The 72,089-nt window shown below is 39.8% G+C and overlaps 1 protein-coding gene and 1 pseudogene across 3 annotated transcripts; one reads left to right on the forward strand and one right to left on the reverse strand.

Moving 5' to 3' along the window:
- The first annotated feature begins 10,776 nt into the window (after nt 1-10,776).
- Nucleotides 10,777-12,560, forward strand: LOC120534915 (annotated as a pseudogene).
- Nucleotides 12,561-14,097: 1,537 nt separating this feature from the next.
- On the reverse strand, nt 14,098-56,213 carry fdxacb1 (ferredoxin-fold anticodon binding domain containing 1). 3 transcript variants are annotated; one of them, XM_039763961.1, is made up of 8 exons: nt 55,067-55,094; nt 54,893-54,949; nt 39,142-39,219; nt 38,112-38,297; nt 30,097-30,253; nt 25,290-25,493; nt 22,838-22,996; nt 14,098-18,729 (listed from the first exon to the last, which is right to left on the reverse strand). In XM_039763961.1, the coding sequence occupies exons 4-8, from the start codon at nt 38,284-38,286 to the stop codon at nt 17,532-17,534; spliced, it is 1,893 nt and encodes a 630-aa protein (XP_039619895.1). In that variant the 5' UTR covers nt 38,287-38,297; nt 39,142-39,219; nt 54,893-54,949; nt 55,067-55,094; the 3' UTR covers nt 14,098-17,531. The 3 variants fall into 3 exon arrangements, with proteins under 3 accessions (XP_039619895.1, XP_039619894.1, XP_039619896.1); XM_039763960.1 differs by lacking the exon at nt 39,142-39,219 and having other exon boundaries at nt 55,067-56,213; XM_039763962.1 differs by lacking the exons at nt 39,142-39,219; nt 54,893-54,949; nt 55,067-55,094 and adding an exon at nt 38,796-38,814.
- Nucleotides 56,214-72,089: the final 15,876 nt, after the last annotated feature.

The raw sequence follows: 72,089 nt of genomic DNA on the forward strand, positions 1-72,089 counted from the left end.
GCAAAGGCAAGGCAAGACCCAACCCCGGGCAAGGTACTGTACCAGCCTTTTGCAGGGCTCACTCACACACATACTGATTCACATGTGACCAATTTATAATCACCAATTAAACTGGAGGAAAAGCTACATAGGCACAAAAAGAGCATGCACACCCACAGAGCCAACAACCTGGGGCTAATTTCAAACGCATGACAATGGATTCATGAGGCAACAGTGCTTACCCCTGAGCTGCATTTTCTACCCACAAATAGATTAGTAAGTGAAAAAATAGACACTAACTTTTTCCATTATGCCAATCCAAATCACGGGGTTCATGATTAAAAAAAAGATACATCTGTTTGAAAAGTAAATCCTGTACCCCACCACATTTTTGACTGTACAGGCTGAGAAAGCAATGATGTGCCACTGAATATGAGTGCTGATGTTTCATTAAAAAAGCCAAAAAAGAAGCAGCTGATGTGGTTTATTCTAACAATAACAATACCATGGCACATCAACATTATACAAGTGTGGTTAGGCATATTGTAAGTGAAATTAACATGCAAGACCACCTCATGACACGTGACACAAGCAAACATACCTCTCAGTCTCATGGCAAGAAGCCGATAAGCTACCAAGCACTAGGAACTTTAAAAGACACACCCTTTTATAACTCAATCACTTCTACAAGGAAGTGTATCTAAATTCAAATCCATATTTAACTTTTATACAAAAGGGGAAATTAACAGAAACTATAGAACCCATCACTATATATTTCACCCTGCACCATTACTGCCTCTCTTTACACTAACAACAGTCTGATATGGCACCCACAACCTCAGGGGTACATTTTTAACACAATAAACCTCCTCATCTATCATCAAGCACCAATTGCATGCGGAAGTTTACAACAAGGCAATAAACAAAAGCCACTTGATACCGTATGTACTCAAGCCAGACCTACCTTATCATGTTTACTGCACAGTGGGTGCAACTCAAATTTCAGGCACAAACTGTGTGTATCTGTTGGTAACATGATCCAGCAACTGATTAATCTGACTTAGAATTTTGTCTTTTCATGTGGTTGACTTAAATGTGTTTTGTGTTGTTGTTAATTCCCTTGATTTTTTGGATAACATTATTTTACATTGTGCTAGTGGTTTGAAAAAGAAAACTATTGGCACAAAGCATGTGAACATGCTGACATTACAAATAACACGTAATTAGCAAGTTCAGAAAAACTCTAGTCATCTGTTCTGCAACAATCCGTTTTTTCGATTTGACCCTTAATCAGAGGTAGTCTGTGACATGAGCTTGGTTGGAATGAAATGTAAGGTACTGAAACCAAAGGGTTTTTATTCATAACAAGGTACTTGGCAGTATTTGTGTTACTTCTGTTTTTTACAAAAGTAGCAGGCTATTATTATAAAGCATGTCAACATTAAAAAATAATGTAGTGACCTTTTTTACAAGTGGTACAAGGACTTTTTCTTTATATAATGCTTTTTTATATATTACTTACCCAATATCATTTGTAGTAATGGCTAAAAAATTTGTAATCTCGTATTTTCATGCAGAATGGAGATTGTACATTTTCTGAGATATTAGATGTCTATGAAGACCAATGCTGGACAACAGCAAACTGTTTCAAAAACACCAATGAAAAAATCTCATGTTACTCATGTTGTATAATCCTCATGTCAATTCATGCATATTAATTGTAGACCTGCCTCTTAATGTTACATTTGTTTACATAGCAGTGAGCAATAACCACATCGGCTACTGTCTGTGAAACTGCACTGGTGAACTGACCCTATGCATTTTGGACAGACACAGATACGAGGCATATTCTCTTCCTGATACTTCCTTTCACTTTTCTTTATTCTTTAATCTCTACTTTTACAAGTGTCTTTGCGCAAACTTTTTGTTGTATCATATGAAGCGCAATGTTAGCCAATGAATACAACTGACATGTTTGGGCACATCTGAATACGTTCCATTTGCTTTTATGACATTTTCTGGAAGCAGTTTATTTAACAATATTTAAGTAAAAATGTGTTTGGATTGTTGGTAGCATAAGATTAAATGATCTGACATGTGGATTGCGTGACACAAGTTTGCTATTGTCCATTGTTGATCACCATAGACCCCTGTAATATATGTAAATTTGTTATGTCCATTATGCATTGAAAACAAAAGATAAAATTCTTTTCTTGGGCATCACCACAAACTACAACTGGTAAGAAACATATAAAAAAATAACATTTTTGGGTGGAGTGCTACTTTTAAGAGAAACACTAGTTTCAGTAAACAAGTTTTAATTTTCAACATAATGCCAGAAAACATTAATACATTTGTTAGATCATTCATGATTTTTCTGTTTGCCCATTGAGTAAAATATTTTTTATCACATTTCTCTCTAGCTGAATTAACGTAACTTATCTTTGACAGAGCATATCCAACAGAGGTTTATAGGTTGAACTTTTAGATAGGGGAAAAAACATGGCAGCTACACAAAGCCAGCTCTGTTTTCTTCAAATCCACCGAGCTGTAGGACAGTCTTTGCAACCCAGCAGTGCAAGTGGGACATTGTGGCGAAGCAGAATGGAGAGATATTTAACAGCTTTTCCATGAATGACTGCCACAAATGATAAAGAAAATCAGTGTAAAATTGCCTGTTTATATGGTCTTTTTGATGCAAGTAATCAATATGGATTATTACTAAAAAATTGCATGTGATCTTTCCAGCACTGGCTTGAATCTTTAATTTTTTGAGAATCACTATGCTTCCATTGTTTCAGTTGTTGTTTGGATGCATAGAAATTCCAAATTTCTCCCAATCTGAATTCATTAGCTTAAGATCCTCGATGTAACAACAAATTCAGTGTTTTATTTCAGGAGTCACGGGCACCATAACTAATTGCTATGTGTTTGCTATCTCAGGCACTCTTTGATTCTCTATTATGATTAATTCCATTTGAGGAACATTTTTTGTTCTTGACATTGTCAAATCAAAGGTCAGCCGGATCTTGGTCAAGTTTGAAAAACATCCTGAAGCCTATCTATTTTCTGTGCCACTGAAGAGGGGCAGTGTGACGGACGGCCTTAGTCCCATGCCCAGCCGGCACGCCTCTTCAACACTGGATCTCGTGGAGCAGCCATGGGATGCACTCTACATCTCCCGGAACGCGTGGTGGCAGCCCTCCTGGGTTACAGCGGGGCCACAGGTGTGGAACTACAGGACTCAGACCTGTTGTGCTCCATGGCTATCACCTGGAGGAGTTGCACGGCTTAACGAGCCTCTGTGGGCTGGAATCCAGCCACACCTGGAAGTGCAGCCTAATTAGGCCAAGTACCACCTGGATCACTTCTGGGAGGGCTACAAAAAGAGCCTGCAGCCACTACTCAAGGGCCAGAGTCGGGGAGGTAGAGGACGAAGCTAGGCGGGAGTAGTGGTGGTGCCAGAAAAGTGTTTTGTGTTGCCTTAAAGTGCTTTTGGGACTGTGTATTGCCTCAGTGTGAGTCTGTGTCAGGTCGGGCGCTATATAGCGTCTGTCAAGCGTTGTAAGTATACAACCGGTTTCATCGATAACTTCACATCCAGCTTTTGAGAGTTTAAACATTCATAAACATCAATGTGTCCACTACTGAAATCGTCACCTGTCAATCTAAGATGTTTAAGAGGTGAAAGTTGTAAAATATTTGGCCATTTCGGTACACTTGAAAGCGACAACCGAACAATTCAGCGGCAGCCATCAACTCACATGCAGATGCATAGGTGAAGGGCTTAAGCATTTCACTCTTATAGTGCTCATGTGTAGTATAATTATTTCCTGTACCGTCATGAGTCCACACGTTGAACTTGTCCCAGTCATTCAATACATAAGACACAATGTTCCTCCGGATATCAAGAGTGAGCTTGATACGGCCGTGCAATATGTAACAAAGAGAATGGAAAAGGTAGGTGCCATCTCCGGGCATGGAAACCACTCGGTAAGTGACAGTTCTTTGATCGATGGTGAATACCTCGATAGACATGTTAATGGTGGTACGGTTGGGACAATAAAGGAAATGGGTACCTGAACAATGTAAAGTAAGTCTAAAATACCTACACAATAACTATAATCGTAATAAATGAACAGTAAAACAGCGGAGAAGCCGTGGATTAAATAAAAAGGCTGTAGTTATCAGCCGGGAGACATGAATCCCGTGGCGAAGCAAGGAAGGGAATGTAGAGACTGGAGCGACGGACGGCCTTATATAGGCAGGCAGCCAACAATGTGGGAGGCGTTGGGATGGGGGACCCAACGCCGCCTCACATGGTGACCAAACTGCAGGCTATGGACGTATATATGTACGTAAGTAGGATTCAGTTAGCGTTGGTAACCCGCGTACGAAATTTCTTGAAGATCGGCGCATAAGTAACAAAGACCGTTGAAAAGTTCAATATGGCGGCCGACAGTGGCATCATACCACCGAAATAAGTACCAAATTTCAGCCTTCTACCTACACGGGAAGTTGGAGAATTAGTGACGTTGGAAAGTTCAATATGGCGGCTGACAGTGGCATCATACCACCGAAATAAGTACGTGCATTGGTTTCGGTTAGCGCAGGGAAGCCGCCTACCAAATTTTGTGAAGATGGAGCCATGAATAAGAAAAGTTAAACATGGCAGACGTTGTTGTCCGTTATGACCGTTACGCGTAGAATTTTGAAATGAAACCTGCTTAACTTTTGTAAGTAAGCTGTAAGGAATCAGCCTGCCAAATTTCAGCCTTCTACCCACACGGGAACTTGGAGAATTAGTGATGAGTCAGTGAGTGAGTCAGTGAGGCAGTCAGTCAGTGAGGGCTTTGCCTTTTATTAGTGTGTATATATATATATATATATATATATATATATATATATATATATATATATATATATTGTGAACTTGACCCCGGACACAGGCAGACAGACATCGTTATTGCTCACCACACACTCGTTTTATTTACAATATTTACAGGTTGTCCCGCGCTCAACTCCCCAGTGCCTCTTGCACCGTTTTATCAATTCCAGGCCTTACAATGCCTCTTTCAGTCCTCAGGCCTTACAATGCCTCTTTCTCTCTTTTCTCTGGCCGCCTCCAGTCCTCCCGCTAGCTCCGTCCCCTTCCACCCGACTTCCGCTCCAGACTGAAGGGAGGCGTCCCCTTATATAGTGCTCCCGGATGAGCACCAGGTGTTTCCGGCATCCACTCCTTGGGCACGCCCCAGCGTGGCGGAAGTGCCGGCTGTCCTCCCGGCAGCTCTCCGGTCGCCACAATAAGTCTTCCCCCCAGCACTTCCTGGTGTGGCGGAAGTGCTGGGCTCAGGGTTCCTCAGGCTCCAGGGCGCGCCTGGCGGTGGCCACGGCCCCTACAGGATTGGGCTTCCAAGCCCTCTACCCGTGGCCCCTATCCAACCAGGGCGATCGCCCCTTGCGATCTGGAGGAGGCACAAGCCCTCCTCTGGTCTTCCTGGGCGTCCTGGCCGGGCTCCATCCCCGGCCCGGAACCACACGGGATAAACCGGCACCGGGGCGCCGCCTGGCGGTGACCTCGGGTCCCTACAGGGTTGGGCTTCTAAGCCCTGTACCCGAGGCCCCCAACACAACCAGGACGGACGCCCCCTCGCAGTCTGGAGGAGGCACAAGCATCCGCAGAGGACGGCCTTCGTTCGGACGTGCGCACCCAGCGCAGCGTCCTCCCCTGTCCGAGGAACCGGCATTCACCCCTCGGTTCCTCCCTCTCTTCTTGGGCTCCTTGACGGTCTGGGTCTGAGCATGGCAATAGCTCAAACCCAGCCCCGTCTCGTCCCTGCAGAGCGACGGGAAACAGCTGCGGGCTTGGGCGCAGGGCGCTGGACCGGGGCACTTTGCAGCCCTGATCCTACCAGCCCCTGCGTGTACGACCTCCTCGCTTCGCCAGCCATCTGTACCGCCGCGTCCGCTGTTGGGAAGTTGCCTACTTGGAGCCGGTCTTCCCGTAAACGGTCACGGCCATGTTCGGCGAACCCCCCTACTTGCTTTACGGGGACGGCAACACTCACCACCCCCGCAGTGCTCCGCCGGCCTCCGGTTCCAGCGCCGCGCCGATCCTCCGTCTCACCCGGCGTCTCCCGACGCGACCGCCTTCCCCATCAGCTCCTCCAACTGAGCGGCGATAGCACTCAGCATCTGCATCATAGGCGACTCGCCGGGCCGAGGGGATTCCCCCGACACGCCGAGCCGCTGGTGGGAACACAGAGACAGACGCCGGTGAGCTTACCTGTCGATCAGCTGCACTCGACGCCTGCCTCCTGTGGGCCACTCCTCCTGGCCCAATCGGGTCTCTTCTCCGCACGGGACTGGCATTCCTTGGACCCGCCTCTATCCAATCATCGGCGGCACGCAAGACACACCGGCCAATCCCGTGCCTGTCAGCGGGCGGGACCACCGGCCCGCGGCCATCTTGTCTCCCCTGCGCTGGGTACGGAGACGTGCCTCCTCACCGCGTTGTAGCTGCGGCGATTCCTCGAGCCGCAGCGGCTCCAATTCCGCAGCCTCCTTTGCTGCCTCCGTCGCCGCACTGCCGACAGCCCGTGGCCAGCGCTCCTGCCACAGACGCGGATCCGGTCTGTCCCTCCCTGTGGAAAACAAGGTATGACCGACCCCGAAGGGCCGATTATTGCAGGGCAGGGTACTCACTTCCCGGATCCCGTCTTGCCGAGGCCCCGCCTCGGTGTGGCATTTTGCGTCGCCACGCCGGCCTGGCTGTCCGTGTCGACAGCGCGACTTTCGGAGCCCGCTGCGGTCCGGCGGCGGTTTCCGGAGCAAAACGCACCCGCGGGGTTTTGCACTGGCCACACCTGCAACAAGTGTGTGGAGTCCCCTGCTGCGCCGGGTTATTCACAAAATATTTATCGTTATGGGGCCCCCGTCTTGCACCAGACGGTTGGCCCCACGTTGGGCGCCATTGTGAACTTGACCCCGGACACAGGCAGACAGACATCGTTATTGCTCACCACACACTCGTTTTATTTACAATATTTACAGGTTGTCCCGCGCTCAACTCCCCAGTGCCTCCGTTTTATCAATTCCAGGCCTTACAATGCCTCTTTCAGTCCTCAGGCCTTACAATGCCTCTTTCTCTCTTTTCTCTGGCCGCCTCCAGTCCTCCCGCTAGCTCCGTCCCCTTCCACCCGACTTCCGCTCCAGACTGAAGGGAGGCGGCCCCTTATATAGTGCTCCCGGATGAGCACCAGGTGTTTCCGGCATCCACTCCTTGGCCACGCCCCAGCGTGGCGGAAGTGCCGGCTGTCCTCCCGGCAGCTCTCCGGTCGCCACAATAAGTCTTCCCCCCAGCACTTCCTGGTGTGGCGTAAGTGCTGGGCTCCAGGGTTCCTCAGGCTCCAGGGCGCCGCCTGGCGGTGGCCACGGGCCCCTACAGGATTGGGCTTCCAAGCCCTCTACCCGTGGCCCCCTATCCAACCAGGGCGATCGCCCCCTTGCGATCTGGAGGAGGCACAAGCCCTCCTCTGGTCTTCCTGGGCGTCCTGGCCGGGCTCCATCCCGGCCCGGAACCACACGGGATAAACCGGCACCGGGGCGCCGCCTGGCGGTGACCTCGGGTCCCTACAGGGTTGGGCTTCTAAGCCCTGTACCCGAGGCCCCCAACACAACCAGGATATATATATATATACACTAATAAAAGGCAAAGCCCTCACTCACTCACTCATTATTCACTAATTCTCCAACTTCCCGTGTAGGTAGAAGGCTGAAATTGGCAGGCTCAATCCTTACAGTTTACTTACAAAAGTTAAGCAGGTTTCATTTCGAAATTCTATGCGTAACGGTCATAACAGTCAACAATCTGTTTCATGGCAGCACTAACGAGTACATTATCTGTTCTTCGTTCCCAGAGCATGCGTGCCTCTTTTAGGAACTGACACGTATATATATATATCTATATCTATCTGTTTGGCACCCCATAGTATATGTGTGAGTGTATATATGTATACATGTATATATGTATGTATGTATATATATATATATATATATATATATATATATATATATATACAGTGGAACCTTGGTTTGCGAGCATAATTCGTTCCGGAAACGTGCTCGCAATCCAAAGCACTCGTATATCAAAGCGAATTTCCCAATAAGAAATAATGAAAACTCAGATGATTCGTTCCACAACCCAAAACTATTCATTAAAAATGATTAATACAAAATATAAAGTAAAATACATAATACAAATTAACCTGCACTTTACCTTTAAAAAGAATCATGGCTGGTGTGAGTTTCTAAACTCATGTGGGATTCCACCCAGCGGGACAACATGCAGGAGAGCACACCAAAGCAATCGCAGTCTCCCAGCGCTGTAGCAGTTCACCATATAAGCGCATCCAAAAAGATCACAGACATGCTATAAGCGCCTGTCGTCAATGGGTCATACAAGGAACATTATAAAGATCCCGGTACAATAAATAACAGCGCTGTTGCTGTTTCAAGCTGAATAAAACTGGTGTTAAAGTACTGAGACTCAGCTTCGTGTTTTGGGGAGCAAGATGGGAACTCGCACTTCACAGCGCACACACACACACAGTCACAATGCTGTAGTAAACAGATGTTGACTATATGAGTAAGGCACACAGACTCAGATGGAGAATAGGAGACGATTGCCAGAGAGAGAGAGAGAAAGACGCGCTGGGCGGGCGAGCGAGACAGATAAGGAGAGAGAGAGAGAGAGAGAGAGACGCTGGGCGAGCGAGCGAGATAAGGAGAGAGAGAGAGAGACGTGCTGGGTGAGCGAGATGAGAGAGAGAGAGAGAGAGAGAGACGCTGGGCGAGCGAGCGAGATAAGGAGAGAGAGAGAGAAGAACCATCAGCTCAGTTGTGATCACATAACGCTCAGCAGACAAAGTGTATCCATAATACTCGTATTGCAAGACATCGCTCGTTTATCAAATCAAAATTTATTAAAAATTTTTGCTCGTCTTGCAAAACACTTGTTTACCAAGTTACTCGTAAACCGAGGTTCTACTGTATATATATGCCAGCAACACTCATGACAATGACAAAACAATTACATTGTCAATCATGTTACGTTATTATTAAAATGTTTCCTTTTCTTTTTACTTCCAAGCGCAGGTATTTTGCTATATATATATATATATATATATATATATATATATATATATATATATATATATATAATATATATATAATATATATATATATATATATATAGATATATATATATATGTATGTATATAGATATGAGAACAACACTCATATCAATGACAAAACAATTACATTAACAATCATGTTAAATTATTTTTAAAGTTTTTCCTTTTCTTATTTATAACTTCTTTAACACACTACTTCTCCGCTGAGAAGCACGGGTATTCTGCTAGTATATATATATATATATATATATATATATATATATATATATATATATATATATATATATATACATCGCACTAAGTATCATAGTTTGCTTGCAGGAGCAATTTATTCACGCTAATCTAAGACAGAGGCTGCGGGCCGAGGGGAGGGGGAAGTGTGACGTCAGGAGTGGGGAGCTGGGCAGGGCCCTCCTCACTCATGCACCTTCCTCTGTTCGAGTCGGTCTACCTGTTGCCATGTTTTGCAGCATAACTTGCCTCCACTTAGCTAGCGATACCTGTTTGTTTATTGATTTTTAAAGTTTGTCCTGTTTCACTATTACATGGGCGGAGCCGCAGGAGATGGCTAGCACTGGATAAACCACAAATGCTGCAAACTTGTTAATTTATGTTTTGAACATCTTTGGCCACTGTCAAAGATGAGACAAGAGCCATGAAAAACATCTGGGGCAGCCACCCATGTAATTTTTCCTGGCTGGTAATGGAAGAATTTTTAGTACAGATGTGTAAAGGTTCGAGTCCAAACAGAACTAACAGATGAGGTTGAGATGGTGGACTTTTAAAGTGCGGCAGAAGAAGTAAGGTAATTATGACTGGAACCGGAAATGACGTCATCGGGCTTTTGACCAAAAGTGGTGTCTCCTACACCAAAAGTGATGTCATGGAGGCCAGGAGGAATTTCCCGTAATTGGTGTGCAGTGGAAAAAGAGAAAGGATCAGTGCACCTCGCCACGCCCTGGTCTGGTGTGTAATTACCTTCCTTCAGGCTGCCTCTCATCCGCATGTGTGTTACACCTCATACATACAAAGTCAGCATGGTAGAAATACTCTTTCAGGTTCATTATCAAAGATTTTAGATCCTCAATCAATTAACCAAAGTCAACTTCTTAATGTGGCTGCCAATATTTGCTTGGACAGCCATTCTTAACTCATTTATACCGCATGTTCCATTATTGGAACGACAGTCACGTTGGAGTTATTTATATCCTACTGCTCAAGGCCATCGCCAGGCTCCAACTTTTCACGCACGTCTGCTTCCTGGGGGTATACCTTATCACGTCGTGCACAGAGTTAGTCAGTGTGCTGCAGATATTGGTGTGCTGGGATCTCCTCAAGAAGTGATGTGAATTTTCTCACATTTTTAAAGAACCATCTGAAGACAGGTAGATATAACTTTGCTGCACTACGTCATATACTAACATTTTTTTTTCTATTACTTCTCTACTAGTTATGTTATTGTGCTGTAAAAAAAACTACCTAAGTTATCATTGTTGTATTGGTTATGGACTTCACATTTTGCGTGTTCCATTTTTGGAGCACCAGATTAAACCCCTACCAGTAGGACTAATAATATATATTTTTCCCTTTACAGTTGAAGATCTCTCTGAAAATGCCTCAAGCTCTGTCTTTACATGAAATAGCTGACCTGCTATAGACAGATGACACCATTGAAGCAAGTGCTATAGTGATACAACCACCTGCAAATGCTACATCGCCTGTTTCTGATGAGGACTCAGGAGATGAAGAAGATGGAACAATAAATAATCTGCCAGGTTCTTTGCTGCACGCACCTGGGTATCTTATTCAAGATGGCAGTGATAAGGAGTCCGACACAAGTGATCTCACATACCTGAAGATAACTCCCCGATGATTAAGTTCCATCAACCTCTACTGCTCTGCAACCTCCTCCATCAAAGAAGAAGAAAATGACAAAAATTGTTCGGAAATGGAAAAAGGCTGACCTAACTGCACAACCTGTAGCAGGTAGAGTTATAGAACCACCAAACGATTTCTTCACTGAAACCAGAATTCCCACAGAAATTTTTTAACTTTTTCTTGATGACGAAACCGTTGAACTCATTGTCAGATACTCCAACTTATATGCTGCAAGTAAGGGTGTAAATCTGGGATTGACTAGTACTGAATTTAAATGTTTTCTCAGAATTATTTTTCTGAGTGGTTACGTGTCAGTTCCTAAAAGAGGCACGCATGCTCTGGGAATGAAGAACAGATGCGGATAATGTACTCGTTAGTGCTGCCATGAGACGTGATCACTTTGAAACCATATTTTCTAATTTGCATGTTGCTGACAATGCCAATTTGGATCCAATGGACAAGATTCCCAAGTTGCGACCTCTCATAAACAAACTCAATGATCGATGCATGAAATTTGTTCCAAATGAAACATATTTCAGCTTTGATGAATCCATGGTTCCTTATTTTGGTCATCATGGGTGCAAACAATTTATTCGCGGAAAGCCCATTTGGTTTGGCTTCAAGTTTTGGTGTGGTGCCACTCGTCTGGGCTACATTTGCTGGTTTCAGCCATATCAGGGTAAAAACCCAAATAATAAACATGAGGAATATGGTGTCGGTGCATCACTTGTCCTGCAGTTTAGTGAGGCACTTGTACAGGCACACCCTGGACAATACCATTTTGTATTTGATAACTTTTTCACCAGCATTGCACTTCTGGATAAGCTAAGTTCAATGGGACATCAGGCAACAGGTACAGTGAGAAAGGATCACATTGACAAAACACCACTGAAATCAGATGTAGTGCTAAAGAAAAAAGAAAGAGGCACATTCGATTATCCAATTGATAGCAAAGGCAATATTGTATGCAGATGGCATGATAACAGTGTTGTCACTGTTGCCTCATCTGGTGCTGGTATCGATCCCTTGTGTCTTGTCAATCGTTATTCCCAGAAACTGAAAAAGAAGATCCAAGTCCAGCAGCCAAACATGATCAAAGTCTATAACCATTTCATGGGAGGCGTAGACAGAGCTAATGAAAACATTAATAAGCATCGGGCATCAATCCATGGAAAGAAATGGTATTCAAGTCCTCTGTTGTTCTGTTTCGAATTGGCCTTATAAAATGCATGGCAACTGCATAAAACATATGACAAGAAGCCAATGGATCTTCTGGAGTTTCGCCGACGTATAGCATACCATTATTTGGAGAACCACAGTAATCCTGCAGACCCTGGCCGAACAGGAAGACCTTCTCAGAAGCGCAACATTGATTCACGTTATGATGGCCTGAATCATGTGATAGTCAAACAGGGAAAGCGAACACGGTGTGCTCAATGTCATAAGAACACCACATTTCAATGTGAAAAATGTGATGTTGCCTTACATGTCAAATGCTCTGCTGGATAACACACTGAATAGCAGGAATTTACCATCTCCTGAGATAAGAAACATAATTTTATACGTTATGTGTAATGTAAGAAGTGGATTTACCTAGTGTTCCAATTTTGGAATGCCACGTAACTCAACAATGGAATGTAATACATTTTTTTCTCTTCAAATTCTTGTTCCTTATATTTTTCTACGCAACATATGTGAATTTCATGCACAAACTCAAAAATGTCATCCTTCGGCATAAATGGGTTAAGTGTGTGGGGACCTTTCTATAATCACAGTGGGAGAGCCAATGATATTTGAGATACTCGACTAAACAGTGATTGGCAGAAATACTGTATCTGATGGTGAAGCACATTGGCAGTGGTTTGATTTCCAGAATTTTGTTTGCTTTAAAAACTTGATGCACTTGATGCTCTCAGGTATACTTCCAAAAGTATCTTGTTCACTGACAATTTTACTTTGATAGTAATCCATTTTTTGGCTTTCTTGTTTGCAGTTTTATTGAATTTTATTTACAAAATGAATACTGCATTGTAACTTTATTTGCTTTGTAAAGTATCTTGCAATGGATGTATTTATGGTCAAAAAAGTTCACCAGAAGATAGTGAATTGGTTGAAGATGTTTGATTGGTCACAGGAAGCAGCAATTCTACTTTTTCATCACTGTTTGTTATGGCAATTCCCTCTACTGAAGACAAGCAACAACTAGATGGGCTGGTGTGCACTATTTCTAAAATCATTGGCTGTCACATTCCCTCTGTGGATTCCATGCAATTGTGCACACTGGAACTTCAAATTCATAGTAATCTCATCCAGTATGTTGCCCTCTGACCATCCTTTTTTCAGTCTCCTTTTATCTGTTCAATGTTGTAGGTTAATCAGGACCAAGACCACTTCATAAAACACTCCCTAAAAACTGTGCAATTCATCCATTTACCATCTTGAATATGTTTAAGGGTGTCTGTGTTAAAATTGGTTGTGTGGGGACTGTTGGGTTTATTTAACCAAAAAAATTCAATGTAGCCAACCTTGATAATTCATGTTCCTCTACTGGAAGACACAAATCCTCCACTGGTCAGTCAGCTCTTATATTTGCGTGCTCCCGAACCAATCCACACACAGTGTTTTTGTGCTTTTCAGATTGCTCCCTTTTTAATTCCCTTTCCCAATTCTCCTGTACTTTTCAAATGTGCTCCTACTGCCTACAGTCCATCCCCTCACGTCATACACCAGTGTGTTTGGCCTCCTTCTACTCTTAAAGTGATATCCTGAAAATACTGAATTCCTTGGACACATATTTCAAAGGAACGATGTGGCAGAAATAGACAAAGTGAACAAAATATGTAGCAACTGTTACATTAAAGCAAAAGAGCTGAAACATGTTAATGGTTTCTATATAGGAAATATTCACTCTACTAATCTACTCATTGTGTTAAAAATAAATTATGGAATGCAACTTAACTTATAACATAGAACATAGAAACTCAAATTAAATTACTCTTTCTCAGTGACTAACACCCTACATGACAAGTAGTGCTGAAGCAAGAAAAACAACAAAACGTTTTTATTATAAATAATTAACAAATTACAATGTAATTTTACAGCAAATAATTTAAATTTAAGAACAATTTCCTATTTACTTGAACATCCTGTAGCTTCTTAATTTCAAGAGAAGTGCATGGTTACTTTGCCAGGCTTTCTTTGGCTGCCTTCCTTAATTCTCTGAAGTTGACTTTCATCAATAATCCCCTTGCATCTTCATATTGTGTGCATAGTGGCTCAGTAGTTGAAAACAAGCAGCCCGTTCCGGCTGAATAACTTGAACTTGTTTGACTTATCTTGACCTACTCTCTGCTCACGTTACAGTGTACCCACAACAAACTTTAAGATCTGTCAATTATAATTGGCTTAGCTTACAGATGGTCATATTCTCCCAAAGTAATAATTAGCCACTTTTATCGTGCACCATTTGACAGTGTTTGAAGATTACTGTACATTTTTTGTCAGATGCTAGGAATAATACCTTTTGAGATTTATTATAGCAAGGCCAAAGTTCTTTCATACACTAGAGAGAGCAAAGGGCATACAAATCTTGAATATGGGCATGAATAGCTGTTAGTGAAATGTGAAATGGTGTACCATTTGAAGGTGTTTATTACTCTTTAACAGATACACACCATGTTCCTCTCTTGTCCTTTGATAATCATCCCAAGGTAATCACAGTTCAGACAAGTGGTAATTAATGCCTAATGTTCGTGTTCTGGCATGGAGACAACCTGAAGAGGAAGCCATGTCTATTTAAAGGAATAACCTTGAGGAGGTGACAAATGCCTACTTTTCACAGCAGAAAAAACAGGGAACGCTTAACACTAAACTGTAAAATTTAAAAACTAGCACACTTAATGGCTTTCCCCATGACTCACAATGTAATAACCATTTTATCATCCACTCTTATGTTCTATTTTGGTTTTCCTTTCACTTGGTTTCTAAGCTTTTTGTCAACAGAACAAGCTACATGAACACTTAACAAACTCTTCTCTCCCCATCCTATAAGTTAAATTATAGGATTATTATTTACAGTTACATAGTGGTGAAGTAGAATTGCTACTTCACAGATCTCAAGCTGAGCTCAAGACCCATGCCATGTGTTTGGGTGGGATTATGCACTTGGTGAAGTGAGAGGTGGGGCGGATTATACTGTGAAGAAGTCTCATGTGCTCACAACTCAGTGGCTGCCACCTGCAACTCAAAAGTAGCTGAGAAATACTGGTTTAGGTGTATGTGTCTGTATGACTAGCTCTGTGCTCGGGGCTGCCAGGAAAGGCATTGTCCCCACCACGTAACTTGGCATTGGAAGAAGTTGGTATGAAAATGTATGTACAGTATGTACTTAGTTTATTCCAGGCATGAAATGCAAGAAAAAGCAACAACAAAATAAAAACTCACTGATCCAGGAGACGACCGGTATATTGTAGCACAAAAGCGCCAACCTGTTGTACAAAATGTAAGGATTCTCTGCGCCTAGTTGTAAACTGAAAATTGTTTCAAGGACTGGTATGAAAAATAAATTTGAAAGTAAAAGTTGGGATGAGTACACAAGTATATGTACATAGTTACAAATTGCTTACTTGTTGCTTTAAAGTGATAAATATATATTGTGTTTATATATATATATAAAAAACGAAAAGTTGGCAAGCTAAGTTAGCAGAGGGCAAAGCCCCCTAGTCTTTTAAAAAAAATGAAGCCTTATACTCGCTATTCTTCAGCTATTTCTTTAGACTCAATAATGCTAAGAACACCCTTAGTGCATAAGAGGTTATATGATTATTGGACCTAAACTGAACCATGCTAACGTTTTTTGTAATGTGTTGCAGGCCCTTAATGGCAAGAATGGATGTAAATTTACAAAAAAAATAAAGATGACCAGACTAAACATTAAACATGTTGTCTTTATACTATTTGTGATGGATTAAAAGTCACAATGAATTTTGAAATAACTGCTTTCTTTTTTTATTTGCATTTTCCATACTGGCCCAACTTTTTCCACTTTGGAGTTGTACTACATCAAAGACACAGGTATATTTTTATATATTAAATATTTTTGTGACAAGGAGTCTAAAAATAACAGTGATAATAAAATGTAGTTACATATTTTAGTATAAAATTACATAAAAACATGTTTTAATAGCACTAAATTGTTGTTACAAAACGGAGTCCAAATAGGCTTGTGGTGACTGATATAGCTTTCATTAATACCAGATTCCAACTTAAGCGATGCAGAAATTGTACTATTAAATTAGTTATTAGTTACTGTTGTTAGTTATTACATCAGGCTGTATTGGAGTTGTCTCCATGACAACTGAACTTTCCGAACAAATGTCCTTGAAGAATAAATGTTCCAGATGAGGAGCCGGATTATTTCATGCAGACAAACAGGCAGACTGGCAGACATGATGATAACAATAGATGCTGGGTTGTATGACAGTGCAAATGTTTTCACGGTGAGTCTTTAGTTCAAACCCAGGCCTTGTGACAATCTGTGTAGAGTTCTAAGGGCTTTCAGGTTAGGTTAACTGGCAGCACTGAACTGTGTAAATGTTCCCTGTGATGGACTGATGGCTCATACAGGGCTGCTTCCTTTAAGTCCCTGATGCTGCCTAAGCTCTGGCTTCATTATCATGCACTAATGCATATATTTACTCATTACAAAATGTAAATACTGTAAGTGCATGACAAGCAAACTTTAAAAAAGGTAACTGGAATTTTGTCTTACAAAATTATATATTCACAGATCTTCAACAGGTGTAATATTCAGAAAAGCTGTAACAAACTCAGCGTTTTTAAATCTCACTCACAAAAACAAGAAAGCATGGCAAAATTAACTCCATTACACAATACTTCTTATTTAACCAGGAAGACTTACTAAAATATCTTAATGAAACTTGATTGGCAGAGCATACATTCATTCAGTGCCAAAGCCACAAGGCTGTACAAAAATACTGTTATACGGTATAAACTAGGCATTAAATTGGAATAAATGCCACACAATTCTCAAAATTTACAACTCCTGACATATGGTTATGAACTATTTTATACCCCTGTAATTAGATTTATATGTTCGGTGAGGTTTTAGATTACAAATTCTTGGTGCAATGTTTCTGAAAATACTTTAGGAACACCAAAATACAAATATTTTTCATTGATCATAAATCATAAAGAAGTGACAATTATTTTCTCTTTATACCTCATGGGCATTACAGAAGTAGGTCTCTTTCCATATACTGTACTCACGCTTTAATCAAAATGATCCGAGTCACCTTACAAGATTGATAGGACTGTCTATAAAAAGCCCTTGACAACAATCTGCCTGATCTGCAGGTAAGTATATAAAATGTTTCTCTTGTAACTACCAACAGTGGTAGCAGAAACTTTGAGTGTTTCAGAATCGCCATCAATCAAGAAGAAAAGAAGAATTAAAAGATGTTATCTAAGAGTGACCAGAAGGCGTTGCTGCAGCTCTCTTCGGAGCAACAACTGAAGCTCCAGAGCTTTTCTATAGGAAAGTGCCCTGTCACTACACTGGTAAATAAGTCGGTAGCATTGACTGGCATGTCCCATGTGGGGATGCTGAAAACTGTCCACCAGAGTCACTTCCCTTACTGTTCCACAAGAGACCTGTCTGACCAAAGCATGGAATTCCAGCTCATCAAATGTTTCCGTTTCTACCCAAAAGCTGACATCATGGCTATATGAAGGAGGATATAATGAAAATTCTTTGAATAATGTCATATTGTTTCTGCCAAAACTGGAAAAAAAACGTTGATCCCAGGTCCACAGCATTCTCCAATCATTCACGTTAAAAATCAACATGGAAAGGAGGTTAAGATTTAAAGAGACGACACAAATCTGAAATTTAGTGTGTGTTGAGTTATGTGGCATAACAACTAAGCTTCCTATCAGCTGCTGCTGTTCACCAGAACCTTTAGTCTTGTAGCCAATGTAAATATGATATCGTGGATCTTCAGAATACTTCTGAAATGACAGTAGTCCTTCTCTTGGAAAAAGGATTTTACTGTCGGCCATGAGACTCACCACAGTGGAAATGGCACTCTCGAGGGAGACTTGTAGTTTACAAGCAGCCTCTGAATTTTTGGAAGGATCAAAAGCCTGAATCAGGAGAGCTTCATGAGAAGATGGAAGGCTGTTAGGAGAAACGGGACACCTTTTGAAAATTTGTCCACTATGAGCATAGATAGTATCTATCTCTAGGTCGTGTTGCTGCAAGATCTCTTTAATATGGACACGCAAAGAAGGCCGCAGTGCATAACCAATGCCGTTTTTAAGTTCAGGCTCTGAAGTGTCAGATCGTACTCCCTCTGCTTGTTCACACTCCTCCTCTGTATGGTAAATGGTATGATATTCTGCACAGGCTGCAGGAGTCTTGTCACCTGAATCCATGCTTTCCAGTAAGTTATCCTTTTTGATCTCAATGGGTCTGACCCAATATATATATGAAGGCAGTATGTCAAAGTCACAGTAAGAGAATGCAGAAGGAATACTTTTAAACAGCAAGGGATACTTCTTTTCAATTCTGTGCACTGGCCAGGTCAATCCCATCTCCTTTAGAAGTTCTTGTTGCAAGATATTCACAGGATGTTCAGAATGTTTGTCAAGAAAATTTCTAAAAGAAAAAAAAAATCTTTTGATTAAAAAAAACAATTTAAATATATTGAAACCTCCATTTTGCATGTTTGAAATCCATTTAAAATAAAAGGCGTTAAATGCAGGTTCAGTTGAAAAATTAAAAACGTCGTTTTTTAAATACAATATTTGTTTTGCTAACCTCAACCTCTTACTGCTAAAAACGTTCCATGAATATTTCTCACCAAACATCAGAAAACAGGGATGATTTACATGTGATAAAGTTAAATTGGGGTTCTTTACAGCATATGATGTACCTTTATTTAATACTAACTTGGGTAATGCTAATTTGATCAGTATTCTACACTGAGTTGCCAGTTTATTAGGCACACCTATCTACAATAGTAACATTATACCATTTTTGGTCTAAGGAACAACATAAATTTGTCAGGGCACAAATTCTTCAAGATGCTGGATATGTTCATGAATGTTGTACCATACATAAATTACCGTGTTGCACATTTGCTGCAAATTGGATGGCTAAATAATCTTGCTGCAAACAGCACTTTCCATCTCATCCCTAGCACACTTAGTCAGGATGAGATCTAAGGACTGTGCAGGACACCAAAGGAATTAAAACCTGATTTCATATTCCCCGAACTATTCAGTGACAATATGTACCTTGTGAGATTGTACATGATCTTGCTGGAAGTGTCCATAAGAGTGTAGATCTACTGTGGCCATGAAGAGATGAACTTCATGGCATGAAAGGTGAACTTTATCAATGATGTTCAGATGTATCTCACTGTTCAGAAAGTTCCAGGAAAACAATCCACCCACCTTCACACTGCTACCATCAGCCTGAATGGTTTCCACCAATTAGGGTGTTCCACGTTCCTTGTGCTAAATCCTGATCCTTCTATTTGTATGATGCACAAGGAACTTGGATTAACCTGCCCAAGCAACCCATAAACCACTCCTCAACATTTGTGATGCTTCTCTGTCCAGGGAAAATGTGCTTTCTTTATTCTTACTGATACCTTTAGCACCTGACAAGGTCTTTGGCTGTTGTCTAATAAGCTGTGCAAATAAGAAGACATTCTGTACACCAATGTTAAATTTGGATGTGATTTGCCTGGTTGTGACCCATTTGTTTGCTTGTGTGATTTTTACCATTCTCTTTTGGACTCTCTGTTCCATAAGCCATTTTTGTTTACAGGATCGCCTATCACTAGTAGTGTTTTGCTTTTCATACAATTCTTAGCAAACCCTTTAAACATTTGTTTGTGAAAAGCTTATGATGAGAAGCTACATCTGGCAAACTTTGTATCATCTACCATGCCATATTCTTCAAGTCACTTCTTTTACCCATTTTAAACTGAACACTAATTCATAGCGGAAACATGGGTCTGCCTAATTTATTACACACACTGTTATCATGTGGCAGAACATGTGTTGGAATGTATAATTTGTATGAAGGTGGTAATGTTCCTAATGAACTGGCAACTCAAAGTCTATGTAAGTGCTACCAACCACACATTTGTACTTTCATTGACAGATAGAAGCCCAAAACCTTCACTGCCATACTTCAGTTGACGAAGATTGTGTGTAAGTTGCTGTTCCTGGGGGGAAGAAAACAAATATCTTTTTTAAGTGCATTCATGTCAGATTTTTCAAAATGATAGTGCTCAGTGAGATCATTCATGGTAAACTATGATACCTTTCACATTTTCAGTAATCTATAATTAAAATTGTGGATACTCCACTCAAGTATTTTTTTAGGACCAATACTGGTAACTGATTTCAAGTTACAAAACCATTCTGGTAGATTTTTTTTCTCTATCCTTTACATTTTTTTTTAAATTTTAACACTAAGTGACCGCATAACCAGCTGTGTAAAAGCCTTATGTTCTGTATTAAATTGGTTAACTTGGCTAACATGCTTAACAAGTTTACACGTAAACTACACAAATTTGTCTTTTAAGCTAATAAGCCTACAGTATTGTTTACTTAGTAGTGAGAATAATTTTTTTAGCCATTTTTCTAAACTAAAAATGTGAGCTGCTGTACTAATCACAAGCTCGCTCACTCAGACAAGGAGTGTCCTTTTTAATTAAAGGACAATACTAAAAATTCAAAACTCCTTAAATCAGCTTTTCTTTTAATTACTGTTAGCGGGGCCCCTTTCCTTCCTCATTAAAGTTTGGCTGGACAACTGTTGTTCCTCTCCATGCACAGGACAGCTACGAAGATTCCCTTTTCTCAGATTATTACTCCACTTTCTTTAACATAAAAGCCAATAGTTCTGTCTTCACTCTCTCCTAAAGTCTTACTGCCGGTGCTCTGTTTACAGCAAGTTCCTTCAGCAAAATGATACCCACAGATCCTAGTGTACTATGATACTTTATGTAAAGAAGCATGAAAACTTATCTACCATTAAACTTAAAAAAACAGATTCTAAAAAATACATTTTTCAGATTGGCCAATTTACTGATCACCGAATGAGTCTATTGGAGTGAAAAAATCAGTTGATTTAAATTGGTGGCTGACCAATCAGTGCACCACTAATTAAAATCTATAATCAGATGGGCTAAAAATGGCAATCTGATTCATATGTTAAGTTTGTATTTTATTTTTTCACACACTAAAAAAGAACTAATTTTAATTTTTTTTTTGTGTGTGGAGAAAATAGCAAATCAACAGTTACCTCACATTTTTTTCCCAAAGGATGGACCGGAAATTCACATGTATGCAATGAAATAGGAAGGTGAGACATCACAAAATGTAACAGTGAACAAATTCACATTGCATCTGAATGTAGCATTCTGTTCACAGCCCCTAAACCACTTGTTAATTGAGTGATATTTATTATACTTCTGCCTTTCTGGGGAAACAATGTTAAAAGAAAAGAAATTATCTTAAGAAATATAAGTCAATCTGTGGCTTAATGTAGCAAAACTCAAGAATCTCTTCAAGTCCGTTTAAGGTAATACAAGAACACAGTAAATGTTACAGATAAGAGGAGATCATTCAGTCTACCACAAAGATCACAGAGGAAGGAAAGGTGTTCAACTGCAGCAACAAAATGATGAATATTAAAAACACTGAACTAACAAGTACTAGAATAGGCAATGTAATACATATATGACTGGTGGTGATGTATATTTTCTTCAAATTTTCATAGACGTAATTTTTCAAAATGATGCTGCCTCATAAATCTAACTATAAACTCTTGATAGCCTATTTAAGCACCTTGTGTGTAAATTAAATACCCCACATTAGGCATTTTACTTTTAGTAAATGTAATATAAACATGACTTGTCTTTAAGACAACCACTTTGTAGAACTGTGTATTTTTCCCTTTGATGTGGCTTTTTATTGCACCTCAATTGCTCTTGAACAGTTTCTGGGTCTGAAGAGCCGATTCAGATGCAAAAGCAACATGCGCTTCTCAGAAGAAGCTCTTTTATGATCTTTTTCACTTTTTATTCATTATAAATTCACAGCTTTTATAAACAGATTAATAAAGTAATCAAAAACTATCCTAATAATGATTCATGTTTTGAATTACTTGACTGAGTGGGGTGGTAGGAAGACAAAATAGAACTTGAAATAAAGGCAAAAAGTACCTTATGCCCTAGAGAGTGCTTCCAGTGAAACCACACAATCAATATGCATAGCCTTGCAGGTGCAGGTCAAAGCAACACTCATTCAATTGTCATTTAAATTTACACACACTATACATAAATTTCATGTACTGGAAAATTAAATAAAAATGAATGTTTTTACTCCAGAAATGTGCATTAAATGTGATTAGATGATTTTGAAGCAAAAACATATTTTTCATTAAGTATGTTAAATTAAATATGGTATGGTGCTTAGTAATGACCACCAAATTGTGAAGCATAATGCGTATGTCCCTGCCAAGTGTGCTTCAATTGCAGACACTATTTTTAGGCATGCTGCAAGCTATAATGATCAACAAGCACTTAACCTTCTAGTTTACATTTAAGTATACTGTACTAATTATTTTTTACTTTGAAAATGATATTAACTCATTATTAACTGAATGGGATTCATGATGTTCAATGGTGAAAGAAGCATCGCTTTCACCTGATCTAGTAAAATCCATATATTAAATTTCTTACCTGTTCATATATTCACAAAGGTCACCAGGCACCTGAAAGCTCACAAGCTCCTTACCAACCCTCTCTTCAATCACTACTGGCTTTGCTGGTAAAAACTGGAGACTTCTAGTAAAGATATGATTCAGTGCTGCTTCAGTGTGAAATGACTTATCTTGGCTCCTGATTAAAAACAGGCAGAAATAATTAATTTAATAAGTATATCATATCTTTAATAAGTATCTGACAATATATCCAAAAATACTCAAATATACGCATCATGTATGATCAGAAGGTACTTGGCTTTATTTAAAAATCATTCTTTCTCAAGCATTTTAGTCTGATTTCTATTAACGCTTTTTGGCATTTCTCTTATTGCTAATCAAATAAATGATAGCTCCATCAATCAGCCTTGCTGCTGAAGGAGAGAACAATTAGTGCAATGTTCTTCTACAATGGGGAGATACAATAATTTAGCCTTTAGCTGAACAGTTTGAAACTTTGTATTTTAGAACCACCAACAGCAGGGGATTCCAAAAATTAATATACACATATATGATGCCACCAAGAATAAATAATAGTGAACCCCAAAAAATGTAATCTAACAACTTTATTTTTTAAACTTTGCAGGAATTATGATCTTATTCAGCAGCAGATGTTTCAGGGAATTTGAAAATTCAAGGTGTTTAATTTAAGGGAATATATTTTATGAATGATTAGATTGATAATAAAGAAAAAATGGAAAACTATAGGACCAAGTGTTGCCCTGGTTAAGAAAATGTGTGTTAGTTGTCAGACATCTGAATAACAGGGAAGCAATATTTTGAATATGTTTTACTTAACATTTTCAGAATGGTACATAATATCTAGAATATCTGTTACTCCCCGCATTACTATGGTACAGGGACGTTCCTGAGTGACATTTATCACATCTTAGGAGCTCCTGGGCTTATATAATGTGCACACATGCTTAGGCATGCTAACCAGACAACTTTGTTTTAATCTTGAATGCATAGAATCTATAATATTGTTAAGAGGTCTTGTTGGTAGCAGTGCTTGAAGCAACCTGGAATCCGTACATCTGTTTAATCAATGAATCAATGATAGGATTTATCCAAGCATACACAGGTTCTATAAGTAAGTGCAACTGGGACAAAAAATGAAATGTATACAATAGCACTGGTCCAGTTTGCATGAACACTGTCAGGCAGATCAGTAAAGTTACATAGTAAAATGGTAAGGTTTGCATGAACATTATGTTATCGAATGCCACTAGAGGCCTGCACATTGGATTTGCAATAAAAAGATAATAAATAGACAGGGAAAAATCATGATAACAATGTGAGGCTTACATATCATTAAATGAAAAAGAAGGCAATAACCAGGCAGGGTCAGACCACAGGAGGCTTTTATTGTCATCACAGCAAAAACAAGAATGCCATAAATTGGTTTTTATGTCATAAAATGTTTTTTTTAGTTATACAAATAATTCAGCAGACTGAAAAATGTTGACTTTCTTTAGACTATGTGTTATGTGTATTGTGACACATGTCGCTTGTATGGAGGAAATTAGAGCTGCAGAAATGCCCTTATTGCCCACTGACCAGAAACTGGCCTATCCGTGAGGAACATCACCACAGAAGCACCAGCACATTAGACAACAGGTCATGGAGACTGCATCAGTGCTTTCCACCAATTAGAAAGAGGTGTTGCCCTTCACGCCATGGAATGGTTAAATCACATAATGTTACTCCTATGATCTGTAGTGATGTCAGGTATTACTGCTACAGATGGTGCAGAGATGCTTTCCAGAGACCACACTTGAAAGGCACATTATTGGACCAGTAGGTCTGTGTGGGGTACCATAATGCATCAGAGCTACCTGTCTTTGTAGCTTGTTGAGGATGGCTTGCTAAAGCTGTGATATGCTGACAACATCCATTAAACTAAAAAAAAAAAACTTTCGATGCCATCTTGCCTGGTAATATTTAAAAAAAAAAAAAGTTCAACCAAGTACTGCTGCAATTTGCTTTGAATATCTATGTGACATTAATACCCTTCTTTTGGAACATACCCTTAGAAATCATCTGCGCAATTCATGATTGATATGCAACAGCACACCATTTGTCCCATATATTATGCTGTGGCACAACATATAGCCAATTATATTTCCAACCACAGGGGTTTTACTAACACTAACAAACCTTTTTGGCGACCCTGCTCTGGTTTTGGAATCATTGCATGTTCATTTTATATAAACTAAACCAATGCTTCAGTGTGCAATTAATCTTTTCATGTAACATGTATTTAATCTTTTGAAATGAGAATTATTAAGTTTTAAAATAAACCCAGAGTAGTTAAGCAAGTGTATACATATTCAAGTTATTGTTACCCAAATACAGTATTACGTATGTGTTTTGTTATTTTCAGTTTTTTTTATTTTTCAAAACTGTTAGCTGCACTTGAGAAAACTTACCTATAGCCAGTACTTCTATAGCCATCACATTTAGAGGAATCAAATTGGCATATTTTGCTGAGAATAAAACCTGCCTCAGCAGCCATAGCTACCACCTGCCAGCTGTTATGCCATTCTCTCATTGGCTGGTCTGCAGGAGTGCCGCCTTGTCCATTACATAAAGCAATGTGCACCTCTCCATCTTGAGTAAGTACATCTGCACAACTGAAGACATAAAGACAAGTGCTATGGTATAAGTACAATAAGGAGCTTATCTTTATTTAACAGTTTATTCCATATTTAGGCTTCTTCTTTGTCCCACACAAAGATGTCTCAGTGATATATAAATGTTGAATGACACAGATCCAGTTTCAACAAATACATTTTTCCTCTACTGCTTTGCAAGTGAAGACAAATAGAAATTTATGTACTTTAATAGGAAAATTCAGTGTTTGACATTTGAGTGTAGGAGCTACATAAATGCTATTTTATTCCTCTAATAAGCATTTTACCCATCTCTTCATAAAACCCATTTAGAAACAAAATCTAAATTAGAAATAAACATGTCAGCACCTTCCCATTGCTACAATAGTACTGGTGCTCAAGTATATTTTCTGTCAGATATGCCCTATCTAGTGTTGCTCCCTGTCATACATCCAAAACTACCAAGATCGGACCTGACGCTCTGTGACTCTAGAATTAGATTCATTTTTACTTTTTTTTTTTTATCTAGAGATGTGCTTATTATTTCTTACCATGAAGGCCAATGGTAAAAGAAGCTGCTTCTACTAAGTTCTTTTTAGAATGAAAGAGAACCACTAAATGAACCCATAGAGGCAAAAACTATTTTTTACTTATTTCCAATAACTGACAATTAAAAAATGTAGTGCTGACCGTCAATACACTGTTTATTGCACAGTATATCAATGAGATTTTCAGTGCATTTTAGCCCATTTTGAACATACAGTTTTGGGAGAAAAGTACTAATGATTAACAAGGAAAATAAAAGATACACAAATAATTTGGAAATAGGAAAGCTCCTACTTAAACTGTTATAACAAGCCCATAGAGTCTCACAAATTGTTACCTTTCAGTTAGTTCATAATCCAGGACACTGCAAAGGGGTCTACATATATCACCTTCAGATTATTTATACCCAAAGAAGCTGCACAGAGTTAAAGGCACTTAAGAAGCCTTCTTTTTTCCAGACCATAATGAAAATTTTGCCCAGCATGTAGATAACAGCCTCATCTACATACATCTGTGTGTGTGTGATATAAAAAAAAAAAAACTGTGAGGAAATGAAGTGATCTGTAGTTTAATCAGGGTGTCACAGTCTTTTTTTTCAGGTTCAGTTACCTCAAAGTTTTAATGATGTGCAATGGTTGAGCTACTGGCCTGCAGTCATTAAAAGCTTCAGGATGGCATTTTTAGGTGTTTGAACTATGCAAGATGTCGTCCGTAGTTGTAGCCTCCTCTGTAGGATCAGGGAAAGGGTGATTAGGTACTAAAAGGACCCTACAAAGCTGTCTGGCAAATTCCTTCATTATGCTAATGTCATCAGGCCCAACAGTCTTGCCAGTGGAAAGCTTCTCCAGCTTTCCCCTCACCTGATCACCTAAGTGGACAGACTGAGAGGGAAGAGAGGGCACAGGCTTCAGAAAATGAATAATTGAAAAATGTGTCAAATTTTTATTATTTGTAGATGCTGCCATATTATAGTGCAATATTCAGACAACAAAAATATAGATATATAAAAGCTTAAAAAAAAAAAAAGCCAATCATGTCCCAAAGCTACCTGTACCTATTTCACAAAATTTCATGCGAGTTTCAAAGAATGCATTCAAATGGATTCATAAACCTGACAAAAGGGGGAAAAAAGAGACAAGAGTGAGGCCAGCTCATTTAAATTCTACCTAGAGCTTAACAGTACAAGCCTATTTGCAACTGCAGTCACAATAAACGCTTGCATAACACAAATTTCTTACACACTTTTTCTTACTAACATAAGAACATATGTTCATTCAAACTCAATTGTCTAGCTAATAGTCAAGATGTTCCAAAATCTCATCCAAATACTTCTTAACCACTTAAAGGTTCTCAAGGTTTCTACTTAAAGTACGTGACAAAGCAGTCTGTTTTAAATTCCCACAGCTCATTGTATATAGAAGTTCTTTGGTGTTAATTGCACTTCCAGTTAATTTCAACATATGTGATTCGCCATTTAGTCGAAAGAATTTAGCTGGATCTACTTAGCTAAACAAATTTAAAGACCTGGATTAGATCCCCAAGCTATCTCCTCTGCTCAAGACTAAACAAGTTAATTATCTGGCCCTTTTAGGGTAGGACTTGTCCTTAGGTTCTGGTATGCACTTAATTCTTCACCTCTGCACAGCTTCAAGTGCTGCTATGTCTTTATTGTAGTGTGGTAACCAGAACTGCATGCAGTACTCCAGAGGTGGTCTCACTAGTCCATTATATAGTCTGAATGCAACAACAAGTCAAGTTAAGTTGGGGAGCATGCACTGGTACAGTGTGTTGCCACACCCACAACACAGCGAAACAACTCGGGATCCCAGTTTGCAACCCCCCCAGGCAGACACGTGCTCCAGTCATCCAGTCCACCATGATACAATAATATTTTACTTGCCTTTTTAAATCAACCATACACCCACCCATTTTCTAACCCGCTGAATCCGAATACAGGGTCACGGGGGTCTGCTGGAGCCAATCCCAGCCAACACAGCGCACAAGGCAGGAACCAATCCTGAGCAGGGTGCCAACCCACCGCAGGACACACACAAACACACCCACACACCAAGCACACACTAGGGCCAATTTAGAATCGCCAATCCACCTAACCTGCATGTCTTTGGATTGTGGGTGGAAACCGGAGCGCCCGGAGGAAACCCACGCAGACACGGGGAGAACATGCAAACTCCCTTTTTAATCACTTCTCCCCTAAATCCTTTTCAGAGGGTACTTCCTATAGAACAGTATCTTGTATTTATAATTGACAATTGTTCCTCTAGTCCACATGCAGCACTTTGCACTTTAACAAAGTACTTCAATCTATCATAAATTGGATTTATGGCTTATAAAATGTGGACAGCACATATTTTAAAGTCTTGTTTCAGCTGTAAAACGTCACTTCGTATTTAATGCTGCCTGCCTTTTTTCTACTCTTTTGCCATTTTTGGGAGATCCAAACTCTTTGTGCATTTTATAAGTGGATACTGTAGTAATCATACAGTAATCCTACAATGCAAACCCAGTCAAGAGATCAAATATCAAATAAAAGGAACAAGTGAGCAGCATTGGTGAATAATAACCTAATTAGAATTTAACATTACATCACTGTAAAACATCCCATCACCACAAAAATATAATTAGTCCCCAAAATTTCTCATGTAATAAAAAGTGTAGATTATGGGAGTGTGAAATTTCGGAAGAGCCTTATCTTTAATGACAGTATTTACAAGTGTTTAAGAACAATAAAACACCTAAGAGTAACCTCAGATGTCATGTGCTGTAATTTAAAGCACACTAACAGCAGTGCGTTTGAGACTGTCAAATGAGAAGAGTTTCTAAAACCATGAGCAAATTTCAGATTAACAACATTTGGAAACTGGAGGAATGAAAATGACTTTACAGTAGCATAAATAAAAATGTTTTTATATCAGGAACAAATAGGTATCTGCCACCCTTGAAGTGGACAAAATAAGTAGCCAGTAAAACAGTCTGCCTAGGTTTGATTAAAGCTTGCTACTTTAACTTTTACACCAAGTGTCCAGGGGCAGCGTCACAGTGTGAAATTTGGCCTTCTCTGTCAAAAACCTTTGAAAGGGTCAGGTTGCAGACCTTTAGTGTCAGACCCTTCTGTGGCTCCTTTAGCCACAAGACCCTATGAGGTCATTCAAAGACCTGTGGCTATAGGTGATAGTAACATAGGAAGGTCCACCATCTGTTAAAAATGGATAGGACATTGATGATCAGTGTTCTTAGATGCCTTCCATTTTTATAATTAGGTTTCTTTGCTGGATCTTTTGTAACACGCATGTACGCCACTATATTTTATTATTAAATTTTGTTGCAGAATTTGCTAATGTTTTGTAGATCGTGTGTCAAAAACATTTTAAAGTTGCCAAACTCAACAAGGTAAGTTTCAAAGTATATGATCGTCAGATGGAAATATTATAGTAATTGTGTTGAACTGGGGAAGCATGTTGCTGCAATGCCTTGTAACAACGGGACTGGAGTTTAAGTCGTAACAAGGGGACTGGAGTTTAAGTCTTGGGTAAAACCTGTGTGGAGTCTGTATGTTTATGTTTTCTCCACGTGTGCATGAGTTTCCTTCAGGTTCTTGGATTTCTTTCCACGGTTCTTTGACATACAGCTTAGGTGGATTTGTGATGCTAAATTGACCACAATGTGTGTGTGTGTGTGTGTATATGTGTTTTCATCCACGTTTGTATGTGCAATCACATGACGGCAGGGTGCATGACGCTTGCTGGAATAGGCACCAGCTGAACCACAACACTGGTCTGGATAAGAAGGTTGAGAAAAACCAATTTATGACTGGATGGATATGTTAAATTCTGGTACTGTGCCATGGAAATAATTGGAGAATATGAAAGTATTTTTAGTCTCACAAAAGATTATAGAATATTTAACCTGAAAGTTCTCTTACATACTGGCTCAGTAAACACACATAAACTTGGCTGGTTAAACACACACACACAGTGTACTCAAGTTGAGAAGATTTCCTCTAAATTGTTATAAGTTTACAAAAAAAAAAATGCAAAATTCAGTTTTTCATCTTACACACCTCAGAAAGAAGCTGGCCAACAGCATTCGATTTTTCTTCACACCTGCCTTTCTTCCATAGTGAGGGAAGTTAAAAATAATGCAGTTAAACTTCTTGTCTGCCAGGCAAGGGAACTCAGCCAGCTTAGTAGAGTCCACATTGAAGAACACCTCAGCTCCTGAAGTACAAAGCAAGCAAGAGATAGATACATCAATAACCCAAACAACTCTAGTAATGGAAGGCCAATGCTCTCTTAATTGAGCAATCTATTTTATCTTGCATTCATCCCATTACATGTAGCTCATAGCTTAAATATCTTTTGTACAATAGAAAGTTGCAGATCCGATACCAGTCTTGGGTACACCGTGTGGCCCTGAGCAAGTCACTTAACCCAATTCTAAAAATAAGATTGCATATAAAACACTGTAATACACCTTTGAGATTATCTGGATTGAAGAATACCATGCAGCGTGGGCATTTTATTTATGAAGAAATATCTAGGAGTTAAAAATAGTTGTATTAGTTTGTCACATAAAATAGATTACAAAAGGGGAGTTCTAAATTTAACTGTGCATTTTTTTATTGTTACTAAGAATATTAGATAAAAATTCTGCCCTAAGGAAACATGGAGACACATAGGTTAATTGCTGCTTCCACACGGCTCCAGAGAAACTGAATGTGGAGTTTATATGTTCTCTAAATGTCTGTTGTTTTCATTCAGGTGACTCAATTTCCACACCTTCACAGAAAAAGGTGTGCTTTAGGTTTTGTCCGGTAAGAGTGATTGTGAGTGCTTGTACAGTAACACTTGAAAGTTTGTGAACCCACTGCATTCAGTTGAGATTTTATTATTTTTTTAAAACCACCAAATAAATATTCAATCAGAACTTGTCACTTTCTAATTGAAGTATAATTTATTTACCAGTGAGTTATTTAAAAGAAAACCCATACATTAAAATAATACTCACTGTATAAGGAAATTGTGTCCTGTGTTGTGTGCATATCCAGGTCTGCAAAAAATAAGTAAACCTTTGGTTCTATGAGAAATATATCAAAGCTAAAAGGGATCAGCTGGGTCAGTGACAGAAGTTAACCAATTAAGAGAGTTACCCAATAAAATTAAACCTCTGAAATGATGCAATATGGATGAGAAAATATACGTAATTGCAAGAGAGCAATTTACTTAATCTCCTTAAGAGCCTTATATCATTTCTCAAATTAAAGAAACATCAACAGAACTTAAGAAAAAAGTGGTTGGTGAACTTCAATCTGGATAGGTCATTTCAAGCAGATTTGGACTCCAGAAATCCACCCTTAGACATATTAAACCAGTATACCAGTAGATAACGTTTAAAACAACTACCAAGAATGGAATGTCCGCCTAAAATTTAACTCAGGCCCTGAGAATAATGAAAGTAAAATAACATCCATAAATCTGCAAGCCTCCCTAGCTGCCTCCGGAGTTGCGGTGCAGAGATCAAAAATAAGAACTTCAAACAGAAATGACAAATATGGAAGGGTCATCAGGAAGAAGCCTCTTCTGTTTGGGTACAACAGAGCCAATTTTTAGTGAACAGCCAGCAAGGTCTACTGTTTTTCTAACTCTGGCCCTCGGTAACCTTACATTAGCTAGGTTTATATCCAAAAGATTTTATGCAAAAAATGTTTTAATGCTTTGGAATGTTTGCTGCTGCAGGCAAAAAAATGGCAATTGTCAGGAATATTTTGTAAATATCAAAAAAACATTTTCTGCTGTTTCAATAGATATATTTCAATACTTGAAATGTGTTTTAATGCTTTGTAATGTTTGTCGATGCAAGCAAAAAATGGGAATTGTCAGTAATATTTTACAAATAGCAATAAAAAGTTTTCTGCTGTTTCAATAAATATATTGCCAATACTTGAAATGTTTTGAAAAACTGTAGTGGAAAGATTTTTAATAGGAAAAAAATGCATTTTAGAATGAATTTTCTTTCAGTAATAGCAGTAGTATAGCTTGTCAAAATAATATCTGCAGTTTTCCATAATGTTCAATGTCACTTTCAGAAAATAAAATAATCACATTTCCTCATGGGCAATTGTAAAAACAGGATATACAATTTCATTCAAAAATGATATAGCTGGATTATTTGCACTTCCAGAAGTACCAACACAAATGTCTCAGATTTCAGTACTTGTCATCAACAAAACCTGAGGAATTACAGGTTCTTGTATTTTGTAATCTTTAATCATAAGGATGGCTAATGTAATTGTAGTAACCTTCAGTTGGGGGAAGCATCGGTACATCTGCTCCATTAAGTATGCCATAGACCTTTCACACAAGGTGTGCCAAAGACCAATTTACACAATTTTTCATTTACACAATTTCATTTTCTCACCGAAAGGTTGATAAATTGATGTAGCTGTATACTATTCTCTCTTGAATGGTCATGCACACCATGTAAGCACAGAAGTGGACTGTGGTCTTTCTGACCACAAATTGTTCTTCGGCAGCTCTATACTTGGTGAAAACAGCCAAACTGTACAAAGCTATAGCAATGCGCCTTGGGGTTAGAACTGGTGGTCAGTTGCTACCAACTGATCCCACAAATGGTGCCATGCAACTACACAGCATTTTCAGTGTTGATTTTGATTCAAAAATGTTGTAGTCACAGGCGTTTATTAAAATTGTTCCCAGCTACAATGTCCCATAACTTTCTGATGTACTAAAGTCTTTGGAGAAGGCTAAAATCATTATATGAATGTTTCTTTCACTAAAAGTTATTGGAAACAAGCTGCTGAGAGCAAAATTTAGAAAGTAATTTAACACATTTTCATGTTATTGTTGAAAAGTTGGACATTCAGTCAATGGGACCTAAGGTGTTGGTTAGCTGAAACATATAAATGATCAGAAATTAGCCAGTTTTAATCAGTTGCTTGTGTATCGAGTCTGTTTAGTTGCTCTAATCCTTATCAGCAGGATATGGGAAAAGTCAGGAACATAAAAGTATATAATTTACATAATACGGTATGTGAAATGAGGGATGAAAAATGTCAAACAACCTTTTTTTTCTGATAAAGAAAAGCTTGTGGACCATCAGTTTTTTTCTTTCTTCAGGAAATTACATTATGTACCGTGAATCAAATTTTAAAAAGGTTATTTAACACATTTTCATTTTATCGCTTAAAACATGTACAGTAAATTTTGTTCATTGAAACATAGCAATTGAGGTAAACATGCATTCTAGGAAAATATCAAAGAATTCTTGAAGGAATTAAAAAAATGTAGTTGGACACAAAATGGATGTTTCAACAAGACAATTATCCTAAACATTCAAGTAAGTCACTGTAAAGGATGGCTTAGGAAGATTTGTATCATGGAGTGGCCAAGACAAAACCCTGATTGAATCCTATTGAAATGATGTAGCAGGAGCACAAGTGAGTTGTTCATGCCATATGTTCTTCAAACCTCACAGATCTTTTCTGTAAATAGGAGTGTAAAAAGTCCCACCTTCAAGAATACATTGATTATAGGAAACGGCTGAGTGAAGTAATGGCTGTTAAAGGAGGAACCATAAGTTACTGACAGAAAATGGCTAATTTACTTTTGCAGGCAAGAATCCATGATGATTGGTTAAATATCACAGTTTAATAATGTTATGAGTTCAAATCTGTTTTTATGTGTAGGAAATCTTTAGTTAGTCCATTTTATGTGTCCACTGAAAATAATGAGCACTTTATTTTGCTTATAGTGGATCCATCAGCTAAAGCCCCAATTGCTCTTTCTCTGTCTTTTGCAAACCTCAAGTCCTCAATCTAGGTGTTACCTTTGACAGTAACCCCTCTTTTGAGAATCAAGTTAATTCTGTAGGCAAGAGTTGCGTTTTCCAGCTTCGTCTATTAGGTAAGATCAAGCCTTTTTTATCTTCTAGGGATCTTGAGAAAGCTACTCATGCTTTTATCTTTTCTCGCCTTGATTACTGCAACTTGCTGTATTCTGAGATTGGCAAATCACTGATAAACATGTTACAGTTGGTCCAGAATGCTGGCACTCGCTTTCTGGTTGGGGCAAGAAAGTATGACTCTGTTTCTCCATTTTTAGCTTCTTTATAATGGCTGCCTGTCAGTTTTCAAATTGATTTTAAAATCTTGTTGCTAGTTTTTAAATCTTTACATGGGCTTGCTCCTGCCTATTTATCTGAACTGTGTGTTTTACACCAGCCATCCAGAGTGCTTAGATCTTCTGGTCAGTTGTCTCTTGTTGTCCCTCGTACCAAGTGTAAAACTAAGGGGGACAGGGCTTTTTCAGCTGCTCCTCGTCTGTAGAACTTTTACTTCATCATATAAAGGAGTCGTCTACAATTGAACTGTTCAAAACAAGACTAAAGACTCATTTCTATTCACTTGCATTCCGTGACCTTCAGTAATACTGATGGTTTCATCATTGTGATTATGTAACATTACTTCTATTTATTATTGATTTTATTTATGTTCATTTATGTTATTTCTATTTATGTTATTCATGTTAATTGTATGTTTTTCTTTAATTCTATTATTGTAAAGCACTTTGGCCACAGCATTCCTATGTTGTTTTAAATGTGCTATATAAATAAAGTTGACATTAACTTTACATGGGTTCACAAATTTTCAAGAGTGGCTGTGTGTGTGTCATACGATAGATTGGTGTCTTGGTCGGATTTGATTACGGTCTTGAGTCTAGTACTGTTGCTACTGGCATCAAAGCCCTATTACCAGGAACTGGATGAGCAGATTTTGAAATGAGTAGACCAATGAGTGTTACGGTATTAAACAGCAGAGAATGACAGGTTATTAGAACTAAAGAACTTTTTAAAAATGTTAGATAACAAACACTTAAAAGGTCCTTAACAGACATCAGCGTGACTCTATAATGTGGAAGCAAATGAAAGGAGCAAAGTCTTTACAATTTACAGGAGAACCAAATGGCACTAATAGTCAAAAACAGATTAATAAGGACACATGGTTTGACAACTTCTTTCAATATTCTCCAATACACAGAAATGGCCAACCTGAACCAATATGCAGATGATCAGTTTTTCATACAGCATTCAGTATAAAAAAATTGTTTTGTCATTATTTGGACATTTCAAATATGCCGGAAGACCTGGGTTTGTTTCCTGGGTCCTTCCTGCGTGGAGTTTGCATGTTCTCCCCGTGTCTGCGTGAGTTTTCTCCGGGTGCTCCAATTTCCTCCCACAATCCAAAGACATGCAGGTTAGGTACATTAGCGATCCTAAATTGTCCATAGTGTGTGCCTGGGGTGTGTGTACTTTATAAACTGCACTTCACAAGGCTGATATTGGATGTATGATTTTAATATTAGAAAACACTCTGTAAGCTATCAACAATATTGGGGACAGACTACAATTTTTTTTTTTTGCATCTGTAATTGTATGCTACATCAATCTTTTATTTTGTGTGTGTGCAAATGTACAGTTATATTTAGGCTGCTTATTTGGTGCAAGGGATGCAAGTAGTTGTCCTTCTCAAATAAATAACAGTAGCTGTGCTTGGAACCCAGCAGTATGTGTTTCAGATGGGCATGTCTGAAAATCTTTTCTTGGAAACAGTCATGGTCAGAGCAAATTTGGGTCACTTTGTTTTGGCATGACTGCATATTTGTGGTTGAGTGAAGGTAAAGAAAGGCAGCCTTTTCTTTCATGTGAGTGTGGCTGGGGAAAAATAGTTTTAACATACCATTTTTAAACTTTCAGATGAGTGTGGGATGGCCGGACCTTATCTCAACAATATTTGGCTCAAGTCAAGAACCAGACAGTACATACATTCTAGGTGAAGTGGGAGGAAAAGAACAAATACTCAAAAAAAAAAAACAAAACACAAACATATTTGGAAAACCTAAAAAATATAAAACAAAGACTAGACATGGGATCTAAACTTAGAATGCTAGATCTGTGAGGCAGTAACATTAAGCATTGTGCCACTGTACTGCCTTAAGATCATTTTAGAGAGACTTTACTTCCAGATACTTTAAAAACACCGGTAGCAGTGTCTTTAAAACAATAACATATTATACAAATTCAAATATGAAAGTTCTGTTTTATAGGACTATTCTAATACCTTAGTAATTGCATATATACAGTTGTGCTTGAAAGTCTGTGAACCCTTTAGAATTTTCTATATTTCTGCATAAATATGACCTAAAACATCATCAGATTTTCACTCAAGTCCTAAAAACAGATAAAGAAAAAACAAGTTAAACAAATGAAATAAAAATATTATACTTGGTCATTTATTTATTGAGGAAAATTATCAAATATTACATATTTGTGAGTGGCAAAAGTATGTGAACCTCTAGGATTAGCAGTTAGTTTGAAGGTGAAATTAGAGTCAGGTGTTTTCAATCAATGGGATGACAATCAGATGTGAGTGGGGACCCTGTGTTATTTAAAGAAAAGGGATCTATCAAAGTCTGCTCTTCACAACACGTTTGTGGAAGTGTATCATGGCACAAACAAAGGAGATTTCTGAGGACCTCAGAAAAAGAGTTGTTGATGCTCATCTGGCTGGAAAACGTTACAAAACCATCTCTAAAGAGTTTGGACTCCATCAATCCACAGTCAGACAGATTGTATACAAATGGAGGAAATTCAAGAGCATTGTTACCCTCCCCAGGAGTGGTCAACCAACAACGATCAATCCAAGAGCAAGGCGTGCAATAGTCGGCGAGGTCACAAAAGATCCCAGGGTAACTTATAAGCAACTGAAGGCATCTCTCACATTGGCTAATGTTCATGTTCATGAGTCCAACATCCTGAGAAAACTGAACAACAATGGTGTGCACGGCAGGGTTGCAATGAGAAAGCCACTGCTCTCCAAAAAAAACATTGCTGCTCGTCTGCAGTTCGCTAAAGATTACGTGGACAAACCAGAAGGCTATTGGAAGAATGTTTTGTGGACAGATGAGACCAAAATAGAACTTTTTGGTTTAAATGAAAAGTGTTATGTCTGGAGAAAGGAAAACACTGCATTCCAGCATAAGAACCTTAACCCATCTGTGAAACATGGTGGTGGTAGTATCACGGTTTGGTCCTGTTTTGCTGCATCTGGGCCAGGACGGCTTGCCTTCATTGATGGAACAATGAATTCTGAATTACTGTATATCAGAGAATTCTAAAGGAAAATGTCAGGACATCTCTCCATGAACTGACTCTCAAGAGAAGGTGGGTCATGCAGCAAGACAACGACCCTAAGCACACAAGTCGTTCTACCAAAGAATGGTTAAAGAAGAATAAAGTAAATGTTTTGGAATGGCCAAGTCAAAGTCCTGACCTTAATCTAATCAAAATGTTGTGGAAGGACCTGAAGCGAGCAGTTAATGTGAGAAAACCCACCAACATCCCTGAGCTGAAGCTGTTCTGTATGGAGGGATGGGCTAAAATTCCTCCAAGCCGGTGGGCAGGAATGATCAAAAGTTACCGGAAATGGTTAGTTGCAGTTATTGCTGCAAAGGGGGGTCACACCAGATACTGAAAGCAAAGGTTCACATACTTTTGCCACTCACAAAAATGTAATATTTGATCATTTGCCTTAATAAATAAATTACCAAGTATAAAATTTTGTCTCATTTGTTTAACTGGTTTCTCTTTATCTACTTTTAGGACTTGAGTGAAAATCTGATGACGTTTTAGGTCATATTTATGCAGAAATATAGAAAATTCTAAAGGGTTCACAAACTTTCAAGCACAACTGTAGTATAGTGCCAGATGTACCAGGTCTTGTATTTGTTGTATTTTTAGTACATAGCAAGGGCTACCTTTTGGTTTACAGCCCAGTGCTAAACAGAAGAGATCACAAAATTAAAATTAATAATACTTCTTCATTAATACAACTGTAAAGGGCAACAAGGGCAAAAATGTATATTTGTAAAACTATACTTTCAATCCATTTCATCCTTTGCTTTTTCAAGTTACTATATACTATTAAAAATCAGATCCTTTTAAAAGCATCACTTCTCAGTTCTGCACTTTCTAAAGCACAGGAATAATAATTCTAGATACCTTTCTCCTCCAGACACTGGATACTCTTGCAGGCTTCCTCTTGCTTTTTTGCTTCCTCTTCTGACTCATAGCAAGTGGCTGTGATCTTTGTGTCAGCTTCTGCTGTCTTACACAGGGAGGCAGAGAAGGAGAAGTTTCCCTCTCCCACCAGCAGCACATGTTGAGTAGGCTTCATGGAGTCACCACCTATAACAAAGTATTCTTTAAGGCCATAGCAGTTATTATACCCCTTCGTCTCACTTTTGCTTATCATGTATTTCTGAAAAATAATTTTTCCCAATTCTAGCAAATTTTGTTCTCTTTGTCAACATAACATTTCCACTCCCACCCCCCTTTCATTCACACCACATCTTAGGAAGGCAGAAATGACACAAGCGGAGAATGAATGTAGGTCAAACCACCAACGGCTTCTTAGGAACTTGCTCAAAACAGTTCCAGCACATAAGGCACATGGCAGAAATGCAGTTTAAGTCAAAATAACATGGAAAACACTTTGGTTGATGCAACCATATGGGTCATGTCATTTTATAATACTCATTATGCCCTGCCTGGTACTCCTACTACAATATAAGGTCATGAGGAGCTGGAACATATCTCAACAGTACTGGTTACAAAGCAGGACTAACCCTGAATAAAGCACCAATCTACTCCAGACAAAAAGCACACACACACACCTATACTCACATATAAAGGACCACTTTAGAGTTGTAAGTTAGCTTAACCTGCTGCGAGGTTGGAAAAAAAATGGATTACCTAAATTAAAAAAAAAAAAAAAAATCACACAGACATTATAGGGAAGATGTAAATTCTGCACAGATAATGACTGGGATGTGGTTCAGACTCAGTTTCCAGACAGCAGGACAGACCAATGTGTTAGTAAGGTGAACTGAGCCTTTCACCCATTCAAAAAAATAACTTCTGAAATCTTCTAGTCATAAAATCAAGTAATGCAGTATTACTCATGTTGCTATAACCCAAACAATTCTAGATTAGTATTGTGAGATGTGTGAAAGACTTTGGTTAAACTTGCCATTTTCCGTAGTTGAGCCACATTAAGTTGGATTGTTTGACTTGAGTATTGTTTTCAGTCCACTTTCACTTTCCATTACTATCAAAGCAAACAAAGAGGAAATAATTAAGCCTCTCACTGTTATGGCATTTAGGCTGTGATGGAGGCAATAAGAAGTAGACAAAGAATACATTAAATTGAAATTCCTCCTGTAAGCAATAAGGCCATATAGAATTTACATTACAGTTTTCTCAATGTTGTACACAGAAGATTAACTAGGTACTGTAAGTTAAATGTAGTGCAGTTTGGTAAGCAAAAGCAACATCAAGTTGTATTTGAAGTACAGCTCTGTGCATTATGTAATACAGGGAAAATTATCAGGAGCATAAAACAGAGTATTCAATAGCGCTAAAAAAGAAATTTTAGCAGAAACTCCATACATTACATATCATGATTACAGTGGGACACAGAATTACTGTATTCTGTCAAATAATGTCACATTGAGAGTGACACTTTAATCAATTTCCTTAACTTCATGGTCCATAGTCACAGGTGCTGAAGTGAATCCCAACTGTAGTAAGAGCAAGGTGTAAATGAATTCTGGATGTGATGATACTCTATTTAGTGTCATTTCAAAACCATGTACATCTGTGGGTAGTGCCTAAAGAATACAAAGGCTGGCATGGGAAGACTGTGCAAGCTTTACACAAACTGAAACTGAGACATGATTAGAACCCGTGATTTTAGGCCTGAAGGTCTGCAGTGTGAAATACTGTGCCCCTACTCTGGCAAAATCCAAAAATGCTTTTTACATTTACATTTAAGTGATATTATAATAGCTCACATAACTAGTTCTTAAAGCGATTCAAAACTGAAGTAAAATGTGCTTTTCCACATCCTCTTTAATAAAATCCCTGTATGCGTCCAGGTGTCCGTGTGTGTGTCTTCTGGTGAAGTGTGCATGCGCGGGGCCACACGGCACGTGTTCAGTCTCTTCCTGTGCATTCCCTGTGCAGAGAGAGAGAGAGAGAGACAGACACACACACAGGCGCGTGAAAGACAGACACACACACACACACACACACACACACACACACGAGACACACATACACACCCAAAGACAGACACACACACACACAGGTGCGAGAGAGACACACACATACACAAACAGGCGTGCGAGAGAGAGACAGACAGACAGACACACACACACAGGCGTGCACGTGCATTGTTGCAATGTTACTTTTCTTGGTTGTTTATTAAATTACGGATTTTTCAAAAGTTCATTTTTTCCCCTGTGCTTAAAACTCATTAAAAAAAGGTGTTTTTAGTGAGCGGGTCGTAAGGCTATAGTGCGAACTCTTGCAGTGTTAGTTTTCTCTGTTGTTCAAGGTTTTCTTAGTGTTATTCAATGTATTTACATTGAGTTTACTATTACACTGTGCATTCAATGGTATTATTAACTATATTTGTGCTTAAAAACTTAAAAAAATATATATTTACATACAGTTCATACAGTCTGGAATGGATTAATTGTATTTACATACAATCCTATTGGGGAAATTACTTCGGGTTACAACTAGAGTTTTGGAACGAATTATGGTCGTGAACCGAAGTTCCACTGTATTACTGTCAGACAAAATTACAGGCACACAATACAGTGACGCATATTACAGCCACATACAAGGTCCCTTGCCATTTAATATGTAGACTGTTCCTACTAATGTTTATGCAGTACTGTTCTAGTGCCCGTTATTGTAACGGGCTTAATGTCTAGTAGTATTAATATTTGGCAACAAACTATTCTGCAGACATGAAGTCAGAAAATGGCCCCGTTGTTAAGCCACAAAGTTAGAAGATGCATCATGGATACAAGATATTACACAGAGAATCACTTTACAAAATTTTGCAAAAACACAGATGAATCAATAGATGAGATCCTTCATACATTATGTGTTTAGTGAGGTGCGGATTGCACATATTCATGGGCATACAGTTATGATTTGTTCTATTTTTAGGTACATCACTGAACAGTAACTTGTTCGCTTAGAAAGCTACATACTGATGTGAAAATGCAAACATCATCCATCAATGTGAACACTGACCTCCCCATTCCATTCATCTTACCTCTCTACAGTGATCCCTAGCTATATCACGCTTCGACTTTCGCGGCTTCACTCCATCACGGATTTTAAATGTAAGCATATCTAAATATATATCACAGATTTTTCGCTGGTTTGCAGATTTCTGCAGACAATGGGTCTTTTAATTTATGGTACATGCTTCCTCAGTTTGTTTGCCCAGTTGATTTCATACAAGGGACGCTATTGGCGGATGGCTGGAACTCAACCCCCGCGATCGAGGAGAGATTACTGTAAATGCTGAAGAATACTTTAGAGTACCTACCACTGTCTGTAAGAATTCTAAATTGATCGATAGGGCTGTATAACACTGGTATTGACACACAGAAATCAGACCCGGACATTAGCTAATAAGTTCCAATCAAGTGAATCCTTAAACATTCCACCCTTTACAGATACAATTCTTATGCAAAAAGATAAAATAAATAATCTTTCTAAGCAGAAACAAAATGGTGTAATGGCTAGGTTTGCTGACTCCACCGTGTAAAGCTCAATTTCTGCCACTTCTCCCAGCATCTACAAATATTATCAGCTATGCTCCTAGATTTCACCTATATGTAAAAACAATGGGTGACTTTAAAGATGCATAAAATGAGTGTGTTAGGCGTTGTTCTGAACTTCACTTTCTTCACCACAACCTCTGATATGCTTTAACCACATTCCTCTAACCTTTCTCCCCTGCATAAATTATCTTAAGTTTCTCTCATGGTATTTTACATACAAATACTTCTAAAAACATGTAGGATGGTTACATTTGTACTGTAATTTCACTGGAAACAATGTGTTGATCTGCAAAAAAATTATAGATCTCCTAATACTCTCAAAATTTTTACTCTGGCTGTTGGTCTCCCACTCTTTCATTGCATTAAAATTAGTTTTGTTAAGTTTGACTTGATTGTATGGAACATTACTTGCTTTTAATAAATTAAAGATGATTAAAAAATGTATATATATATATATATATATATATATATATATATATATATATATATATATATATATATATATTATAATGTTTAATATATATATGTATATATTATATAAAAAATACAGGTAAAATTCTGTTACAACGAATATCTTTACAACAAAATTTTCATTACACCGAAGTATTTTTATGGTCCCGACAGCTTCCCCATATGATACAAGTCTATAGAAATCTTGTTACTACGAAGTACATTCAGCAGATACTTTCATTACCACAAAGTGCACAAAAGACCTTGAAATGCCTGCAGTTAGTTCTGTGGCTGCAGCTCAGTTGTGCACAACAATCCCCAAACAGAAACATTGTAATTTTTTTTTCTTTCTTCGAACTTTCCGCATAGTTTTTATTTTTCCTTTTTTTGTTTTCTGTGGTTTTCAGTGATACCTTTTGCTTATTGCTTGTCAACAGTTGAAAAACACCCATTGGAATTTAACTCATTGTCATGCTCCTATAGAAACGGCAGACATGAAAAAACGATAACAGTTCATATTAGAAAAAAAAAACTTTAATTTTTTGCATCTCTCGGTTGGGGCAAAAAGAAAGAAGTTGCCAGTGAATTCGGAATTTCGCCATCGACTGTCAACTTTTTTGAAAGACAGAGCAAAAAAAAAGAAGAAAAATCTCGGGTTGCAAACGTACGTGAATTGCTGCATTTGAAGACGTCGCAAAAGCAGTTTTTATGTGGTTCAGTGATGCTCGTTCAAGAAACATTCCTATTATTGCGGCACTCATTCAAGAAAATATGAGGAATGTAAACTCTCTTGGGACCTCCCCTAACTAGACAGCACGCAGAAGAGCGTCCCGAAGTACAATCTCCGTGTCTGTACGGGGCAATAGCAGGCTCATAGCTATGCTGCGTCTCTCCACCAAAGTAAACAGAAAAGATCTCCATGGGTGATGCAAGGTTAGGAGCACGTACATTGTAAATGCAGATAACAGGATTACTTGGTCATTGACCTGGCCATGACCCTGCCTGACTGCTGTGCCTGTGTATAGCAGAGTGGAAGGTAACGCTACAATAAATAACTGTACCATTCCTGTTTCAAGCTAAATAAAGCTGGTTTTGCTAAAGTACTGAGACTAAGCCTCGTGTTTTGGGGTGCAAGACCGGGACTTATAGTGCGACCCCGATCTTTTATGACTTGCTTCTGTGGCGCTTCACTGCACCGCTGTGAGCCTCCTATTGCCCTGCCCCAGCAACAGACAAACAATATTCCACAGACGCTGCAATCGCGCTTCAGGATGCACTTCAGTGTGTCATTCCCATTGGGTGGGGAGTGGAGGTCTCAAAAGAGTTCAGAAACCTCACAATATGAAGAAGAAAAGGATGATTCGGCTCCTTATTTATAAGTGTGCTGCCCACAACATGCTTCCACATTTAGATAATGTTTGTGTTGAATTCCTCCCACCCAATTGCACAGCAGTGCTTCAGCCATTGGATTTGGGCATCATTCGTAACCAGAAAGTGTATTAAGGCAAGATAATAATGAGAAAAATTCTCGTCAGCATAACTTGTAGGCAAGAGGAGATTAAAATTAACACAAAAGAAGCTATTGAAATGATTGCAAATGCCTGGATACAAGTTAAAGAAAGCAATATAGTAACAAATACAGAACCTCATTACAACAAAATTTTCGTTACAACGAAATATTTTTTAGGTCCCTGGGAGTTTGTTGTAACAGAATTTTACCTATTGTGAAGGACAGCTGGGTCCCATGCCCGGCAGGGACGCCTCTGCTGCTTATGTTCCGGGGGAGCCGCCATGGGAAGTCCAATACCTCCCCCGGGACGCTTGGTGGCAGCCTCCCTGGCCGACGGTAACTCCCCAACTGCCCGCAGGTTGGTTGGGGCCCGGCGTGGCCGCTAGGGGGAGCTGCCTGCTTTCCACAGCCCGGCTGGACGAGCTTTCAGCCCCACCCGGAAGTGTAATTAGGACTAGGTGGTTAATCACCTGGAATGCTTCCAGGTGGGCTATAAAAGGGCCCAGCCACCACCACTCGAGGAGCCAGAGTTGGGAGGAAGGAGACGAAGCTTGCCTGGGAGGAGTGGTGGAGAATTGTGGTTTGTGTTGTGCTTTGTTTGGTGCTTTGGGACTGTGTTTGGGCTGTGTGGCACGGGGAAGAGGTGTCACACAGCTGAAGAAAAATAAAAGCCTGTGTGTTTTATACACGTTGCCTCTGCGTGTTCTGTGCCGGGTCGGGTGCTATATAGCGCCTTTTACATCTGGCGTAGTCGGCAGGATTCCGGCCCGTCCATTTGGACTGGGACCTGCATAAAAATTGTGTGTAACGGCCCGGCACAACACCTGGGGGCACGTGTAGCTCAGCGCAGGAGCGCACACAGCACCGCAGCACCGAGCGCACTCCTGAGGCAGAGAGTGTGCTCTATTGTGAGTACAGCGCTGAGAGCGCCCTTTGGACTGCAGCAGGGCACGCTCCCGACGCGAGCGCAACACCGAGGCCGAAGCGCGAGGCAAGTGCCTGCACGACTTGACGGCGGACACGCGCAGCACAGCGCTGGGAGAACGCGCTCGCAGCTGCAAGCAAGCCAGCCAGCGCAGCACAGCACAGCGCAACTGAGGCCGCCAAAGAACTCCTACAGGCACCGCGCAATGGGGAAAAAGAAAGCCGGGCGGACACAGAAGCCAGCCTCCAGACACCGGCATGCCAGCCCGCTCCACGGGTCGCAACCGGAGGTAGGTGACGGGCTCAAGAGGGAAGGGCCACGGGAAGGGTTTTCCGCGTTTGCATCAGCCTACCTCCTGGACCCCGAGGGACGAACCACCTGTTAGTGGGCAGATGGCCTCTGTTCGTGGTGTGACGGCGCAGAGAGCGGCGGGGAGAGCGAGGCAGGGCTGTGTCTTCCCTTCGGGACGGCCAGTCAGCCGGAGGAGTTTCCCGACGCGGTGACTCAGCTAGAGGAGCAGGAGCTCCTCTCCGAAACAGGTAAAGGGGGTGTGTCAGCCGCCCGCCGAGGACAGTTCGCAGGTGGGGTTGACGGACCTTCTCCCCGAGCCTCTCGGACTCCCAAACGGGCCTGTGGAGGGTCCGCAGGGTCTTGTTGGCTTGCGATCGGTGGGAGGAAACAGGGGGACTTCAAGTCCAGCGCAGACCGAACGTATTAACTTTTTTTGGGCTGTAGAGGAGTTGAAACATGTTCTCCTTCCTCTGCAGTCCTTAGTTAAGGTTTTTCAGGTCTTGCAGGAGACGAAGGAGGACTTGGACTGGAAGATCGGCGCCCCGATGGCGGCCGTTGTTAAATGGCTGGAGACACGGGGGGCGTCAGCCTCCTGCCTGCAGGACACAGAGGTTCAGGTAGGTGAAGCCTGGGCCGTAGAGGAAAGTGGGTGGAGTGCAACGGCTGCGGATATGATCAGTGCTGCTTGCCAGGTCGCCCCGCCCACTACACAAGACGCCGCCGTGGGGACCGATACTGTGGCAGAGGAACGTGTGGAGAGGCAGCTGGTGGATGTCGGCTGCCAAACAACCCCGTCCCCTCTGCCTGCACCGGTCTCGCGATCGTCTAAAGGGGTGCAGGCGGCACAGGGTCTCCCTTCTTCCCATAAGGGGACCCAGACCGTCAGTGCACCCCAGAGGAAGAGGAGGACCCGGACAAAGAGGTCGGGGTCTCCTGACAAGCTGCAGCGTAAGCCCGTTGGTGTGGCAGTGCAGGAGGGCTACGCTGCGGAGGGGCGAACACGTCACAAGCCCTCCCCGGAGTGGGCGAAGGGGCAGGAGTTTCCTGCCTGCTTCCGTTCCCGCAAGGGTCGAGCTGGAGGGGGTCGGTTGTGCTTTTCTTGTGGTCACGCTGGTCATGTCTGGAGGGTTTGTCCAAGGAGGACGTCCGAGTGGCAGGGACGTCAGGGCAGCACCCCCAGACCTGTTAATTATGTTTTTACAGGGCGCAGCCGTGGAGCCAAGGATGCCGACTCCCTGTCCTGGAGAGGACCGGCCCTCGCGGGGCAGGCCGATGATCCCCACAAGCCTCATCTGAGGGAGGGGAACTGTGAAGGACAGCCGGGTCCCATGCCCGGCAGGGACGCCTCTACTGCTTATGTTCCGGGGGAGCCGCCATGGGAAGTCCAATACCTCGCCCGGGACGCTTGGTGGCAGCCTCCCTGGCCGACGGTGACTCCCCAACCGCCCGCAGGGCTCCATGGGAGATGGAGTCCTCCACAGCTTGGTTGGGGCCCAGCGTGGCCGCTAGGGGGAGCTGCCTGCTTCCCACAGCCCAGCTGGACGAGTTTTCAGCCCCACCCGGAAGTGTAATTAGGACCAGGTGGTTAATCACCTGGAACGCTTCCGGGTGGGCTATAAAAGGGCCCAGCCACCACCACTCGAGGAGCCAGAGTTGGGAGGAAGGAGACGAAGCTTGCCTGGGAGGAGTGGTGGAGAATTGTGGTTTGTGTTGTGCTTTGTTTGGTGCTTTGGGACTGTGTTTGGGCTGTGTGGCACGGGGAAGACGTGTCACACAGCTGAAGAAAAATAAAAGCCTGTGTGTTTTGTACACGTTGCCTCTGCGTGGTCTGTGCCGGGTCGGGCGCTATATAGCGCCTTTTACACTATATATACTGTATATATATCTAAATTTTGCCAGTTTGTGTAGTTCTGTGCAGAAGGTAAACCTGAGCAAATGGATGGGTAGAGTCAGAGGGTTAGGGAGTTCAAAATGAGGTTTAGCTACATGGGAAATCTTTAAATATGTTATTAACTGTATACAAATATTCATTCCTGTGTGAACTTAATGCTTTCTATGCCTACTTTGATCATGACATCAAAGTTCCTCTCATGCAAATGACTGTAGCAATGCAGGATTCATCCTTTTCTGTATCTGTGGAAGACTTAAAGCTAAATTTCAAAAGAGTCAACATCCAAAAACATTTGGAGCAAATGTTACCTGGTGCTTCCAGAGATATATTTAACATGTCATGGCAAAAATGTGTTGTACTCACCATCAGCAAAAAGAAAACATTACCCCTGTGCCAAACAAAAGTAAACTGTCTACAGACCACTGGCATTCACGCCCATTGCAATGAAATGTATTGACACAGTAGTGTTGTGACAAATTTAATACAGTATTCCAGATACTGTATTTTTGGAGCACCTCCAGTTTGTACAATATCCTAGCAATCACAAACAATGCTGCATTCGTTACATTTCATACCAGCCTGACAAACCTGAACTAAAACAAGCTGCTATCCCAGAGTTCTGTTTATAAACTTTAGCTCCACATTTAACATTGTACTTTCAAAGCTAGTCACCCTGGGCAATTATAGTTTGGATTTCCTGTTCTGCACACCCCTATGATGTGTAGACTGATGTTACCATTAACTCTACACAGTGGTATTTTTATGAAAATAGTAATGAACAGTGAAAAGGCAAGAGTTTGTCAGTCTTGGCAACAGCAGGTCCAGTTCAGTGCCGGTCACACAAAGAATTTTGCAAGGTTCTGTCCTTGCCCCTCTGCTTTACTGGATCTATTTGCTTCCCCTTGACCATATTACTAGTAGGTTTGGACTGGGTAATCATTTATATGTGAATGATACACTGATCTAGTGCAGTGTTAAAACTGAAAGTTTATCAGAGCTTTCTAGGCTTACAACTTGCCTCCAAGAAATTGCAACTTAGATGGAATATAACTCTTTAAAATTAAACTGTAACAGATTGAGGTCATTCTAATTTGCACTAAAATCTGTGCTTATGAACATGAGCTCCTTCTCAATCACCCTTGGTTATGATGTCATCAGATTATCTTCTTTTGCTAGGAATTTTGGTGTCATTTTTCATTTCCCCCTTTCTTGTTCTATCTACATTCATCACATTAAGAAACTTTCTTACTTCCATCTCTGTAAAATATCCTGTGTTCACTCATTCCTCTCCATTTTCAATGCTGAAAAACATGTCCATTGTTTTATTACATCTTGCATCAATTACTGTAATTCCCTACTGGCAGGTGACCCCTCTAATATGTTATCACAGCTCCAGTTGGTTCAGAATGCTGCTGCAAGAATCCTTACAACAGACCTGCAATAGCGAGCACATAACATCCTTCCTGTTCTGCCTTCACTGACTCCCTGCGTCTTACAGTGTTCAGTTTTACGAAATTCTGTTACTAACCTATAAAGCTTCACAATGCATTGCACCAGACTACATCAGCAACCTCCTCAAACATTATGCTCTTGTCTGCCAATCAAGGTCAACTGATTCTGGCAATCTCATTGTGCCTCAAACTAACCTGTGTTCTATAGGTGTTTCACAGCCTTCAGCTTTATAGCACAACAGATTTTGGAACAACCTAGTTACATTTATGAGATCAGCCAACTTAATTTATTCTTTCAAAAAACAACTTAAAACTCATTTTGTCAGGAAGGTATTTAAATTTTGCTGACTATCTGATCCTTTTTTCTGCTTACCCTCTTTGCCTACATGCTCAGGAAGATTTGTGTTTGTACCACAAATTATGTTATTTGTTCAGCTTTTTCGTACAATATTCATATTTTTGTTTTTTATTCTGATTTATTATCTGTTATTCTGTTTCAATACCTTGTATATCCTTTATATTTATTTAGTGTTTTATGCAGACATTATTTGTATCCAATGTTATATATGCCCTTTTGTTCTTCTGGAATTTCTGTGAAGCACGAGGGTTCTCATTGAGCACAAATGTGAATATCGGAAGAGCATTTGATTAAGTTGATCATGTTGCCCTGTGGGACATCCTGAGATTTCACAACAAAGGTGCTGGAAATAATGTCCGGTCTGTACACTTGCACTGTGACTGCTGTGCAGAGTGGAGGCAGAACCTCTGCATTTTCCCCAGTTGATACTGGAGTTTGTCAGGAGTGTGTTCTTGCTCCTACTCTTTTCAATGCTTGCATGGACTGGGTTTTGGGCAGGGTCAAGCATCGGTGGGACATCTATTGGTGAAGAAAGGTTCACTGATCTTAATTTTGCCAATGATGTTGTAATCTTCGCTAAGTTAATGGAGGCTCTGATTGGAGCTCTTGAGAAACTAAGTGAGGAGTCAGAGTGTCTGAGCTTGTGAGTGTCCTGGATAAAAACCAAGATCCAGGCTTTTAATGACCTCTTAGGCACAGCCATCAACAGTGTGTCTATCTGCGGGGAGAGTGTTGACCTTCTCAAGAGGTTTACTTACCACTACAGCAACATTTATGTCTCTGGTGACACTTACTATGAAGTAAATAGATGAATTGGGAGAACATGGGGGATCATGAGGTTGCTAGAAATGGGTGTGGGGTGCTCCCAAAATCTGTGCAAAAGGATGAAGGTCCAAGTCTTTAGGGGTTCCTGTATTGCTATATGGCTGTGAGACATGGACGCTGTGTAGTGACTTGAGATGAAGACTAGACTTCTTCAGTACTGTGTCTCTTCGGAGAATCCTTGTGTACCTCTGGTTTGACTTAGTGTCACCCGAGCAGTTGCTCACAGAGTCCCGAAAGAGGTACATTACCTGCATTGTGAGGGAGTGTCACTTATGGCACTACAGCCATGTGGCGCGATTTCCCGAGGGTGTTATGGCTCACAGAGCAGCTTGACCAAGCTAAACGGATGCCCATATAACTCCTCGCTGCAGCAGATAGATGGTTATTTCCAGAGGGTGGGACTGGACCACATGTTTGCCTTGGGGGTTGCCAACCAGGATCCTTAGTTGTTTCATTGTGTGGTGGGTGCAGCAACGTGCTGTACCAGTGCATGTCCCCCAACCTGACCTGACCTGACTTTACACATGGAAAAGGTCTCTCTATTATATAAAAAAATCTTGGGACGAGATGAGACGAGACATTTTCAGGGAGACAATTTCATGTCCCATGAGATAAGACTTTGTGCCAAGAAATGAATTGAAAACCTAACAGGTCCAAGCGGAGGTGGAAATAAATAACAAACAGCAGAAGAAGAAAAAGAGTAGAAGATAAAATAGTATGTAGTAAAGAGGCTCAAAAATGTTGGCACGATACACATGCAGAGCAGGTTAGAGATTATGAAAGTACTAAAATTCAAAAGTCTCAAAATACTGATAGCAAAGATCCCATTAGTCCTAACAAATGGAAATTATTACTCGGTGAAATAACGGAAAAGTGAAAAGAGATCATATATACGGACATAAATGATATGACAGAGCTACCACAAGTTTAATTTCAAAGAAACCACAATTCAGTCAGGTTTATATTTATGATCACGGAGAAGCGATGCAACATCGAGTTAAATGATAGGACGTATTAGAAATTCTACAGCCAATAATGGATACAAATCCATACGTCCAAAAGCATTGCACTTTACACAAAATTTATCTGAAAAACAGAGATAAGGAAGTTTCTTGAATTTCTGTATGAATCCGAAAGATCACACTCGCATATATAATAAACCAACACATGAAAAATTGTCAGCGATAACAGTTTTGAAATACGGAGATATCAAAGACAGAGTAGATATTCGTTTTTATTCAAAAGCACAGCACAATTCGTTGCAAGTGGCAGATCCAGGAAATGACTAGCACGCAGGGCCCGCACGATAGCTGGCAAGAAAAGAGAGCAGGGGGCAAAGACCCCTAGTACTATATAAATAAAATAAATGTATTATTATTATGTGTACATGAAAAATAAATAAAATTGCTTCTATCTGTGAGCATCATGGCCTTGTGTTAAAAGTTTTCTCTATAGTGGTTTCTTGTTTACCAATTAGAAAAATATCCCCTGTTTACTGCTGCAGTATTTTGTATAATTTCCTTAGTTTTTCAAATGTACCTTATATCGTATATAAAGGGCTGTTAGGCTTCAGATAATAAGAAATCAACTAACCTATGCAGAATCAGTAGTAATGTTTTGCTGTCTTTTATTTAAAAGAAATACTCCATATTCCACAAAACACACCTATGGCCAACCTGTTCTGAAAGGCAGTGATTCATATTCATACAACTTACAGTATAATGCGAAAAACAAAAACAGAAAACCACTTGTACTGGTTTTGATATTGCACATGTGCCGTAGCACAAAATTGTGTGGTAAACGTTAGGGCTGCATGCATGTCTCCACAAGCAGTTACTGCAGGGGCAAGGTAAGGGCGGGAGAAGATTGTGTACAATGTATTGTTAACTACTGAAACATTTGGCTGATTAGATTAAATGTATATGGGTTTGTCTAGCATTATGGGATTTTCACAACTTACAGGCTGTAAAGTTTAAAACCAATTGTTTGATAAACAAAAAAGATCCAGTGAATACAGCAGTTCTGTGGGCAAAGGCATTGTTAATTGGAAGGGTATAACAAGTACAGAAAGACTCATCATTCATGGTAAAAGACAAGCTATTATTAGTCAATTAACAGTGGTGTGCAGAAGGGCATCTTTAAATGCATAATGTGACATATTTGATATTGGTGGCAAATAACAGCAGAAGACCATGCTGAGTTTCACTCTTAACAGCAGAAAATAGGAACACAATGGGACATGAACACAAAAACTAGATGCTTGATGATTGGAAAAATATTGCCTGGTCTGGCAAATCTTTATCTCAGTTGCAACATGCAGATGACAAGGTCAGAATTGATGTACACAGTGTAAATGTATGTATTCATCCAGCCTTGTATCAAAGGTACACTGCTGCTAAGCATTACATCCTGTATGGTCACAACCCACCGTTTTTGAAATTGATATTTCCTACAAAATAACACACTGTGTCACAAAGCTTGCATCATCTAGTGCTGGTTTCACTAACATGACAATGACTTCAGTTTACTCCACAATGGCCTGCAGAGTTCCCAGACCTTAATTCAACTGAGCAACCTTGAGGTAGAATTGGATGTTTGCACCATGAATATGTGGTTGAAAAACATGCAGTAACTGGGTGATGTTATTGAGACAGCATGGGAAAAAACCACAAGGAATGTTAATAGCACCTTGTTGAATCCATGTGTCAAAGAATTCAGACTGCTCTGGAGGAAAAAGAGGTTCCTAATGAATATTAGATAGTTGTACCCAATAAAGTGGCCATTAGCCAGTGCACTTTATGTTTCCTATGCTATATTTAAGTCACATAAGTTTAATTGTGTATGTTTTAGCATATCAGCTCACAAATGAAGCAGACTGCAAAATGTAATCCCGACAAGACAGGTACACATTCAGTGGGCACCAAGCCAAAGCCAGATGGCATGCAGCTCAAACACTTCCCATCTAACAACTACAACAGAAAATTAAGGAAATCTTTACTAGGAACAAAAAGTCTAGGTTTTTGACTTCTGCACCACAGAATCCTCTCTTGTTGTATTTATTGGTTTCCAAACCTAAAAACAGAAGGACACATGTCCAGGGTAGATGGTGACAAAATGTTTCACCCTACCCACACATCTAAAACTGACTAGGCTTACTGTTAACAGAGGTCATCCATGCATCACTAATGTGATCATAACTGATAGCAGCCATTTTAGCTCTTCCTTGACCCAGGAGGTGACAAATGGATGGAAGTCCAAGAAGCTCGTAGCGATTAAAAACTGGGATGAGGTTTTACGACGGTCTGCTTTTACGATAAAGTAAACTACGAGGTTAAAAATGGACATTTCTAGATTAAAGCCGAAATTTCCACATTAATCACAAAAATAAACGTTTTCACCATATCCTTAATTTTTTTTCTCTGCGGCTCAAATACAGCGCTGTACATTGTTGTTGTTGTGAAGTTGCAAAAAAAAAAAAAAAGACGGCACAAAAGATGGTATGTGAGACTTTTAAAATGTATCATGTCATTACAATCGGGAATATGTAACGCTTGAATATAAAAGCACCACAAATGCATCTGTATGTTGGCATTTTGCTTCACCACATCGAACCATTCATCAGACATCGAAGCACACACATCGATCTCGTAGGATCTGCACAGAGGCTTTCTGTCACATGTAGATAGTAAACAGAGACTCTGACATCACATTCCAACTTTTATCACACTGCGCCCCCCAACTTTTTGCTGGTACTGCAACTCACGCACGCGTCGCATTCATTTCTGAGGACCTGCTCAGAGGACGCATCAAATGAACACTGGGAACGTGTGGCAGCCATGATGCGTGCGCGTACACGTTCTGAGTGTGAAGTATAAATGAGCCCTTAATGCAAGGCAAACAACACACCTCACTGTGAATACTGATCATTCCTTAGTTGCTGGTATTTTGCTCCTATAGCACCTTTATTTTGTCCCTTTTCTGCTACTTTCAACAAAGAAACACAGACCTCCTGTTTGTATCTCAAATCCTATTCTGTTGTAGCACTTTATAAAGTTAACAAACATAAAAGGAAAGAAAATGATTTGAAAATACACGCAAAGCATAACTATACTGCACTTCAACACCTCAGCTGTGTTTTGAAATCCTAACTTGTTAAATATTTTCACATAAGATGCAGGACATACAGCTATGCTCTGTCATTCAATAAATAAATAAAGGTTCAGATGGCGAAGCTGAGTTTTCATCAGTCTTTTTAGTGAGCCAACATTGCCAAAACAAGCTTTAAACATGCCTTTGTGGCTAATGTACTTTATGTGTAAAACTAAATTTGACACGGTGCTAAAGATTTTCTCTTCAAAGTGCCTCATTAGTCAAGGTCTTCCATATCTAAAAAAGGCCAACTTGCTAATACTGCTATTATTAAACTTCTTATTTATAATATACTGTAAAACACACTCTAGGATCATTGCATAATCTAATCTCTCTACAAGATACATTTACTGTACTTGCATTAACAAAAGTATGGAGTAAGGACACAAAGAAATGTTTTAAAAGATAAATCTACTCAAGACATTTTTTTCACTGCACTTATAATGAAAATAACTAGTTATTATCATGCAAATAAACATATCAACCAATCAATTTGAATTATACAATGCCATTAATAGTACAGTCTATCACATACCTAATATCTACTATACCACAACAGCATTCAACAAAGACCACATTACAGTAAGTGCCCCAAATTCCCTTATTTATTTCCTCATACACTTTCTAAACTGCTTAAGAAATCAAGGACTGCAAAGAGAACACAATATTGCAGTGTACTCCAGGTTTCCTTCATCCCACTCTTTTGAATTCCCAAGGGAGCTCTGAGACATAAATCATTCAGCATGTTCAGATTCTATCCTCTGTTCTCATTTCTAGTGGGTTGTGCCTGATGCACCTGGAGTTGCACAGGTCGCATTCTCACAACATATCCAAATTAATCTTTCAATTTCCTCATTCACACAGTATAGTATGTATAGTGACCCTACAGCAAAATCTGATTCTTGACACTACAACCCAAAACTGGCAAAAAATGCTTTATTTTATGGTTCTCAAAATTAGCACTACCATAAAGCAAATGGAACTGCAATGGAAACTAAACACTAAAAATGAAAATGGAAGCAATTAGTGCCATCTAAATAAACACACAGTTTTGGAACTAAAGATTCCTAAAGGACCCCTGTTTTCTTAGCAAATTCTCTAGACTTATAGAGAAAACAGAAAAATGCAGAACTTCACTTCTGGATGGGACTAATGCATATTTATATGGGGCTGATCTGTCTCGGCTAATTGAAATGTAAACAGACACAAGGACCATATGTTCAATGGCCACTATTGACTTAACACTAGAAAATCTGCTATGAGGAATTAGCGATCACTTACTGCTGTCCATTCTGAACACACTGCTACCCTCTTCACTAGATAAGCCTTTTTGTTGATCTGAAAAAAAAAAAAAACTGGCATTACACAACAACCATAATAAACAACAGGTTGGATGGCTTAAATGAACTAATTCCGATGCATGCTACGTATAATGTGCAAGTCGCACAGCCGTACCTTCCACTTTGCGATGCCAGCAGTCGTTCATGTAAAAGCTTAGCAAGTCCAGTCATGGAACACCTCAATAACTTGGAATAACCAGAAAAGCTGTAGCGATTTCGCTCTTGCATGAAAGGTCAAAATGCCAATCCAGATCGGAATCAGAACTTGACGCCCAGTCTCCTCTTGATGCAGACACTGATTTTCTCCCCGCGATCACAAAGTAGGAGGAAGGCTGGCCACGTGATCCGCTACTCTTGTTTAATTTGTCTCGATAAGGTTGCTAGGGAACACGTTCTGTCACGCCGGTAACGGGCACGTGCTTTCTTTTAGCGGAGAATGGGCTTCAGATAACAGGTAACGGTTCCCTGTAGGCGATGCCTCGCCGGGGGGTCTAACCGTAATATTTAACACTTTTCAAAATACTTTCTTAAAACTGCATGAGTACAAGGCGTTTCAGAAAGTGTAAAATGCAAATACATTTACATACACTCTATCTTACTACCGGTATGCAAGGTGTCCCAAGTTCAATATTTTCAATTGTGAATATAATAATTAAAAACTCATGTTAAGGTACCATGTGAAATATCGCCACACGTGCAGTCGAGCAGCCTACTAAGGGGGAGGCTCTTAGGGTTTGACAACCCGTAGATTGACAGGAGAGCTCTCCAATTGCTCAGTACATGCACCACGGTCTCGCGTAATTATAACCGATAAGCTGTTTTTGCCAACACTAACCAACTGCAGAGTAAATAATGTGCTATTGTTTAATGTATTAGATAATGACCATCAAAAATTAAAAAAAACTGTGAATATATTTGAAAAACAAATTATAACAATATACAAAAACTCCTAACAATCTGCACACTGTTAAATTTGTAAAAATTATACTGTATGGCAGACTGGGATAGCCATTAGCACCGTCTACCATCTGGGACAGCACGTCGATATTACTCCAAGCGCGGAACGAACGCACAAGCAACCTAACTGGCAAAGATGACCTGGGTAGCTAACATGATCAGCGAAGAGAAAAAGACGGTGGTAGTATTGTAGAAGGCGCTGAACAGTTAGAAGATGACCCGAATTCATTCGTTTTAGCACATTAATTAAATTATACAGTACTTATTCTTCGGTCTAATTTCCGGGTTACCCACTTGTGACGTTGAAGATTACAATTTCGCGCATGCGTCCAAGAAGAAACACGTGTCTCTTGACAGTAAATGCTGCGGGTATAGTCGCAGTATAGTTGTGTTTTGAAATAAGCTACTTCAGATTATGTAACAGTGTGGAAATCATGGATATTATACCCATGTTCAGTCCTTGGAAGCAACTGTGGCTGCGGGTTTTAATTCCAATCAATTTCACAAGTAAATGCTTCAGTCTTTCTTCTAAGTTATCCAACAGTTTAATTAGTATTGATATTTTCTCATTTTGCATTTAGAAACACGTGCTTGTATGTTTACATGTAAACAAAATTAAGCAATTTGCAGCGTTTTCGGCATACCCTTATATGTTAACTTTCTTTTACTATACGCATATCTTTTAATCCAACGTTTTCTGTGGAGATTTTGTATCCAGATAACCGACGATTAGTGATGAGTAGTGCAGACGCAGGTACAAATGACGCTGAATACTAAAATACTAGTAAAGGAGTGAGCTAATTAATAAGAAAAGGTTTAAATGAGCAGAACATAAAACGAACAAAATCTTAAAGAGCAGGAAAAAGCACAACAGTTAATGAAAAAACCCACAAATGCTTGCTTCATGCCCCTAAAAATGTACTAAATTAATTTTGTAATTTCTGGATTGACACAAAAAATAGCAAAAACTAGGAAATAACAGTTTCTTTAATAAAGGCTTAATATTCTTTAAAAAGCAGATGGTGGGGATGAACACCTGCAGTTAAGGTGTTCCAAATTAAGCCTCATATTTCTAATTAGCCCACAAATTAATGTAACATTCAAATAGTGGCTCCGTCATTTGCACCTTTGTTTGTACTGCTCATCACTAATCACCAGTACTTGGATACAATTAAGGGAGTAAACTGTACAGGAAAAGGTGAATCAAAAAGAATATGATTAAAGAAAATTAACATTTAAAGATACAGCAAAAATTGCAACATTTTGAATTCTGTTTACATGTACAGTACATGTAGTAGCTCATATTTCTGAATGCAATATAAGAGAAGAAAAACACAGATTAAACAGATCATTGAAAGGTAAAACTGAAGCATTTATGCGAGAAACTGGTTGGAATGAAAACCTGCTTCCTCAGTAGCACCGGGGAACCCTTGCATTAGTTGATTTTTTAAAAAATTTGATATGCAATGCCCAGTACTGTCTTGCTCTGTTTTGTGCACATTTAGGTTGCATAAAATAGCACAAATAATTTAATTCAAACAATAATCTTTAATACAATTGTACAATTTTGACAGTTTGAATACAGTACTTTGATAGTAACAGTTTCACAATTTTATCAGGACTATTAGATGAATCGCTGCTGTCTTGCAGGCTGAGGGTAAAATTTACCATCCCCAAGATGGTCTCTGTAGCATTGTCAGGTTAATCTTGCATTTATTTTTTCCAAGCATTGGGCATGTGTCAGGAAACAAAACTTGACCGGGATGCCAGTCCATCAGCAGCGTGTTGAATCACTCAAAACTACTCAGAGTATATGGGCGAACTTAGAGGTGCCAGTCAGATTAACTTGCCTTTCTTTGGGATGTGTAAATTAAGCCATGCAAACACACTGGAAAGATGCAAACACCATACCGGGTCAGGATTCAAACACAGCATTATTTTTTTAGTATCATTTTTTAAATTCCCTTCCAATTTAAGTGAGGGTAAAAATGAATGTAAGAAAACATAATATTCTAATTTAAATCATACTCGTTGCAGCTGGCTGGCGCCCTGCCTGGGGTTTGTTTCCTGCCTTGTGCCCTGTGTTGGCTGGGATTGGCTCCAGCAGACCCCTGTGACCCAGTAGTTAGGATATAGCGGGTTGGATAATGGATGGATGGATGGATGGTTGCAGCTGGTATGAAATGCATAGCAGATATGAACAAGCTCCTGTGACATCAGTGTGTGGATGCTGGCTGACTTTCTTCAGTGGACCACTAAAAAACAGAACTGTACCTTGTGTAATCTCCATCTCTCCATCTGAGCTGACTTCAGCAGAATTCTTCTTGGGAAATTTCAAATGTTTTACCATCGCCCACTTTCTGCAACTTTGGAACTGAATTTACATCTCAGGTACAGAGAGCATGAATTTCATGCACTTATGAACTATTACTGGAGTCTCATCTTTCTCTGATTTCCTAATTCAGAAATGCTATGTCAGCTATGACCTCTTGTTTGGAGAAATGCAGTTCACTTTTCAAGGTCTTGTTGCATGAAGCAAAAACAAATGACCACTAGTTCAATTCTGACACAAACCAACCACAATGAACCCTATTACTACTCAAGTGACTCATCTTCAGTGCCTACAGGGTACCTGCAGTCCTTTGACTCCTGCCCATATCACTATTCCAAATACTCAATTATTTTGTTTAGCAACTCTTACTGCCTGGAATCTTTGCATAAGACAGTATTAGACTCAGTGATCTCAAATCAAATCATGCTTAAAAGTGTTTTGTTTTCCTTTCATAATATTAATTTCCTCTAACTGTATTGTGTAATTTAATTCTAATTCTGCTATCATCATTGTATACTTATGAGATGTGGTCAACCTAAAGTGCCCATTTAAAGATTTTAGATATGTTATTCCCAGAAAATGATGGACTTTCAGTGAAAAAGCACAGTCATTTGTCAGAGAGGGCTCCAAACTCGTATAAATCAAAAGTAACTAGGTTGATAAACAAAATGAAACTTCAACACACAGTCCAAAAGAAAACAGGAGCCAAATTCATAATACTGATCTCTTTGCACATCCCTGACTAGCAACAGTCTTTGTTTATCATAAAGTTCTTTCATCAAAAGTTCAGACAAAGTACAGAGAGCCCCTGAATCACTTTTAGGAGCAGTCTGATGACATTACAGGTCACCAGTCACATGACATGCAACAGGGTCCTTGCTACAAACAATATAACACAACTCACTAAAAGACAGTGATAAAAATAAACACAAATTAATATAATAGCACTAACACACTTAAAAATGACATAAAATTATTAAAGTGATGCCAAACCTGTTAGTGACAGTGTTGTCAATCAATTCTGATGCACAGTTGTTTCAAGTTTGCTTAACTACTTTAGATTTTTTTTGTATTATTTTGTCATGTATATTGTACTATCACAATTTTTTTTCTGTTCTGTACATTTTCTTTATTTTGTTGTTATAGATAGTGAAGAAAAGAATATTCCTAAAGTTGATGATTTACATATTTCCAAAGAGAATCATAAGCATGAAATCCATCCATCCATTTTCTAACCCACTGAATCCGAATACAGGGTCACGGGGGTCTGCTGGAGCCAATCCCAGCCAACACAGGGCACAAGGCAGGAACCAATCCTGGGCAGGGTGCCAACCCACCGCAGGACACACACAAACACACCCGGCACACACTAAGGCCAATTTAGAATCGCCAATCCACCTAACCTGCATGTCTTTGGATTGTGGGAGGAAACCGGAGTGCCCAGAGAAAACCCACGCAGACACGGGGAGAACATGCAAACTCCACGCATGGAGGACCCTGGAAGCGAACCCGGGTCTCCTAACTGCGAGGCAACATCGCTACCACTGCGCCACCGTGCCGCCCTAAGCATGAAATTTATTTATGAAAATAAGTATTGTATCCTAATGCACGCTAGTATAGATAAAAATCCCTTGCTTTCCTATTTCATTAATTTTCTTTTTGTAGCTGCAAACCACCAATATCTTGCTGCTAAGCTTAAAAAAACTTTAGTCAAGGACACTGTGTACTTTTAGAGGGCTAAACAGGCCATTGTTTTAGGAAATGCAGTCATTAAGGCTTTGGCCATGAGAAAAAAACAGATAGGCCATTTGCTTCCACTTGCAATGCAATGCAATGCAAGGCCTCTGCCTCCCTGTCTGCTAGCACATGTCTGAAGAACATTTCATTCCACATGTTTTTGGATAAAATGAAAGCCCTTTTGACAGTCTGCATTTTTGCACATCAAAAGGGTGTCACACACGTGCATAAGGGAGGCAGCTAAAGAGCTCGAAAGAAGCTAATTCCTGGTTCTCCAAGACAAACTTTTGATGAATACTGACTTAGAACCTTTTGTGGATGGCTCCTTCAGGCTGCAGTGACAGGCCCTTTAGTACTCCAGTGTCCTCTCTCAGCAGCTGGATGTGCACCTGATGCTTGTATCCTCACTGTCACTGCAGTCCTGGTTGGTTCAAATGTCTCATTGTGCATCTCTTGTGTCAAAAAGGGGAATGCTTTCCCTTATCAAACAATCTTGTTTTACCCCTAGTTTTGCTACACAGACCCGCCAAATTTGAACTCATTGTGTGAATTGCCAACTATACAACATTGGTAAAAATAAAACCAGGCCTGGCTGTTGCTTTCCCTCAACTCTTTGGGCCTTTTGTTCATTTACAAGTGGATTTTTTGCAATCACTTTAAGTAAAGGGTTTTGAATATGTAATATTAATAGTTGATTTGTTTTCTAAATGATTAGAAGCTTTTCCTTTTAGGAAGGCTGATTCAACAGCTATATCTTACCATCTATTAAAGGATTTAATACCTCACTTTGGAATTACTTGTACACTGGACAATGACAGAGAGATTCACTTTGCAAATAAAGTAATTCAGGACATTTGTGAAGTATTAAGGATTTGGCAATTTCTGCATTGTCCTTATCATTCTGGATTAGCTGGACTAGTTGAAAACAATGAATGGCACTATCAAAAATAAAATTTCTAAAAAGTGTGCAGAAACTGGCTTCTTGGCACCATTCTGGAAGTGCACTCTACAACACTCAGAGTGTTGGAAAATGTGAAGAACAGCCAGCATGGGTTTACACATCCCGCTATTGACTTGCACCTGCACAAGACAAGGACTCCTCATCATAAGCCTCCTGATCGTCTGCAGCTTCCAAGTCCCCGAGATTATTTTGCAGGCTCATTTGGACTCAGAAGAAGATGACAACATCTTTCAGTTTACAAGTTGTTATAAAGCACATTTCTCACATAGTCACAATAAAAGAGACCTCTCATATATTCTTACTCCAGATGAGCATGAACACACCTATGGTGTATTGGGTATCAATACTTATTTGGCCTTCTCTCACATTTGGGCCTCTTCAATGCTTAACTATTACCATTGGGTTTGTACTGGCTTTACACATTCAGCCAGTACAGGTATTTCATTTTTCCCAGCACCTGTTACATTTAATGATTATATTGGACTTACCAAGTGAGTAAGTTATAAGACTGTAACCAACACTTGGAAATCTTTTGTTTGTTATAAAAACTCAACCTATGAACAATAGTATTTTACCACATATTCTGACTACAGTAGAGACTCGCTTATCCAACCTTCGCTTATCCAACATTCTGTATTATCCAACATCCCACCGCAAAAAAAAAAAAAACGCATCAATCGGCAACAAGAACTGCAAGTTGCAAGCGTGAGCTTAATCTATTTTTTGTTGCTAAATTCATTTTTTCAGTTAAATTTTTCAGTTCTTTTGTTGTAAAACATGATTACAATGGATTATGTGACCAGCCCTATCTGGGGTGTGTGCGTGTCTCTCTTGCACACTTGTGTGTGTGTGTTGTTCTCGCGCGCTTCTGTGTGTGTGTGTGTCTCGCTTGCGCGCTTGTGTGTGTCTCTCTTGTGTGCATGTGTCTCTCACATGTGTGTGCGTGTGTCTCTCGCGTGTGTGTGTGTGTGCGTGTGCCTCTCTCTCGCGTGTGTTTGTCTCTCTCTCCTGTGTGTGTCTCTCTGTGTGATTCTCTCTCTCTCTCATGTGTGTGTCTCTCTCACACGTGTGTGTGTGTCTCTCTCTCTCGCGCGCGCGCGCGTGTGTGTATCTCTGCACAGAGAATGCACAGGGAGATACTGACCACATGCGGAAATCATCGCCTCGCACAAACCGAAAGGGAAACTGGCTTGTTCCTATACCATTTGTGTGGTCCTGAACAGAGGCAAAAGTTTGGCAAACTTTTTGGTCATAACCCAATTTGTATGTGTTCAGAGACCTTCGTGAACCGGGCCACTGTATTAGGTTCGTAATGTGTAAAATTATAACATAGTTTGACGTTTAATAAGCTTTTTCTTAACACCTCCCATTATCCAACATTTTCGCTTATCCGACATTCTGCCAGCCCATTTATGTCGGATAAGCGAGACTCTACTGTATTTTGTTCAGATGTCATACCCACTTGAACCTGCTCCATTTGATGCAGCTCTACTTAATGTCACAACATATTGAACATGCACCTACTGACTTTTCTCATAGGTATATTCCTCCTATTAAACCTAATCATATCAATACTAAGCAATGTCATTGTTGCTCCAGATGGAGTCCCACATTTCCATATTGGCATTAAGGGGGATATTTGTCAGTTTAGAAACTGTTCAGTGGCTCACACTGGACTGTTTTGAGTAAAAAAGTTGGATGGTCACAGTGCTATGATTATGCCTCTAACAGGTGTGTTACAGAAGAAGGCTGTGGTACTTCCTTGCTACACTCGGATACTTGTTCTGATCTGACTAATGCAAGTGTGCTGGTTTATCCTGACACATTTTATCATGGCTGGGGCATTAATCCAAAACCTGTTCTGTAAAAGACTCTTCCTAAAGCAGTAGTGGCCCTTAAGGGAACTTTCTTTGTGTGTGGTTATAATGCAGATTCCTGGTTGCCTGCTGGATGGTGTGGCTCTTGTTATATCACTCATGTTGTCCCTCAAGTAACTGTTCATTAAACATTTCCCAGACAGCCTTCACAGACCAAGAGGGCCCTTACAAAAGGAGAGATTTGTTTGTTTTTTCATTAATTTTGGACCCATCTCTGAAAAGTGCCTGTTGCCAAATTTCTATTGTTCTCTACAGTACTGGCCAAAAGTTTTGGCAGTGACACAAATGTTGTGTTTTGCAAAATTTGCTGCTTCAGTTTTTGTGGTGGCAATTCACATTGTTTTTATATTATTGTGCAGTGCGATCAGATGCATACTAATTTATTGCAAAGAGCTTTATTAGTATAAAAAGTTAACTTTATCACAAAAACTCATTTTCACTTATTTTGGTTCTGACACAAAATGATCAGCTGAAAGTGTCCAGCAAGTGCCAGGAACATCTCCTCCAGAGGAGTCAACTACAGAATAATGTTGCCACCAGTGCAGAACTTGCTTAATACTGGCAGCAGGAGGGCGTGAGTACATCTGCACACACACAGTGAGAAGAATTTTCGACAATGGCCTAGTGTCAAGTAGGGCAGCAAAGAAGCCACTTCTTTCTAAGAAAATCATCAACAACAGACTGAAATTCTGCTGGAAGTACAAGGATTGGACAGTAGAAGACAGGTGCAAAGTTATTTTTTTGGATGAATCCTCCTTCCAATTGATTGATACTTCTGGAGAATTGATTGTCTGGAGAAGGAAAAGATCAGCGCTACAATGAGTCCTGTACTATTCCAACCATCAAGCATTTTGAGAAATCCATATGTGGGGTTGTTTCTCATCCAAGTGAGCAAAACCAAACCTCTGGCCAAGAACCATGTCACAAATAAAGAATGGTATCAAAACTAACTCTAACAGCAACTTCACCCAACAATCCAGGCTAAATTTGGTGATGATCTGTGTTTTTTCCAGCATGATGGACCACTATGTCACAAGGCAAAAGTGATAATGAAGTGCCTCAGAGGTCATAACATTGGCTAGATAACTCCCCAGATCTAAATCCCATTGAGAACCTGTGGTCAGTTCTCAAAAAGCCTGTGGACAAGCAGAATCCCACAAACTGTGATCAACTCCAAGCTCTAAAAAGGCAAGAATAGATCACCATCAGTCAGGATTTGGCCCAGAAGCTGATATCTAGCATACCAGAACGAATTGCAGAAGTAATAAGGAAAAAGCCTTTGAAACTTATGAAATGTTTATAATTGTTCTTCAGTATACCATAGAAACATTTAAAAAAGATAATCTGAAAATGCTGAAGCAGCAAAGTTTGCAAAACACAACATTGGTGTCAATGCTAAATCTTTTGGCCACTACAGTACATTCAGCTTCTTTCACTTGCTTCCACTATTGTTTTTCTTTTTATTCTGACTCATGTTAATTAATTTTTTGTGGTTCTTCAATTCAGTCAGTAATACCGCAGTTTCACATTTACTCAAGTTTCATTTTCAGTGTTCTCCCATAGTTTATGGTGAAGACATCACTCAGGAATATGGCCAAGTTTATATGATGAAAACTATGAATATTCAACAAAGGCATTTTTTAAGCCATACATGATTAGATTATGAGGAATAGCTAAAAGCTTGTGTATACATGCAAGTTTTTCGTTGTTTTGAGATTTATAAAGGAACTTGGTGGGGCATGTGGTGTACACACATACAGTTTTATAAATCTGATTTTTTTTTTTTATGTGTGTGTGTGTACGTACGCCAGTTTTATCTTTTCATTATTAGCAAAATTTTGTGTGGAATGTACACAAGGTTATGTACATAAGGCCCTAGTCTTCTTTGTCTTCAGAAAAGTTATTTGGGCTTTTCACTACACTTCTATCAATAAACAGAAATATTTCTTGAGCCACCAGCACATGGGTTACTCCAAATATATAGCAGCATGCAGTGGAATAGAATACCAACTGAGATGCTGGGCAGGATAGATCCAAAAATAAAAAACACACTTTCTGAGAAATCATGGAAAATACAACACAAAAAGTAATTGTACAAAGGTGGCTGCTGGTCGTGTGAGATGTAAGTCATGTGATGTGCTATATTATCATGTCCTTCCTATAAAAGATAGAAAGCATATGTTAGTTTGCGCCCAAATATCCATCCAGCTATATCCCAACTACAGGGTCACGGGGATCTGCTGGAGCCAGCCCCAGCCCACCGCAGGGCATGCACACACACAAAGCACATACAGTACTAGGGACAATTTAGGATCGCCAGTGCACCTAGCCTGTATGTCTTTGGACTGTGGGAGGAAGGAAACCCATGCAGACACGGGGAGAACATGCAAACTCCAAGCAGGGAGGACCCAGGAAGCGAACCCGGGTCTCCTAACTGCGAGGCAGCAGTGCTACCCACTGCGCCACCATGCACCCAAATAGTAAAATAAATTCCTAACATTTGTCTAATGTTTATTTTGCTACTTTGGTCTGTCTGCTTTTTTTGCATCTGTTACGCTTTTGCTAATATTTTATGTATTGATTTCAGGTACTTGTTTTTGGTAACAGACTCTTTGACTTTAATTTAACTAACCTATGCCTGATTTCTTTTTTTGAAAGTGCCATTTATTCATTTCTTGATCAGTTCCTGGATTGTTCTTTTTAGAACAATAGCCTTTTCTTTACAGACTCTTAATCTGTTTCTCTGGGGAGTTTGATTCAAAGCACAACACCTGTAGTAAATACAGTATGACCTGTGAGAAAAAGAAATCAAAGTAGAACCCTCCAACTGAAAAGAGCCCACAGACGTAGTTGTACCCCTGCCTCCAAACAAAATAACAATCTGTGAAAATGTTTGTCATGTTGGAGAAACAGTCTATCATTCCACAAACGTACATCTAATGTTGACAATAGCCCCTCTACTGATTTGGCTAATGCCAGTAATTCAATCCATATGGACTTGTGTGCTACGGGCAATAACTGAAATTGTGCCTAGTAACAGATGCCACTAATGCAATTTTGAGCAACCAAAATGAAGTTGGAAAAACCAGTAAGAGACAAAAAACACAATGAGCCTGAAAGAGAAAGGTCCAGAGAATTGCATTAACAGGCTGAAAAAAGAAGCAATTTCAGCTCATGTATAGAAGACAAGATAGAAATTTTTACATTTCAAAGGCAGCTAATTGGGTGGACTTGAGCCATTATATTAGAATGCCTTCTTCAATAAGAACATAGAGGAACAGATGAAAAATTGTTAAAGTACATATGTACCAAAACACATTTGTTCAGACTTAGAACTGTAGATATTTGGAACAAATGAGCAGTTGAAAGTTGTACTAAGAGATCTTTACATTTCAGCTTGACTTTTCGTAAATGTTAGATGAACTGGAATTGATAAACTGTACTGACGTTACCTTTTCTTGTCTCCACTATGTATGATCTTAATAGCAATAGGTGTGCTGTTGCAGTATGGTGTACTGGTTTAATACCGAAACAAGATGTTTACTAGAGACAGAGTCAACAAGATTACTGCAAAAGATGCTAACAACAAGGAGCTGAACTGTTCATCTCATTGATGACAATATTACCATGTGTTGAGCTGAGATATTTCTTCAAAGTAAATCATTGCTTTTTATCCTTAGCAACCTCATGGCAACTTTAAAATAAAATTGCATGAAAAAGCCCAAGAACATTATAACTGATTTAAATAAATTTAACATCAAAATACCTTTATCAAAGATTTTTTCAGCATACTTCAAAACAGATCATGGGAATGGGAAGATCATAAAGACACACCAATTTAGTTAAAAAAGGGTCACAAGTGAACTATATATATATCTATATACAGTATATAAAAGTCAATGTGTGTGTATGTATGTTCCAGCATCATGTCTGAACAGCTGGAGCGATTTTCTTGAAACTTGGTACACATGTTCCTCTTTGGAGGACAAAAAAGAATATAGAGTGAAATCAGCCATAACCCACTCCCTTCTGGGTAGGATGGGGGGTGATCTTGCAGTCTTGTATGCATATTATCTTCCAGTTGACACTCGGAATGACCACCAGAGCGGCAAGTTGGAGGTGACTGCCAGCATTCTTTATGTTTGAGCGCCCCCACGCGCCCCTGTTGCTTTTGAAATTAAATAGAGTTCTATGCGTGGAAGTGAAATGTAGTGTCGGGGTGAGGGCTGCAGCTCCGAGGATACGCAAGCGAGGCCAGCACAAAAGGAAACCTCCTAAGAAGGACAGTCACTTAGCTGCTAATGCACAAACGATGGAGCACTTCGGCAACATGAATCCTTCTAGCAAAGAGATGCCCAGAGTAGTTCTGATGATTTAAATACTTTCTAGGATCCTGTGCTTTAAACAGCATGGGCTTACACAGTTAGTTTATTGCAGGTGACTGCCAGCATTCTCTATTAGTGAGTCTTTGTTTCTTAATTTATTTTTATTTTTAACATTGTGTTTTTTTAATTATGTTTTTCTCAAACAATTAAAAAAAACACAAGGTCGAACTGGAGGTGACTGCCAGCATTCTTTATGTTTGAGCACCACCGCGCCCCTGTTGGTTTTCAAATTAAATACAGTTGGCCAGTTCCGAGCGTCAACTGGATGATAACATACATACAACACCACAAGACAAGCACATTAATGACTCTTTATCCATCCATCCATTATCCAACCCGCTATATCCTAACTACAGGGTCACTGGGGGTCTGCTGAATCCAATTCCAGCCAACACAGGGCGCAATGCATGAAACAAACCCCGGGCATGTTGCCAGCCCACCGCAGAAAACCCACACAGATACGGGGAGAACATGCAGACTCCATGCAGGGAGGACCCAGGAAGCGAACCCAGGTTTATTGTTTGTTCATTTATTTTTATTTTTAAAGTTTTTTTAAATTATGTTTTTCTCAAACAATGAAAAAAAAACTTTATTTTCCTCTCGGGCAACGCTGGGTATTTCAGCTAGTATAATATAAGCAGTAGTCAAAAGTCTGAGAATCCAAATAAAAAAACAAAGTGAATAAAACATAAAAAACACTACAATGCTGAATCTGTAAAGCTTTAGCTGAAGTATTACCGGGGCTGGAACTCCAGGTGGGAGGGCAAAACACAAACAAAGTACAGTACATAGAAATAAAATAAGAAAGAAAATCATAACATTACAACAAAGACAGAATTAATAGTATAATATACAGAAATCTTTATAAACAATAACAAAAAGTAAAACTTACTAAAAAGTATACTTACTAAAGTAAGTATTTTTTACACAAGTAAAAAATAAATGTCAATTCATCCTGAAGCAGAAGATTGGTTAAAAAAAATAACTAAAAACAGGTATTTAAGAGTACAGTTAACAATAGTAAATCTAGCTTAAAAAAACAGAATACAAATGCACCAACACACTAGTCTCATGGATGACATCCAAACTGAACCATGATACCAGTCTCCACTATTGCTTCCTGCCTTCAGTTGGCACTCACAAAGTAACCTTTACAGAGTGGAAGATAAACATTTCTGCTTTCCTTTGCAACCAGACTGGTAAACAGTTGGAGAAAGAAATCACTATTTAAAAACCATGACTATTAGCATTGAGACGTTGCAGGGCTGGAACATGTAGGCAACTGGTTACCCAAAAAAGAAAACACATTACATTCTAACTGCTAAGCCTTTGTCCTTGGAAGAATCACCTTCAACAGTCAATTGATTACATTCAGAAACAAAAATATTAGTATTTGTTTCGAGAGGTCAGTCAAGAATGACATGCTTTTCATTTCCCAAAGAACTACTTTAGATCCATTACAGTTCACATATTACTCCAGTAGATCCACAGATGAGAGTTTGTCACACTGGTATCAGGACAACAGTCTTCTCCTGAATGCAGGAAGAAAACAGCACAGGCAATCCCACCCCGTCAGTATTACAATACAATACAATGCAGTTTATTTTTGTATAGCCCAAAATCACACAGGAAGTGCCACAATGGGCTTTAACAGGCCCTGCCTCTTGACAGCCCCCCAGCCTTGACTCTCTGAGAAGACAAGGAAAAACTCCCAAAAAAACCTTGTATGAAAAAATTGAAGAAACCTTGGGAAAGGCAGTTCAAAGGGAGACCCCTTTCCAGGTAGGTTGGGTGTGCAGTGGGTGTCAAAAGAAGGAGGTCAATACAACACAATACACAGAACCAAACAAATCCTTAATACAGCATAAAAATAAAAACTTTAGAAGTACGGAGCAGAATTTAACAGTAGATGATATCACATAATATGATTTGAATATTTTTAGAGTCCTGGAGACCTCATCCATCAAGCTGCCTCCCCCATTTGGCCATTCCATGGCTAAAACAGTGCTGGGCCGACCAATCCAATGAAAGGAGCCCTCTTTCCCATTAACTGCCCTCAGGTGGAGAGGGTTGACAGAACCTTGGTGTTCACATCACTGAGGACCTAATCTATTCCAGGCAAATTGGCACCTTAATAAAGAAGGCACAACAACATCTTTACCGTCTCCGATGCCTCAGGGATATTCGGCTGACCTCTCAGATACTAAAGATTTTCTACATATTGACCTAAAAGTATGATGATCATTCTGTCGTTGAGCAAGAATCCAAAGGACCACTGCCTGTTGTGTTTCGCAACATACATCTTTATGGTAATGTATACTGTGACACTTCAGATAAGAGATTCCATTCACATTTTGATTCTTTTATCAATCTGTACAGTTTTTGAAGTTAATATAATTATTTTCAGAAGCTAAATTTATCTGAGTCTGGTACAGTGATTATCACTACTGCATTAGATCTTCACAATGTTGGTTTCAAGTCAGGGCCTGGGCACTTCCCTTGTGGAGTTTATACATTTTCTCTCCACATACACAGATTTTCCTCTAATATCCCAATAACATGCATTTTAGATGATTTGCTCATATTTAACATTTATGTGTCAGCGTGGGTGATAACTTGAAGGTGATTTGAGATGCACTGGGGATCAGTCTAAGTTGGTTCCTGCCTTATGACCAAAGCTGCTGCAATATGCACCAGCCTCGTGATCTTGAAGTGGGTACGTGGTTAATAAAATGGATAGATGGTACAATAATATTAGTTGAAATGTTATTTGAGATCTGGAACATCCATATTCACATTTTTCACTTGTTTACTCAGTAACAGATTAAAAGAACAAAACAGTCTTATTAAAGTGAATAGGGGCAGTCTAGCCATTTCCTGCCTTGCCATGCTGTGGTTTACAGTAGCATGAACTATACAGCGTAGAATATAGCAAACCAATACCACATAAAACAGTTTAGAACACTGTGCTGTCTGCATTATGAAAGTGGGACTTTTAATGGTCACAGTATTTAAAAAGAGCAGAAGGTCATTCAGGTTACTTTTAACTATTTATTATACACATGTACATTGGTCCACTCATCACTGCTGCAAGGCAAGTCTCACACTGTTATGATGCCCATGATTGTCCATGTCAAAAACTAGAAATTCACCCCAAAGGCCAGTGAGCATGGCAGGACTTAAAGCAATGTAAATGGTACATCATTGAAACTGAGAGCAGCAAGCAGCAGCAGCAAGGACAGACATTCAGAAGCCAGGAGATACATAATAACATGAGCTTTTTTAATGTCTGAAAACAGGTAAGAGGTTAAAAGCAGGCAAAAAACAAAAATGTGAAGCAGAGGCAACCCTCCCCCCACTCCGTGCAGTGGCACCAGGGGAGTTTGTGTATGCATGTATGTCCGTGTGTGTGTGCGTGTGCATGTACATGTGTGTGTGTTCAGAAGCTTAAGCCCCATATCTTTCATGCACATGATCAAAAGTGCTAAGCCCCTGATCTTTTTGCCCATCCTATAAAGCACAGACACTGATTAATGTTCTACCACTATTAGAATGGGCTCAAAACACCAAAAACCCTCCCTCTTTGATTTTACATACATATTTGACTATTTTAAGTACACGGAAGACTCTAGTGAAACAATAAGAGGGAAAGTGCCCCCCACTTATTATATTATAAAAATGTTTAGCACAGCACGTGAGGGGGATGAGAATCCTAACCCTACAAATTCTAGAAATGCCCCTTGCTCCCATGTTCCTTGCCTCCCTATTACTTGACGATCACGTGTAGGCCTGTCGCATCTGAAATCACATGTGATGAAGACCATGGAGCGGCTGCTGCTTCACCACATGAGGCCACAGGTACACCACGCCCTCCACCCTCTGCAGTTTGCATACCAGGAGAAGGTGGGAGCGGAGGATGCTTTCATCTATATGCTACAACGATCCCTCTCCCACTTGGACAGAGGCAGTGGTGCAGTAAGAATTATGTTTCTGAACTTCTCTAGCGCCTTCAACACCATCCAACCTCTGCTCCTTAGGGACAAGCTGACAGAGATGGGAGTAGATTCATACCTGGTGGCATGGATCGTGGACTATCTTACAGACAGACCTCAGTATGTGCATCTCGGGAACTGCAGGTCTGACATTGTGGTCAGCAGCACAGGAGCGCCGCAGTGGACTCTACTTTCTCCGGTCCTGTTCAGCCTATATACATCGGACTTCCAATACAACTCGGAGTCCTGCCACGTGCAAAAGTTCGCTGATGACACTGCTATCGTGGGCTGCATCCGGAGTGGGCAGGAGGAGGAGTATAAGAATCTCATCAAGGACTTTGTTAAATGGTTTGACTCAAACCACCTACACCTGAACACCAGCAAAACCAAGGAACTGGTGGTGGATTTTAGGAGGCCCAGGCCCCTCATGGACCCCGTGATCATCAGAAGTGACTTGGTGCAGAGAGTGCAGGCCTATAAATACCTTTGAGTGCAGCTGAATGATAAATTGGACTGGACTGCCAATACTGATGCTCTGTTCAAGAGAGGACAGAGCTGACTATACTTCCTTAGAAGGCTGGCGTCCTTCAACATCTGCAATAAGATGCTGCAGATGTTCTATCAGGTGGTGTGCTGGGGAGGCAGCATAAAGAAGAGGGACACCTCACGCTTGGACAAACTGGTGAAGAAGGCAGGCTCAATTGAAAGGAATGGAGCTGGACAGTTTGACATCTGTGGCGGAGCGACGGGCGCTGAGCAGGCTCCTGTCAATCATGGAGAATCCACTGCATCCACTAAACAGGATCATCTCCAGACAGAGGAGGAGCTTCAGTGACAGACTTTTGTCACTGTCCTGCTCCACTGACAGACTGAGGAGATCGTTCCTCTCCCACACTA

Source organism: Polypterus senegalus, chromosome 9, assembly GCF_016835505.1.
Source record: "Polypterus senegalus isolate Bchr_013 chromosome 9, ASM1683550v1, whole genome shotgun sequence".
NCBI lineage: Eukaryota > Metazoa > Chordata > Cladistia > Polypteriformes > Polypteridae > Polypterus > Polypterus senegalus.

What these genes read in the sequence shown, in the direction of transcription:
- fdxacb1 (XM_039763960.1), bottom strand. Translation starts at nt 55,097, where the DNA reads ATGAACGACTGCTGGCATCGCAAAGTGGAAG. An exon ending in CTGGCATCGCAAAGTGGAAG is followed by an intron (nt 54,950 to 55,066) that starts GTACGGCTGTGC and finishes TTTTTTTTTCAG; the next exon opens with ATCAACAAAAAGGCTTATCT. An exon ending in TGTGTTCAGAATGGACAGCA is followed by an intron (nt 38,298 to 54,892) that starts GTAAGTGATCGC and finishes ACTTTGTTATAG; the next exon opens with GTGGTGACTCCATGAAGCCT.